This window comes from Anas acuta, chromosome 10 (assembly GCF_963932015.1).
Source record: "Anas acuta chromosome 10, bAnaAcu1.1, whole genome shotgun sequence".
NCBI lineage: Eukaryota > Metazoa > Chordata > Aves > Anseriformes > Anatidae > Anas > Anas acuta.
Genome location: NC_088988.1, coordinates 6,682,236 through 6,743,848, shown reverse-complemented (window position 1 = coordinate 6,743,848; position 61,613 = coordinate 6,682,236). Strand labels below are relative to the sequence as shown.

The 61,613-nt window shown below is 36.9% G+C and overlaps 2 protein-coding genes across 6 annotated transcripts; both read left to right on the top strand.

Annotated features, from left to right (window-relative positions):
• The first annotated feature begins 43,056 nt into the window (after positions 1–43,056).
• On the top strand, positions 43,057–53,173 carry LOC137861895 (hypoxanthine-guanine phosphoribosyltransferase-like). 4 transcript variants are annotated; one of them, XM_068693496.1, is made up of 9 exons: positions 43,057–46,113; positions 47,411–47,517; positions 48,018–48,201; positions 49,114–49,170; positions 49,688–49,705; positions 49,931–50,013; positions 51,017–51,063; positions 51,742–51,797; positions 52,735–53,173. In XM_068693496.1, exons 1-9 carry the CDS (start codon positions 46,096–46,098, stop codon positions 52,798–52,800), a joined length of 636 nt encoding a protein of 211 aa, XP_068549597.1. In that variant the 5' UTR covers positions 43,057–46,095; the 3' UTR covers positions 52,801–53,173. The 4 variants fall into 4 exon arrangements, with proteins under 4 accessions (XP_068549597.1, XP_068549598.1, XP_068549596.1 ...); XM_068693494.1 differs by having other exon boundaries at positions 45,460–46,113; positions 51,721–51,797; XM_068693497.1 differs by lacking the exon at positions 51,742–51,797 and having other exon boundaries at positions 43,062–46,113.
• A 414-nt stretch (positions 53,174–53,587) lies between these two features.
• Positions 53,588–59,427, top strand: NUDT7 (nudix hydrolase 7). 2 transcript variants are annotated; one of them, XM_068693493.1, is made up of 5 exons: positions 53,588–54,099; positions 54,286–54,439; positions 54,656–54,814; positions 55,836–55,907; positions 58,065–59,427. In XM_068693493.1, exons 1-5 carry the CDS (start codon positions 53,603–53,605, stop codon positions 58,146–58,148), a joined length of 966 nt encoding a protein of 321 aa, XP_068549594.1. In that variant the 5' UTR covers positions 53,588–53,602; the 3' UTR covers positions 58,149–59,427. The 2 variants fall into 2 exon arrangements, with proteins under 2 accessions (XP_068549594.1, XP_068549593.1); XM_068693492.1 differs by lacking the exon at positions 58,065–59,427 and having other exon boundaries at positions 55,836–56,576.
• Positions 59,428–61,613: the final 2,186 nt, after the last annotated feature.

Sequence of the window (61,613 nt, the reverse complement as noted above, 5' to 3'; positions counted from 1 at the left end):
AGAAACAGAGCCAATTTCTGAACTCAACTATTTGGTTTTCTGCAGAAACAAAGAACTGGAACAGACCTCCTAGATCTTTGAGTTAAGGTCTCTGCTTTTGTAAGCAACGCATCTTAGAATGTTTGTCAGAAACTCTTCAGCTTACAGTAGGAAAGAACTATAATATGGATCTCAATTGGCACTGGTTCGTGGATGAACATCTTGAAGCAAACTTGTGCCATGCAGTCACCAAGTCATTAAATGGATTGTCTTTAACTGGTTTACTTAAATAACCTTCTCTCCACAGAACTATGACTGCCTTAAGTCTTCAGTGATGGGTGTGAAATCTGCAGCTTGCCCTTAGCAGACAGTCTCTAAACATTTTTTTTCCTGTTTTTGTCTGAAAAGAACACTAACTCAGACAATAGAAAGACATGGGATTCAGAAGCACAAAGCAAGTTAATAGGAATATTATGCAATGTCATTACTGGCAACTCATATGAGAAATGAGAAAGTATCAGAAGTCTGTCTGAGCATATAAAATTGTTATAGTAACAGGCTAGTAATGGTCTACCCTAAGATCACAGAGAATTTCCAGCAAATGAATCAGCAAAAGACCATCAGCTGTTTGAACATTTTTGGTTTAGAAAGCCTTGGGCAAATGTGGTGAAGGCCAAAGCTGCTGCTCATCCTAGGTGGATTCCATTACTACCCTACAGTGTCACCCTACCCACTTGGTTACAACTTGGTGGGGAAATTTTTTTGCATTTCTGCTAAATGGTAAAGAAGGAAATGTACAAAAGTATTTTAGCACATTTCCCTGATATATCAAAGGGTGTTCGAGATGGAGACCAAGTTACTTTTAGCCTGAAGAAAGCAGGGAATCAGGAAGTGAGAGCTGCCATTATTCACTGCTCTGGCCAAGGATGTTATAATCTTGCAAATAACTATTTCAGGATGATTGATAAAACAATTGGTCCAAACATGTGGTATGAAGAAAATTAAATAACATCAACCAAATCAAATACTAGTGCACCATCTATACCCCTTGTGACCACAGACCAAGAGATGACCTTTAGTCCTTCTTGCTTTGCATCTTACAAATGTGAAAACAGCCTGATAAAAAGAGGGGTCATCCATTCCATTTCCAGAAAAGGGATGTTAGACTCTTCTGAAAGAACAGTCTCTATGCTATCCTTAGCCAAAACACCCTATTTCACAACTTTCATTCATCTGGTTGCCTTGCAGACTGATTGCAAGCTGTGCACAGGCTCCCTTCAGACGGCTACTTTACTTCGCATTCTTGAGCTTGTGGAGTCTCCTGTGACATGGAAATTACCTTCTGATGGATATTCACAGCTTAAGCAAGCTTAAGAGCTTGCTACATGTATAATGCATACAGGTGCACATGTACAAGAGGCAGATCAGTCCAGTGAAGATGAATCTACTGACCGACATTTGACTTTATGTAATAATTTTTATTTCAGTGCATGTACTTAATGTACATTCCTAATAATAATAATGAACAAACACAAAACAAGGCATGTCAGCCTAGAATCAGTGTGATGGTACAAGTTGGTGAGAACATCAGTCACCATCTGTTAAGAACATATTTTTTTCCTGTGTTCACATAGAGTTTAGCCTTTTCAATTTAAATATCTAGGGAGACACCTTTTTCCTGTAATGTGATTGACTGTAAATGTGATTGCACATAGATTGGTATTGAAAAGACACACTAAAACCCCCACAATTGAATGTCAAAAGAGGAACATGGAAATTTTCCTACTTGCAGAAGCAGGTCAACCCAAGTAATTTTTAATGCAGAAATGAAGAATATTCAGTTACTTTTGTGACAAATACAAACAGAAAACTATTAAGTTGTGCCAGTAAAGTTTGTGCTTATTTTGGCATATTCCACCATCATAGTCAACAAAAAAGAACATTTTCAATAATCACTGGCTTTATACAGTCTATGCTGTGTCAGAACCATTCAGAAGCCAAATACAGCTCGTACAATACATGATATTTATGTATTTCTTCTGCCTGACAAGATCTATTAGAAATACAAAATGAAAGTTCAAGGATGTAAATGTCTATATTAAAAATATTTAAAACATGCTTAGTAGAAATATTTTAATGTCATAAACAAGGTATTTCTCTATACATGTGGGAATTTACAACAGAAAAACACAACTCTGATAAGATCAGATTCTTAAAAAGATCAAGAATGTGGCTTTCTACACTTCTTAATTTGCAAAATAAACCACATTTCAGGAAACCTCAATTTAAAAAATTATACTCCTTTCCAGTAAATTCCAAGATAAAATTGGCTCACATTCAGTCCTATGTTAAAATATATTTTAAAGCTTATATTTCAAAACTGAAGTAGCATGAGGCTAACTAAAAGCTTACCTACACTCTTGTGTAAGTGAAAAAAATACCTATACACAAGTTTGTACAGTGTAATGTATACAAACAAGCTGTGACTAGTGAAAGCCAATACAGAACAGGTTGAAACTGCTTAGTGGAAAAACTATAATGGGTGAACTCCATCCTTCCTTCTATTGCTCTTGCTTGACTGGTCCCTATGCTCATAAATTAGGATTATTTTTTTTTTTTAATTTTATTTTTTGTATTTTATACAAAATATGTCATTTTAAAAATGTGGACATGAAGATATCCTCAAAAATCTATAGGAAACAAAATTATTTCAAAGAAAACTTTTTGGATAAAAGCAAAGTTTAGAGATTTTCCTTAAAATTTTACTTTTGCTGGAATACTTTTTGCACCTAGTTCAAGCATACATCTTCAGGAAGTACTACAGTATCCGATGCTCAGTACATAGGTGTAAGTGTCAGCAGAGCTATGCTTAATGTTTATTTGAGATAAACAATTCATAAAGGCATTTAAAAGTTCACTTCGACCATTCTCTTCTAGATGCTGCAAAACTGGTTGTTTGAACAAGTTACGTGCTGTCTCTGATTTCTGACTTGATGCCTGTTTCTTTCTGAGTTAAATAACAGATTAAAACAAGTCTGAAGTCACTGAAATAACTGACAACACTGCAGTCCTGGTGTGCCCTTTGATTCTATTATATTTGTAACCCAAGGTTGAGGCTCTGGGTTGATTTTCTTATGTTTAATATGGGCTGCATTTATACACTTAACTTCAGCAAGAGCATTTTTTTTCCCTAAGCCTGGTGCATTAGTTACACAAAACTCATACAAAATTAACAGGGTTGTCGCTGCCTTTCTTCCTACATTTAGCTGTAATTGCACAAAGTCAATGTCATGATAATGACTGGGAATGGAAATATGGCCAACCTATCTGGATTAAACCATAGGCAAGATTATTTGCTAAATATGCAATGTAATGCAACAAGACTGCTAGTATTAAATGACTGATATTCTTACCATTATTTTTATTCAACCAACTATCCCCTGGATCTTTCTGATTTGACAGAAATATTTGATCACTTTAAAATTGTAGTGGACAATATAATGTTAGAAGTTCACCAAAGAGATGTTCTATCTTTTTAAAGCTCATGCAGTAATATTTCTTTCCCAAATCTGTCTACTTTTTGTTGTCTTCATTCTGTGCAATTTGTCAACATTTTTTCTATTAATTAATCACCAGATAGGGTCTTTGCAAATACTCTGGCTCAAGAAAACTGGAGTATTTGTTATTTATTAGATTAGGAAATTTCACTGGCTTTGATTTTATTTTAACTATGTGCAGTATTTGCCTATGTAGTATGACTATTTGCCATCCAAAATGTATGTTCATTTGGGGGAAACTTCCTTCTAAATTAACTTAGCCATTTAAAATATGACTTTTAAAAATAATGTATGTTTACAATGCACATTTGACAGCAATTATAAACTAAAACACAACCAAAACAGTAGTGGCTGAAAGCAGAAATAGACTGTGAGTGCCCTATGGCAATAAGTGACATGACAGACCTTCACAACTGGAAGACAAAAGAAATCCTTTGTATGAATTCAGGATTAAGTATAAACCATAGAAAGAGAAAAAGCATAATTAGTTTTATCTTGGCTTTAAGATATCCGCATCAGGAAGAAAACAGTTCAGTGTTAACTACAGTTCAACAAATTTCCTATCAACAAAAAATCAGCCTGGTATATTTGAGGTGCACTTTCTAGAGACTTGGGAGCATTCACACAGAAAAATTATCAGACGATGTTTTGGTCTCTTTTTTGACTTGGAGGGAAATGAGAATGGTGGGGAATATTAGAACATACAGTACACGTGGTCAGATCTGGCTCTACATTAGAACTGTGGAAGACTGTTTAGGCATCTGTCCAAAGCCCTGTGAAGTTAAACGTGATCACGTCTCAACTTCAATAGGATTTGGGTTCATTATTTCTACGGGGTCAGGTACTTGAGTTATTTCTTATTGCCATTGAAAAATGTTTTACCAAGACCTCAGCACAGTTTTTTGACCTCAGCTGATCTGCAAGAATGTGCTGTAACTAGGGCAATGCTAGAAAATCATGAAAGGGTGTCTCCATGGTATTTTGCAGGCACACACATGCTTGCTTTGCCCACACTCAAAGCTAACTGGATGATAGCCAGCTGTAATCAGAAGTTTTAAAAATCTGCCTCCAGAAGTGTTGGCCTATACAGAGAACAGAAATCTCCCTAGTTGATTGCATAGCCAACTCCACCATAATAAAACATCTGATTTCTGATTATTGAGCTAATTTTCTAAGTGAAAACAATAGTAAGGAAAAGAGTGAATGGTGCAAGGCAGAATCTATCAGCTGTTACCAGAAAAAGCTAGCAGAAGAATGGAGAAAAGAAATTACTTAGATTGCTGCCTATAAAATATATGGTGGATGAATTTACAGAGGAAGAGAAGAGCTACTTAACTCAAAAGATTCACTAAGAAAAAAAAATATATAAAATGACTATTAATACAGTTAAGATGAAAATTTGTAGAGAATTCCCAGCCTTTCAACAGATTAATTCTACTTTTAAGATAGAGCAATAACAGTTTATAGAAAAAAACGTATCTTGGGACATTCAGACATGTAGACTCTTCTACGTCTGGATGATCCAGTCCTATGGTTCTGGCTGCTAAATAAAAATTTGAGGTTAAAACATTAGTCTTAAAATCTCTACATTAGATTAGTCTATTTTTCTTCTATCAACATACAGAGTGACCCTTTCAAAAACAGTCTATTAAAGGGATTTTACAAGAAAGATTCTCATCTTTCTTATTTTCCCCTGTGTAAGTTTACAACAGCCTGGCTTTCCTTTATAGAGATAAGTTACTAAAACATTGCTTGGTTAATTAGTTGGGAATGTTACATGTGTTCTTGATTGCAACTCCACAGAACTGGACTTCAGAAATCATGCTTTGATGCAGCCAGTTGCTAACAATGTTACTGCCCTTCCATTAGGCTACTGACGTCAACATATGAGAGGTTTAGGGAAGTGAATGCAGACTCAATAATTCAAGTTTTTATTTTATTGTATTTTATTTTTTGCTGCCCCTAGCAGTAACTATTTTCCTAGGTAACAAGCTCTGTAGCTTTGAACCCTACTGTGGTTGTGTAGAACATGCCAGTATTCAGGAAAATTAACTCTGAAATGCATTTTCCAAGATGTGGAGAAAAAAAATCACTGAGCTTAATAATAAACACCAACAAGCATCTAAAATATTCTGAAAGTTGCCTTAAGCAATGATTCCTCCAGTTCTTGTGATTAGTGATAACACAATCTTTCTACTTATTCCTCTATATTCTTCTACCCAGTTTATGACTGAGAAGTCTGACAATCAAATATATTCATGCTGAGAGTAGTTTGTTTACAGGATTTTCTTTTGAAGGCAGGTGTTTCCTGAGTTTCTAAAAATGAGCAAAGAATTTGTAGGTTTTGCTTGCAAGATTTCCAAAAACAAACAAACAAAGAAAAAGAGACACACACACACAAAAAAAAAAAAAAAAAAAAAAAAAAAAAAAATCAATCAAACAAAAACCAGATAATTGAAAGGAAAAGTCATTTATTTCCCTTTCGCTTTCTTTTGCATGATATCAAGTGATACGCTTATCTATTAGCCAAGACAGCAGTGTGTTTGCCAGAACATCTCGGCTTAGGTCCCTCATCTGCTATATATGCTTTTGTATGAACTCTAGCTAATCAAATAGTTTCCTGTGCTTTTGTTCCCTATAGGAATAATAGCATTATCCAGCCTATTTTTAAGAAACAACAACAAAACAACAAAACAACAACAAAACAACTACAAGCAAACATCAAGAATAGCAGACTGATTGCTGTCTATGGTAATGGAAGCACAATATATCCTAAAATAAAAACATTTAATTTTCCAGGTTTGGTTTATTTAGCCTGCAAATTAATCAGGACAAGGAGAATGTCTTATTCCATTTTTTAAAGTGTGGTGCAAATACACAGTGCTGCATGCATGTTTGCTATTAACAATAAGATATACTTTTAGATTCGGGAGTGAAATCTGATTTTCCTGGCAGAGAACTGCAAATTCAAGGATATTGCATTCTTCTACTGTGTTTCCAAAATTGGTGCACCAGGAAAGGCAATACCCCTTCGGGGAGGGGCAAGTCACAATAGTTTTGGTTTGTAGTTGGTTTAAATGGCAGTGTTAGCAAAAAGCTGCTTGCTAAAAGCAGAAGATGCCTTGGACAGCCAGGTTACTGCGGGCCTTTTCGTTCCCCAGTCTAGGAAGGTAATTTACACAGCCCATTCTATAGTGTAAAACGGATAATGATATGCCCCAGTGGCCTTAACTTCTACATTCAGCATTTTGGGGTATTCCTCTTGCCCTAAATACATCCCACTGACCAGTTCTTAGCTATAACAAAGCCAGAATTACTCCACTGATTCCAAAAGACTTAGCTGAACTTTGATCAATGGAATTTGGGTTTTATTGTGCCTCAGAAAATGCACCGAATGTTCAGTAAGCTGAGTTTTCAAATAGCCAAGTGCTGCTTGTTGTTACACTTGTGTGACAATGCTTCTTTACTGTGAGGGTGACAGAGCACCAGAACAGGCTGCCCAGAGAGTCTGTAAAGTCTCCTTCTCTGGAGATATTCAAAACCTGCCTGGATGCCCTCCTGTGCATTGTGTGCTAGGTGACCCTGGCAGGGGGGTTGCTCCGGATGATCTACAGAGGTCCCTTCCAACCACAACCAACCTGTCATTCTGTGTTTTTTAATTGTGTATATTTCTGGAGTTTAGATTTATTTTTTCTTTCTAATAATGATGCTATGATGTATATTAGGTCTAATACATGACTTTGTTTAAGCCCTATAAAAGCTATGTAGGACTGACCCAATCCAATAAACATCCTTCTCTCTCTCTCTTGTTTCTTTTTTGTTTGTTTGTTTGTTTGTTTGTTGTTTTGTTTTGTTTTGTTTTTTAAGGCACACATTCTTCCTCAAAGGAAGGACAGAATAAGAAAGTTGCATTTTTAATTGCATAGAATCTAATATTCTCCACGATACACACTTTTGGTATTTTGAGATATATAAAGCCAGCCTGGCAAATGTCGAGTTTGTCTTTTTGCGAAAGATGCAAGTTGACTGAATAAGTAAAGCAATACTCTATCGCTTCTCCATCTGTTCCTACCATTCTGTTATGGGGTACCACAAAAAGTAAAGTTTCTAGAAATTGCCTTCCAAAGGCTGTTGACTGCACACAGATCAGCCAGTTTCTGAGATTTCTGTTTTAACATGCCCTGTACACGTGTGAAGAATAACAGACTGAAATGAGGGCAAATTAGAAACATAACTGAAGATGCATCAGGTCATCTATTGCTGCCAGTATCTACAGTTGCAAAGCAACAAAGAATTCTTTTTTGATGAGTATACATCTCTTTGGTAAAGAGAAAGTGCAGATATGTCTAATTTCACAATCCAGTGAATCATGCTTTTTTTTCCAGCAGCTTCAGACATGTCTTTCTTCTCTAAAATTTGATTGATAGACCAGACAATTTCATATTTTTTTCATACCAACAAAACATTGGCCTGATCATTAATCATAAAAAATCTGAACAGAATATAATCTTTCTTTCTATCTCTGTCTTTCTTTTTCTCTTTCTCTCTGTTTCTCTCTTTCTTTCTTATACTTGCTCCCTACAAATCAAATACACCATAGCAACATTGAAAAAACCCACAAACTTTAAGTAACATAACCCAAATCTGAACGTTTATCATTGGTTCACAGTAGCAAATCATTCAAGATTTATCCATTAAAGTGAAATAAGAATCTCTACAATCTCTTACTTCAGAAAAATTAAGGAGATTGCAAAGAGTGTGCAAAGTTTCCATCAGTAAAAAGACAGGCTTTGTCAGCAATATTATTCACTAGAAACTATTTTCTCAGGTTTCATACTATGAATTTGGAGCTCTCTTCTTGTACTTAGGTGCTACCTAATAAAATACAGCCACTGAGGTCAGAACATGTAAAATACACAAACTGCTGCTGATTTGCGAACCAATATAAAAGGGAAGACTGGCCATTGAAATCACCAGACAAGGGTTCTGCCCCATTTCTTCCAGCAGGCCTAGAGAGCGATTTAGAGAAAGCAAAAAGGACCTGTGAGCCAGCATATATCCTGTACATGTAAGTGTTTGTCATTAGGAAAGAAGACCTCACCTCCCATTCTTGGTTTACAAGCACACGAAGCCCCAAGCACCATTCTGGAATTTAACTACAGCCTGGTAACTCAGTGCACAAACATACTTAAAAGCTTTCTGACTTTCTTTCTACATTCCTGACCAAAGGAAGAAAGAAAAAAAAAAAAAGAAAAAAAAAAAGATATTTGAATCAGTATAAGATATTACAATAATTAACTCAACCCGTGGAATCCTGAATGTTGCTAAAGCAGCAATGTGAGTTTTTGGCACAGACTTTCCATCTCTCAGCCATGTAATTCCACCAAAACCCTTGCATAGCACTCATACAGGATATTAGTTTCTAAGGTATACTGCAGGGAATATGGCCTTTCACATTTAATGTTATTAGTAGAATTATTCTTAATGATAATATTAAAATTGGCAGTGATTCTAAGATGAGTAGAGATAAATTAAAACCAGTATTTGCCACCTGCATTTCCCTTTCAAAATATGTATGTAAAGTACATAGGGTACAAAACAACAGCATGGGAGCCATCATTCAATTACAGGGCTCCCATTAAATCAGGCAGATAATCTGAGATTTTCAGTTACTGTGGGAATTTTCGAAGCAATTAATGGGTTTTGGACAACATGACATCATTGCAATGACTGACATTCGGTTGAACTTAATATGTCACTTCGCATTCACTGCTAAGCAACCAGGCTTTTGGTATGCTGAATGTCTGAGACATGAGGCCAATGTCTAAAGTGTATATGCAACACAATTACCAGTAATAACTAGTCTGTAATGAAAGTGCACTGACTTAAGATATTATTTCAGTATTTTTTCTGTTTCAGAAAAAACAAACTTTTACAACTGTCATATAGGTAAGGGTATCCTCCATAATTTATAGTTTTGCACATGTTCTTAAGTACCATCCCCTTATGATCTGTACTAGTGTTTGCTGCTTGAATACAGCATGTTACATCCTGCAAATAATAAAAACAGCAAGATGAATTGCTTTACTTAGGATGCTAGTTAGCTTTACTTCTACTTCAACTAAGGTTTGAGCTATTGACCAAGATGGATTTCCAGGAGGAAAAGGCAGATCCAGAGCTGGGTTTGATGTGAAACTTCCACAATGATGGACTGAGGACAGTGATTTAGGCCCACCTGGTGAAGAATAATTTAAAACAGTCTCCCTAATTCAGTCATAACTCTAATCATATGATCAGAAAGTCATTATATTTATTGAGAAGTAAATCAGACTTGCTTCAACTTAACATTCCAAATGAAGAGCTAACTTTGATGGATTCCCATTAAGACATTTGTTCGCTTTTTACTTTTCAGCCTGTCTGTTCTCAGGCTTTCTTATGTAGTGCTGCATAATACAAGATCAGTGAAATGTTACAGCTTTTCACCAAATAATTTTTTCCAGTCACAGCATGTTGCTTCAGGAACTGGTCCCACCTTTTCCAGGACTAATTTGGAAGAGGTCCCACCCTGACCAAATCTGACCTCTGATTGATTGCTTCAAATCCTACACACCCCAAATAAGAATAACTGTCCAGGACAAGACATGTAATAATGATCTCACCTGACAGAATGAGAATGATACAACTGAAATAGAGGCCAGAGTACTGGAAAAAGAAAAATGATTGCTTTCTTACTTGCAGTTCTCATTTTCTTTGCCAAATACACTCAAACGGGAAGGATAATATAACAGATGATGGTCTGAGCTCCAGAAGCTGAGCACCAATGTTTGTGATTCATATCTAGTGCAACCAGTTAAGAAGTGACATATTAAGTAACTCTGGAAGGAAAGCAGCACTTGTCAGTAACATTTGAGTGTTCATACAAGAAACCAATAGCTCTGCTTAAAACATATGAGACAATTTCTGTGATATACCTTCCAGGCAGTTATGTGTACCATTTTTTTTTCAACAACGTTAGAGTAAAATGCTAGATATTTTTAGCATTTGGTTATTATTAAATTATACTCCAGCTATCCTAAAATATCAGTAAATGTCAACTCAATTCATATGTAGCGATCTGGCTCAGCTGCAGCTAATACAAATACATTTATCATTTTAATTTTGTAAACAAATATTGAAGACATATTATTGACCAATATCTGATCCCACCAACTCCAGCCTGATCACAGTATTCTTACCTAAAACTGGGGCAAATGTTAATGTCCTTATCAAGTTACAAATGTGTGAACTGTGCACACAAAAATGTAAATATTAGTATGTGCATTGCTATGTTCTTCACCTTTACATGTAATGAACCCTGAGCTACAGCTGAATCATTTTAAGTCATTAAAGAAGGTCAAAAGCATATAAAGCAGGGTCATTTTAGAACACAAATTTATGCTCCATTGAGCCTCAAGAACTCCACTGAACTTCTGGGTTTTTAACGACCTTTCATCGTAAAATGTTATCTTAAGCATACTACCTACTCTAACTTTTTAATTTTGTGAAAACCTCTTTAGCAACTCTGAAAAAAAATGCTTAATTTTATTAGTAAACATTAACATCTTGGATAAAAATGTCCTCTATATACACACAGAAGACCGAGGCTATCCTCCAGTTTTACTCACCATGTGAGCCACCTACTTCACTGCACCCTGTGATTAGGGGAGGTGATTAGACACTGTTATGTGGCCAGACTGTGAATTGGGCTTATAATGCAATAGAGATATTTGTGGTGCCCTTCCTCATGATGATTGCAGGGTTATAGTCCAGGTCTATGTTTTGCTTTACAAAAAGAACAAATTATAAAACTGATTTTAAACTTTACTTCAAAAGCAAACAGGTATTACCTCCTCAATAGCTTTTAGAAGGCAAACATTCTGTATTTCCAGACAGAAAATTCAAAGACCAGATTTCAGCTGATGAACTCTAGACTCTTTTCAGCTGTCTTACTAAACAAAAATTTGAAAGCTTATCCCATTTTGCTGATTTCAGTTTTCCCCTTTGATATATGCCTGGGAATATATATTCAAGGATATTTTAGCCTTCAAATTCAGCCCAGGATTAGACTAGGTGGTTCATTGTTCACTGACCATTTCTCTTATTTCCAAGATACTTCCCCCTGTGTCAGCTACTTGTATCATTGCTTAACTAGCTACGATAACCAGTGTCAGTTATAGGCAGCAATGCCTGAGCAGAAACGTGAGCACTCTGAACTCTCTTCTTTCACAGTGAGCTGCTTAATTCCTATTATTAAGTAGCGTTTTAACTTAATTAAATCAAGTTAAATACACTGTCAGCTCCATTTCTTTGGGACAATGGGGACACCTGCTGGCCAGAAGGACACACGGCCCAGCACCCCGGCTGGCTCCCCGGGGATGCGCTCACCTCGCCCCGCTGGCAGGCCCTGTGAGCAGGTAGCACTGCCCTCACCTCAGCATTTTCCAGTGGAAAAGGGCAATCTTTTCCATGGTTTCTCAAAGACTTGCCTTGCAATGACAATGGTATCACTACATATTACTGACTGACAGTTCTTTCATTTCTGGAAGGCCAAAGTTTCATGCAGAAAGGCAAGCCAGGACGCAGCTCTGCATGGTCGTTTGTGGTTCTGCGTGGTCCTGTGTGGTTCTGCGTGATTCTGTGTCACTCTGCGTGGTCCTGCATGGTTCTGCTCGTACATCGTAGTCATGAGGCTGCGTGGCCTCCCCAGCTCGCTTGGCAAGCAGGCTGTCCCGTTGTTAATAAAATAGAGGCTTTATTCTCACATGCTTGCCTGTAAATAGAAACTCATCTACCAGAATCATAAGCAAAAATTCGCATTGGCTCACTGTCATATAATTTGGAAACTCAGAGCAATGTCTCCCAATTTGCCCTAACTTGCAAAGCCAGCTGAGAGCTCAGGAGACTACTAAAATTACGCTAACCAGAAATTCAGCCACAGATTTAAAATACCACTGTGAAAATATATCTGGATTTGGGATCACTGACCAGTAGCTGTTGAACATAGCTGTGGCGATGCTGGCTCTCCATGCTGAGCAAAGTGAAAAGGAAGAAGCACAGAAGGAGCAAAATTGTGTTATTTTTGCTGTAGTTTATACCTTTATACTTTTATATCTTTTTGTTCATCCTAACGATCATTTCAAGAGCCTAAAACAATGAAAAAAATATGGCTGTTGCCTTTGAATCTTTGAATGCAAATGTACACAACCTTTTTTTATTATTATTATTTTTTTTTCTTGTGCAAAACCTTTTAATCTCATTTAATTTACAAATTCATTCTGGTCTTGTTCATTTCTAGGGTTGCTAAGCAAATCATTAATTCAAGTTAGTAGTAAAAATAGCTGAAAAAGTATTTGAGCAACAGTATATTAATAAAAATCAACCTCATACAGCAAACCACTGGCATAGAGAGTTGGGGATTCTGTACATGTATTTAGGGAGGAAATTTGAAATCTATCATACTGAAGCCTTACAACTTCCAAACAAAGTAAGCTAGTCAGAATAGGACAAAGCACAAACAACATTGTCCTGAGTAGTAGCAGCAACCAAAGATCCATCATAGACTGTAAAAGGGATAAGACATGAGCCAGAAGATGCTCATTTACATGTTACCCCCATCTCTGAGCAGCTTGAAAGCTTATTCTTAGAAAGCAGTAGTGAATACCCTCCATTTTTTCAAAGGACTGCTGCTATGAACCAAAACTGCTGGATCCAGTATAGAATTTACTGTTGTTACCAGTAGCAAAAGCAATCAAAAAAGAAATAAGGCACTATGTATACTTTGTTTGCCTTTTGGATACAATGGCACATAACATTTTTGGCTCGCTGTGTTATATCATAATTTTCCTCTTGACTTCAGCTGTCAACATGTCAGACTGTTCTGATCCCCTTTCAAGCTTTCATGACAAAAGCCCCCAAGAGATTAATTCTTTTCATTCATCAGTTTTCTACTTTAAAGTCTTCCGTGCCTTGAGGGAAGGAGAGCAAACACTAGGGGGTCAGTAGGGGGTTAAACATTCTTTGACCATATGAAACAAATGTGCAGACCTACTAGTTGTCATAGGCTGGTAGTGGGGAAAATTGATTAGCAAATGAAAGAGACAAAATAGCTAACTAATTCTGCACATTTATCTGTGAAAGTTCAACACTTTAAGCTACATGCTTTCTCATAAAACATTTCTATGAGCCTTTCTGGTTTTAACTACTCTGACACACTTTTGACCAGTGCTTTGATTCTCAGCTAAGTGATTTCCACTTAAGTGAAAAATCTATCCATATGTAGAAGCAGCAGGTGTTTGTTACTGTTTTCCATGCCTTGACCTGCTGGATATTTTTCTTTTGATTTTTATAGTATAAATGCCTTGTAAGTCTAACACTTCTTGCAGTAACTAGCACACAGAGGAGAAAAGGGAGCAGGATCCAGGAGTTCCTACTGTTAAAGTGTTAAGTTTTCCCAAAACACATCAAAATACAACAGAAGTCCTACCTTAAACTGCGCTAAAGGTTTGACTTTGTACATGAAACATTTCACACAGCTTCTTTTGGAAATGTAAACAAAGCTACAGTAGCTTGAACAAGAAAACTCAAGAGAATATCCTTTACTGGGATTGCATTAAGAGCATTTTGCTTTCCAGATGACTGAAAATGATAACAGTCTGTATTTGGTTTGAACTCTTGTACAAACTGAACTTTTTTTGCAATGTAGCAAGATTTAAGTCTCTGAAAACCAGTACCATTAATGAATCCAGCTTTATGCAGCTTTCTGCTTGATTTCCATTGGACTCAGGTTTAGATAAGATCGTGCTGTGATCTAAAGGGTATTTGGCTCTTCAGACTCTGTCTTGACACATATATATTCTTAGAGATTGCTGCATAACAACTGAACTTCCACTTCAAAATGAAATCTACTGAAAATTTTGAAATAGTGTACATAAACTGCGTTCAAAGTAAAATGAAAAAGTGAAAGTGAAAAATCAAAGGCAGCAAACTGAAAATACAGATAATAAAGCCTTCATGCGTCAAGCCTTTTTTTTTTTTTTTTTCCCAGTACCTACCCAAACAGTAATTCAGTATAATTATAGTTACAGCCTTTTTAGGCTTCTTTATATATTCTGCTGAGAATGCATCAGACTGTATTTCTGTTCTCTTTAACACTCTTTATGGTCATATGGCTTCATCTAAGTGATTTTGGAGTATAAGCTCTTGTGAAAACCAGGATCACTTTAGTTCCCAGTTCACTTAAGGACAGATGTTTAAGGAACTTAAGGACCTGAAATTTCAGTTACATAGGTAGTAAGATTCCGTAAGTGCCCAGTTTCCTAATTTCTCTGTATTAGATACCATTGTTGGTTTTCAAAATACTGTTAGTTCTGTAACAGCAGTTTTATATGCCTTTCAAAGCTGGGCCTTCAAAACTGGACCATTAAATACCTCTTAAAATATTGTCTTCTGTATCTTTAGGTCTTCAAGACCTAAACTGTTGTTCTCTTCTTTGACTGGAATGATATTATATGTTACAACTCATCCTACCTTTTATGGTATTATAGAATATAAAAGGATGATGTGAGGGGGAGAATGCCTCACATGCAGCAACCCTGTTTTGTTATGAAGGGGTAGTTATTTGGTAGCCACCTAGTAGTATTCTCATTAATAAAAATGTAAAAGTGTGAATGGGCAAGTACACTAGGTCCTAAGCATTCCATTGAGCATCTTTGGCTCCAGCATTCAGCACATGCCCTCTGCAGAACTGAGCTCTGTCTGTAACTTATCCACCCATAGATATCATCTGTGAACTTTGCCCAGAGACTCCCATCTGAGCTGCATCTGCTCTGTTCCAAGCTGCCGTTAGCTGATTTTGTCCCCAGCTAGGTTTATAAAAGCATTCATCTGTTATCACCATTTCCCTTCTGATGAATGTTTTAAGAGAGCCATTTCTGGTGATTTGTGTGAACTTGCAAAACAAGAAATTCTTAAAGCAAACTGAGCAGACATCTTAACATGCATAACTGGAAAGATGATAATTCCAATAAATGCCGCACTAGCAATCTGCATGGCAATGTGGTTTTCTTTGAATAAAAAGAATTTGTAATAATGATGATCACCTGAATATTAAGTAGAACTAGCTCACTCTTGGTATGGAAATCCATTCATTATGCTAGGATATGACATTTTAAAAAGAACAAAATAATGTGATGGATTCTTATGTGCAGAATCCTTAGATACATGCAGTTTTGTTTTTCCTAAGCAAGCGGCTGAACTCAGAAGTATTAGGATAAGAATAAAAGCATGAATATAAGCATAACTTAGTAGGATAATAAATGAAATGCAACAGTTAGTGACTAAAACATGGTCTGCAAGCCAGATCAGCCCCACAGAACATTCTGTCTGGCCTCAGGCATATTTGCTGCCTTTCCTGACAGACTTAAGAAGGAAGTGGCTTCCGCTCTTCTAACAGCCATCTAACAACTCCTTCTGTTTTGTAACCCAGCTGCAGGCATCCGCTGTTACACAATGGCAAATAAATTTCAGCAACAGGAGTAGAATATGCATGGTATTACATGCAATCAGGAATGCTCCAGTGTTAGGAAGTCACTTGCTCTTGCGTGAGCCACATGAGCTCTCGCAGTAGCCATGCATGGGGGAAGGGTCCTGGCTCATCACCCTCATTGTGTCTATGCTGCTTTGGTTGGCATGGTAGGTGTGGTATTTTCAAATAAATAAACAAAGCTCTTATGACTGACATCAGTAAAAGGTGATTTTTGTTCCATATTCAGCTGAGATTGGTGTATAGCAAAGAGAGGACTCCTTGCCCATCTAAATCTGCAGCATGAACGTAGTAGATGAATAAAGGAAAGCAAAGTAATATAGTTAACATCTCCACATAATTAATGTAATGTATCCTTGTTCTGTTTTACACTCTGATATTGTACTTCTGCCTTTTCCTTCTGGTCCAGTTGATCAGTAACAAGCATTACTTTTCTCATGGATAGGTAAGTTTTACTTTGAAATGCTGCTTTGAATTGCCAAGAAAGGTGGTAAAATGTAGCATCTAACAGCATGTTGGGGGAACATAAGAAAATATATACCTTAAACTTTACTATGGTTGTGACATTACTGCTAATTATTCTGAAGATGCTACAAGACTTCGCTTTTATATATTTGTTTTGACAGTATTCCAGTTAAAAGCTGCTATGGCAACTCCATAGCACAGTGAGCTGGAGTTAACCAAGACTAGACACAGCTCAACCATTGTGTGAATTTACATTTTTTGAAGTCAATTCATAGTCCCCAGAACATTTGAATGTATACTTAATGCAAGCAAACAAATATCTTCATGGACTTTAAAGCTTAAATGTCTGCTGGACTGAGGTTTCATTAGCCAGATGAATTCAGATTTTATTTACGCTGAAGGAAGTGAGTATATAATTACGGTGATTTTGCGCCATAGATAATAATCATCACACAGTTTTAAAGCAAGTGCACAACAGTAGTGGTATGATTTTCTAATTACTATCTTTACAGAAACACAAAGCCTATGTACTGCTAAGAGCCAAATACAAATAAACGATACATTTGTTTAACTGTTAGTCCCAAACATACATGCATGTGGAAATGCAATAGTTGTTCAAACCCCAGGTGAGCAAAGCAAGGTCTACGGATGGCTTTGGCAACATTGACTGTAGCTTCTCATTTTTGTACAATCTTGTGGATTGTAATTAAAACTGCACCACAACCCCTCGAGATGGCATGGTTTAATGGGTTTCTTTCAGTATCCTGAGATCCCTGGATGACAAAATAGTTTCTGGCAAGTCATGGCATAGGAATTACTTTATAAATAATGCTTTTATGACAGAAATATGATGTTCTGCTTCATATAAAAGCTCACCAGAAATGGGCAAATATAACTTTTTTCTGTCCTTAGGAAATCCTTAAAATTCCAAGCTACTTCAGCTTGGTTAAATTTTTTATCTGTAAGGAAGTCTGTGTTTCTCAAATTAAACAGTTCTGTCTATTCATATCCATGTAAGTCAGAAGCCCTTTCTACTCACATGCACTTCAAACCTCCAAGGCTGTCTGTCAGATTATGTTTTCACTTACAAGGATTTCAGGACAGGAAAGAAAGATGGAGGCTCATTCCTAGGTTTGGAATAAATGATGAGCTAACCATTGTCAAAAACCTTCTGTCTCTTTCTTTGCAAAAAGGTTTGCAAGTGGATATTTTAGTGTATTTTTAGATTCTGTTTGAACAGCTGACAAAGACAAAATAATTGACAACAGATGCAAAGCTAAAGAGTGGCAGAACTGAAAGGATCAGCGTAACTCTGGAAAATCTCTTATGGGGAGTTGGAGGAAGATGGGCGAAAGAGTTAGAGCTTGATTTCTGGGGCTGAGTTTCATATGTATCTGATTGTCATATGAGTTGACCTCAGACTACTTTTATTTCCATTTAACACCATGTGGAGTGCTGGAACCATAATAATCAGTTCTGGCTTCGTTGGTTAAAAGACTAAAATTCAAAGTCTTGAATCAATGCTTTAAGAAAACTAGAGATTTTACACGTGAGTACAAGAAATGTAAAGACTTTTTTTTTTTTTTTTTGAATTTAAGAGCAGGTCAAACTGAGTGATACAATGTATATTAAGTGACCCTTTTTTAATGTAGAAGACACGTTCAAGACAGACAGACTTAATTTTCATGAAATGTTCAGATGAGATGACTGTGGTTACTTTAAGTCTTGGGAAATTCCTTTTATGCTGTAAACAGTCATAGAGGAATATTCATATAGTGATCTTCAGTTTTAATATATTTTCTGGCAGATCATAAATGAAATATATGCTGCCTAAACATGTATAGGTTTCTAATAGCAGAAGATCCTATACAGATTGCCTACAGCTGTCCTAACCACATGAAACAATTGAACAACCTCCAGTAACCTTATTTTGTTGTAAATTCATTCATCAAATGTTAGATGTTAAGCCATAGATAAATAATGAACAGTTTGACTATGTAAAATTGTTGGTACAATTTTTTGCCTCTACAGCAATACAATCTTTCCTATTGGGTGTGTACAAGGGAATATCAAGAACTTGTTTTCTTCTGCTGCTATTGAATTTCACAAATTAAGATACACGCTGCTGAAGAAAATGCCTTTATGTAGACTGATATCCCAATCTTCATTTAACCAAATTATAAAATCCATCATCAGAGCAGACATTAGCAAGTACATTGTCTATGCATAAGAATCCACATTACCATCCTTAACTGATACATTAAAAGCTTTGGTTGGGAATTATTCTATGTAACTTAAATCTATGCAATAATTGTAACTGTCTTCTCATAAAACTCTCTCAATTGTGTTAATTATTAGAGAAGTGATTACTGAGACTCAGACTTGAAAACATTTCCAGCGATTCAACATTTCCAGAGTCTCAAGTTAAAACCAAGAACAAAATGAAAGCCAAATTTATTCTGATGTAATTGAAGTGGAGGATAAATCTGGTCTCAAGATTCCAGATCATGCTTTGTGCAAGTTTGGAAATGTCCTGACTTCTTTTTACTTACATTAGCTTATAATGTAAAGCAGGATAATGGGCAGCTATGAGTACCACATTTTCACAAAGTCTTGGGAGACATTCTGCCAAACATGCCGCAATCTTTCAGTGAAAGGTGGAATGAAGTTGTATATTACTCGATTATTTTTCATACCAACTTCAGCAGAGAATATGTAAAGCACAGAATGGACTGTTCTACCCTGAGTCTGATTTACCATTTTTCCCACCAGACTAATTCTACTGTTGAGTTTCACACTACTTTAATATTCACACCAGTGAGAAATTGCTATAACAGAATGTGCTTCACCTGTACTGAATTGTACTTATGGACTGGCAAATTACAGAAACACTGATATGGTAAATACAAATGACTCATAACAGCACCTACATATGTAGACCTTTATATTTTTATAAATATTTTATAAATTTGAAATAAAAAATCAATGGGTAATCTTTCATAATGTGATTTTTAGTTTGATTTTGTGTTTATACTTCTCATCTATAATACCCCAATACAAAACCAAAATTCACTAACCTCTTGCAGTACCAAAAACCCCAAATTCTTTCTAGCCACAACAAATTGTATCAAAAAGGGAAAACAAAGCAGGGCCATATTTTACTCCTCTTTTTTTCCTATTCTCCTTATCTCCCAGTCTGTAAATGCACAAATAATTGGAATTCTCTTCTCTCCCATACAATAAATTCTTCCTAAAGTGTTTATCAGGTATGCTTAGAAAGTGCTTGGAAGCGTTTTTGAAATGCTGTATGTAACTCACATATTTACATTATAAAGATTCAAGATAATGATCAACATTTGTCCACGCAAAATTTGTGCTTTTTTATCAGTATTCTAAGATTTTCCCTGTCTAATTATCTATTTTGCAATATACAGGACTCAACAATACTACAAAGCTAATGAAAGGTACAGGCAGTCAATTCCTTATTACGTTAAAATTGACTACAGTAACCAGAATAGCTATAGTGAGCATATCTGCTGAATTCAGATCTATATCAAATTATAAAAAGAGCTCTGCCAAAACAACTTTTCAGTCCCCCAGTAACACTGAATAAAAGGTAAAGGACACTGAAAAAAAGGCATTATAAAGATTATATCATTTATTCAATGTATGTTGACAAAGTCATACCAGAAATGGGGGATTTGACATATAATAATTCTTTATCATATTGCCTTGGGGTAAAGCATTTGGGCATTCATAAGCTGAAAAGAACATCACTAAGCATCACTAAGCCTAAGTGATAGCACAGATTTAGTCTAAGAATCAAGAAGATAGCTGTGACTTAATGCCTGCTATTATTTGTCCCACCTATCTGGGCAAATACACAGTGAATGTGTCAGGTAGAGTAAAAGCAGGACTGAGGATCGGTTACAAATGAGTAGCATTTTTCAGTGTTTAATGCTGTACTCATGCTAAATGCATTACTGTTGCAGCTACTGAGTGTAGACAAGCATAGAGAAGTCTGGGAAGCAAGGGAGAACTGAGTTAAAATTCATTTCAAATAAGTTCCTACTTCTGTTTTTTTATAAAGGAAAAATTAATGTACCTTACCCTGAACTTTTTGTTCAGGTAAGCAGTTTCTATTATGTAATCAGTGCTACTGAATCTGCAGAACTATTCACATAATGAAGGATTTCTGTTGTGCATAGGACTGGTAGGTATAAGACGCCATTTAAAAATAACAATGGATCTCTACTACAGTATCTTTCATTTTCCAGGGAAAGACAGAAGTTTCATGTGAGGATGTTCCCCCACAATCAGACAACCCAGACAGCAGTGTCATTCAGTGTTTGCAGTGTTTTGTTTAACATTTTTATCAGTGATCTGGATGAGGGGATTGAGCACACTCTCAGGAAGTTTGCAGATGGTACCTTGAGGGTAGGAAGGCTCTGCAGAGGGATCTGCATAGGCTACATCAATGGGCTGAGTCCAGCGGCATGGCTTTCAGCTGGTGTGCTTACTTGGGTCAAAACAACCCAATATAGGCTAGGGGAAGAGTGGCTGGAAAGCTGCCCGGTGGAAAGGGACCTGGGGGTGCTGGTCAGCAGCCGGCTGAACATGAGCCAGTAGTGTGCTCAGATGGCCAAGAAGGCCGATAGCATCCTGGACTGCATCAGAAGTAGTGTGGCCAGCAGAGTTGGGGAGGAATCATCCCCGTTCTCAGCACTGTTGAGACCGCACCAAAATTGTTCTGCAGTCAACTGTAGTGAAGATAAAATCCAAAGTAGAAAGGAAATTTGAAAGTCTTGACCCACTGCCCTTTGAGTAAAGTGGGAACTAAGACTGACAAGAATAACGAAATAATGGAAGGAGAAAAAAATGCAAAATGTGTATTCCTGAACCTCCTATCTGAAATCCTGAGGATGCATGCCAGAAAAGAGAAACTTGCAAATCCTAAAGTATAATTTACGTTTCTTCCTAAATATGAAGTGAAAACTCCTAGGTTTCACACACTATTCCAGTACGTGTTTCACTCCTGCCCTGCATATCCCACTTGTAAACTACTTTACAGACAAAGAAAGCCAGAACGTACTTCTGTCCTTTGTATGATTCATTCTTCTTCTGCTTAATAGACTCCTAGATTATTTTACTAGCAGAGAAAGACAGAATGGCAGACAAAGACGGAACAAATGCAGAAGGCAATTAAGGAAGAATAATGGAATTGAGTAGTAGATGAATGTTACATATATATATTTATTTATTTATTCTTATAAAAAATAATCTACTAGTTCTGAAAGAGGTCAAACACAGTTTGGGATGGAATACATATGACTGAGTTTCCTTTGTTTTCAGCAATAATTGTTAAAAGAGCTGAAATATTTTTTCATAAAATGATTATGAGTTTTAAGAGGTGACATTTGAAAGAATGATATAAATTATAAAGCAAACATCTAAACGTTTTCATAATGATGAAATGGTTATTGTTAAAAAATGTATTTGATATAATAGGAAGCATATGTTTCATTAGGCTGAATCCACAGAAAATGTTCTCTATAGAACAACCGCATAATCATTCACATGGAATATACTTCATTCACCTCGCAAAACATTGTCTTGTTTTTCACACAACAAACACTGAGCTAAGAAAAAGAAACTTCGGGTCAGAAGTTTCTTAAAGGTTTTCAGCTAAGAAAGGTCATCTGCTGGCTGTAATTTGAAAATGTGTTTAAATGAAAAGTGGTGAAATACAACAGTATGTTAATATAGGTTTAGGCATATACATTTTGCATACTCAAAGCTCACTAAGCCACTGATATTCTCTCCATTATATAAAATCCAGAAATGCCCAATGGCCCCAAATGGAAGTCTCTCCATTAAATTTCTTGGACTTTATGTAAGAATCTGCTTGAGTAAAGTAATATAAGATTGACCTCACAGCGTAATAAACCTAAGAGGAGTTTTTTTCAACTATCCTTGCACCAATCTACCCTTTCATTTGGGATGATTTAGAGTCAAATGTTGCTTGCCTCAACCATGTAAATCTCTCATTGATGTCACTGTCAAGATAACATAGCCTGATCTTTAAAGATAATTTAATGAGTACAATGATGAAAGAGATTTTCAAGAGTTCATGGTATATGCTCTTCAAGCTACCAACAAAGAATTTTAATAGCTAATTGAAATATGTTGTCTTAAAAAATCATCATCCACAGAGAGAGGAGCATACAGCAACCCTCATGGCTCACTGTTCTTTATTAGCATCTAGATTACATGTTCATCAAAACCCGCAAACAAAACCAATTTCTTGATTTTTTAAAATGATACATCTTTGCAAACATCAACTGATATAGGAAATGCACTTACTCTTCTGTACGGGAAGAATAAGTAACAAATAAACCCAGTAAAACAAAATCACAACAAAAAACTATAGAACTATATACCCAAGGTCCTAAAGGACCTTGAAGAACCAGAATAAGAAAATACTTATGGTATTTGGACTTTATGAAGTCCAAACAAAATTTCATACTTAAAATTAATTCAGACAGAAAAAGTTGACTGTCATCACTGACAACAGTGGACGTTCACTGTTTTCATTCTCTGATAGGGGTTATTAGAACTGCATTTTGAATCTGCTTCCAGTCTGAGTTTGCCTTAACCACGGATACTGAAAAGCTGAGCTTTTGTTCAAATTCATTGTGTGTCATATTACTGAGCCAATATGAGCTCCACAAAACTTACCTACTTTGGAGTTGCCCTACAGTGACTGATGCTGATGATCAGAATGGCTAGACCTCAGCATCAGTGCTGGTATAAGTGCTATTTAGGGCATCAGGCTAAATCATATAAAAATATAATTTTTATGAAGCAACAGAATCACATTCATCATAAATTGTTAAAAAAATGAGTTCAAACATAAAAATGTCATAAGGTGGAATGAAGACAATAATGTTTTAAAAGATATGGCTTGAGAAAATAGATGGATTCCATAGTAAGGCAATCTGAATGAAACATTCTGAAAAGCAGAAGACAGTACATTTAATCATCCAACCTGTATACATACAATGATCATAAAGCAGAAGTAATGGCTCAATGACAGTCAGTTTAGGCATAAAACTATTTAAATCATTATTGCACTGCAGTACTTACAAACTAAAAATGTGCAGATAATTCCACTTCTACTAAAGTCAATAGATTTTGCAGGCACCATTGGAGTTTGGCAGTCTGAGTTATTTATTTATTTATAGGGAAGAAAAAAAAAAAAAGAGGAACAAGAGAAAAGAGCCCTCAAGATCTGAGGATCCAACAGGATAAATATATATTGAATCTATGTAAGTGCTTTTCATTTCTCTATTTCATATTCTTCTCTCACTGCACCCAAATTGTCTATATAGTCCACTCAAAATTTAAGTCCACACTCATCTTCCCTTCCTCTACTTGCATAATTTGTTGCCTGTGGCATTTTCTTACCCTAATTCCCAAGACAGCTTCCCCAGCCCACTTCTTTTCTGCACCTTTGACACTAATCATCTCCCCAGAAACTGAGTTCAGATTGCATACAGCATTCTATTCAGCCACCTGCATGATTCTGAACAAGACACAAAGGTCTTGTATTTTACTGCGATATTATCTTATTGAACATGAGAGAAAAAGGTAACAAAAGAACTTGCGTGTCCACTGGTATGGAGCAAGGACACAAAATGCTTATTAATGTTTGAGGTCATGACCCATATCTTTTGACAACATGAGAAATGTTCTGCAAATCATCAAGTATCCATATTTTGCTTCCTTTGTTATTGTGCAAATAGTTTCTTATTATTTTGCTTTCTTCCCATCTGAATAAGTAAACTCCTACTATTTTTCTTGCATTTATATAATTCAGCAATGTGCATAACATACTAGTCATTAAATGGACAATAGTTTAACCTATTTTTGTCCCTCTGCTGCTTAATAATCCATGTATGTCTGCAGAAGGAGCAAAAAAATTGAGTCTCCCACTGAAAGATTTTCAACAAAATTTACTCTTTAAAATAGCTTTCACAAGATGGTTCCTGTAAAGTTGTCCTGAATTTTTCAAGGCTCTGGTTATTGCTGTATGAGTAAGAATGAGTTAAGAATGTAACTGTCATTAGAAATCCCCCTTCATTAGACCTAACTGTTCAACATATCCAAGTAATTACTTTTGCAGCTGTTCTGTAAATTAAATAATGGCTAATCTATCAGCTCACAATAAACAAAAATTATTCTGCCACATGAATGGCCACCTTCAAAACACACTTACTATGACTACAAGTAATCTAGTCCAGGCTAGTAAAGTCAGAAAAATTGAAAATATTTGCACTAACAGAATCACAGAATCACAGAATCACAGAATTTCTAGGTTGGAAGAGACCTCAAGAGATTCCCTGTTAACAGCTTTGTGAAACGAGATAGACATATCATCTTGTTGCTCTGAAAGGGTGACACTTTCAACTGTCACAGTCATCACGCGAAAAACAGAGAGCTTATGAAGACCTTAAGAACTACATAAAGCTTATTGTGTTCTTCAAAAGATGTATGCTCACCCTTTAAGACATTGCCAGCATGTATTAATTGATGAGGCTTTAACTTAAGACTTAGTCTTGCATATTTCTGAAAAATTTACATGCAGAGGACAGAACGGATCTTAGTTACTGACTGGATGTACTCAGCACTTTTAAGGACTGAACATGAAACTACTAATCTAGCCCTTTTTCAAGAAGTAGAGCAGGCTTTTGAGCCAGAAAAAGCTTAAGAAGTTTGCCATGACTTTTTAGGACCTATATGACAAGCTTGGTAACTACATTTCCTACTTCAACAGTTCCATGAGTGCTATTGTTTGTTCAAGTGAGAGAAGCTCCTTGGAATCCCTGCAGCTAACATTCACGTGCACAAGTGACAAGTGTGGCACTCTGTCATTTACATAGTGTCTTAAAGGACTGTCACTAAGCAGTCTGTTATTGAGGCACCATGAAATCCCTCATCCTGTCTGCCACAGAAAGCATTAAGTGTCTGGAGCTGAATGTACAAGATGCCCAAGTTTAACTAAAAATACAAATTATGATCACAAATGGGAAGCAACGTATAATGAACTCTGTCCTCTGAAAATCAGCACAGATAGGACCTGGAATGGACATTTGTCAATAAGGTAAACGGCCCCTGCTATAAGTTAAAACAGAACAACTCTTCAATTACAGGAATAAAATGTGATAGGCATGCACAATTTAGTATTACTCAGGCATCTCTGACCTACCATTTTACTACTCAATATTTTATTGTAAGTCTCTGAGCCAAACCAAAAACCACACTGATTATTTTACATTAGAGAGTCTGCTTCATTAAAAAGCAGTAATGCGGGCAATCTGTCATTTTGTTAGGGATATTTTTGTACTGAAAATGATCACTCCTGGAGTGGGAAAAAGCTTGTGGGCAGGAGTTAGGTGAGGGTGCTAAGTGCTACTGAAATACGGTCAGAGTTGAGGAAAACAGCCACATCACATACTGAAACCAGGTCATCCTTTGTATTTGGAATATGATCCATCCCACAGCCAGATATCAGGAATATATTTTTCCACAAGTAACCTTCTGCTGAGAAAATAAAGGGAAACTTGATCTGATACTCATAATTACATGCAATTAAAACCGTGAGGAAGCAAGACAGGTAAGACTTATGTGCTGAGTTTCTGTAAAATAGAAGTCAGAACTTCCAGGCTGAAAGGTAAGTGTTTAGTTTTCAATCAGCTATGATCCAGGTCAGAATTTTCAAAATATAGCATCACACACTGCAAAAGTTGTCCAAAAAGACTACATCCTTGGGCAGTTAGACAGCATTAAGCATATTGATGCTGCAGTCAGTGGCAGTCTATCGGCAGTCAGTGTTGTGCACCTAGCTATCCATACATTATGCAGTCCTGCATGAAATCCTTAAAGTATTAGCTGTCCAAAATATGCTTACACTGATATGCTCTTCCCACCACTAACTCCACTTGCAAAGGTGCTATCTGCATTGGTGTCATCAATAAGGTTTTTCTAGGAGAGCCCTCCGGATGCATCTCACAGAATGAACCTGCCTTGACAAAGCACCTTCTCAGGGCGTTATTGTCCCTGCACACAGTTACATCCTAAATGTATGTGATGAGGATGAAATGGAAGTTCCATCCTAAAGAAACCAGAGTAGAAAGGAGGAGTGAAATGGGATGCTTTTCTATATATACCTGACCTGAGAGATACCAAGAATATAGCCTAAAGTGCTCCCTGGACTTAATCTCCAGGTCAAACTGGAACACAGATTTCTATAGATGTCATTTGTCATTAAGCCAAAAAAAATATTTTTTAAGAAAGACTTAGTTTCACCTTACATCTTATATATTTGCCATTTGAAAGCACTCCAAAGTCAGACAGAATAGATTAGATCATCAGGACAGGCACAGCCCTGCTAGAAGGTCAGTTTGCCCATGACTACTCCCCACACCTGGGGACTCACCCAGTTATTTCCTCCTGGGAGTACCAGCAGAGTGGCATGAAGCCAAGTGAATGGAAATTTCTGTAGGTGAGTTGTATGAAAAGGTGGAAAAAAAGACCTCAGTCTCAGACTCAACCCTGCACTGGCAGAGCAGCAATATCATACAATTTCATTAATTATCACAGTTCCATTGATTTCAACTTGTATCAGCCAAGAATCTTGCTTAGTGCTTTGAGCAGTATCTGAGTGATTTCCTGTGTTAAGATAATGGGCAGGAAAATGTAACAGAGCTGTTAATTTCCATGCATTGTAGAAATACAATAGCAGCACAATCATCAGACTAAAAGACTGCCTCATGGAATTTCTTGCCACAGGATGTTGTGGATACTGGAAGATTGCTAGGGTTTGCAAGGAATTGAACAAATTCATTGAAGAAACATCTAATAAAGGCTTTTGAACACAAAGATTATCATTTGGCTTAGAAGTTCCCTGAATATAAAATAATTTTGGCAGCTGAATATCTGGGAATGTATCACTGTATGTTTGTTTTGTTCTTAAGCATCTACCACAAGCTATTATCTTTCAGTTGTTGCTGGTTCTTTCAAAAAACAAAAAACATTTAGAAGTGAAAATTCTGATTATATTTTTGCTCCTTTCACTATGAGCTGAGGAGTCTTTTTTAAGAAATGAAATTAGAAGGTTCATTGGTAGACGAAGTAAACTAAAAGCCTGGGATAGCTGTATAAGGACTTGTTCCAGATGACAGCAGACAGGTCTGCAGGCCCTGACTTTATATAAATATATCTGGGTCTCTACTTCCTGAAGATGCTGACATCATTTTAGGTTCACTGAAATGGTGTGCAGGCCTGGAAAGAGATGGCTCTTTGCTTGACCCCCTCCCAGCATAGTGGTTTAGAAATTAAGTCAACAGACTGGGACTTCTGTATGTAAAAAGGTAAAAGCCAGAAATGTACATGTAGTCATATGAACTATGAGCAAATGAAACCAAATGGGCTTTTGTTCTGACCTGACCTGAGCCTATCATACCACCACACAGATTAGAAGTTTGTTCACTCTTTCTTTTCTTGAGTTCAGATTTACTCTAACGTGTCTATATCAAAACATATCCCTTGATAATGGGAACACTTCCTCAAGAAATGTTCCTTCCAAGCATTTATCCTTGAACAAATCTGACTCAGCAACACTGTTCTACAAAACAAATACAAGCAGCTATGAAATTAAAAGTTGCAGGGGAAAGTGATACCATCTTTCAATTAAATGGTACAAGGTTTGGTACTTAATAACATAAATTATGGTTGGAAAATATGTCTGTAGAACCTAACAATGTGAAAGAATAGTTTGGGTTTGGACTGAGCATTTGGCATTGTAAAGATTAAGCCAATTTTCATTGCTATAAAATCTGCTTCAATACTTTTTTTTTTCTTTTTTTTACTAGAAAGTAACTTATACAAATTTACATTTATATCACCCTTTCCAAAGGCAGATGATAGTCACAGATCCACATGATGATAAAATAGACTACATGTTACAGATCCTCCACTCAGTTTAAATATTACTTCAGATCTGGAGGTGCCATAACTTCCCTCTCTCATACGTCCCTACCAAAGCTTGTAAAGGTCTAAGAAAACACCAACCAACGACTAAAAGAGCTTGCTACATGTTACTACTTTTCCTTATTTGAAAAAATTGCAGGAGAATTTTTTATTATTATTTTGCTCAGCTTTTTAAAATGAATACATTTTGTCATCCCTCATGAGATACAGCAAGGCTGGTTCATGTCTGAACCAAATAGCACCACAGCAGGCAGCTGACAAAAAAGTGTGGGTACTGCCTTTCCTTTAAGATTTTGGTGCCTAAAGCTTATTTCAATATTATACCTTCAATATTTAATGATGGGAATATTTATTCACATTGGTCGTTCTTAAAGTATAATAGCTTGCATGATTGATCTTAACTTACATTGACAATAGATAGAAAACAGGCTTTTTTTCCCATTTGCCTATGAAAGGTATTTCTCTCCAAATGAGTCAGTTCTTCATGCATCAGCAATAATGCTTTCTCCTATCACTATGTAAAAGTGCAGATGTTTTCAGGGATCCTGAGACACCTTTCACTCCATGTCTCACTCCTATTCAAGCTATATTATTTCATATTTTATTTATTTTTTTATTCATTCATATCTATTTCATATTTTTTTCAGTTCACTGGAATGCTAACACCTAGAAATCTGAGGCAATTAAACCTAATTCAGACTTTAATCTAATTAAAAGGTTTACTTAAATCAAAATATTCAAATAAATAGCTAAGTAAAATATGATACAGGTGAAAAATCACCAATAAACAATTGCTACCATACACTGATACCTGTGATACCACGTTTTCTTATGATTAACTGAGACAACCACTAGCAGTTTCCAGCCCTTGGAGGCTGATGTGATGTAGAGCCCACAGCATCAATTCCATCAGTTTTGCTGTCACAATGAGCGATTTTAGTATGGCTTAAGTTCTGTTCATGAATCTGGCAAACAATATACTGTGCTAACAATTGCATTCTTTCAGGGGAGTAATTAACAGAGTTGAAAAGGCAATGAATTTTAAGAATAACACTGCAGCCTTTTTTTGGAGGCTTGCAGCTTTTGTGGATGAGCTGTGCTCAGCATCTCTTCTACATTATGTTAACTGCACTTCATCCAGTTTTGCATGGTGATAAAGTTAAGCCACAAGAAGTATTCCTCTGCAGCTAGCTTTTTGTCTCTTACCAACAAGCAGCCATTTAAAAATTAAAGAAAAATATGAAGTTTCAAGAAAACATGATTAAAGAAAAATATGAAGTTTCAAGAAAACATGCACTGAGGCTCAGATTTGGGTATACTTGCCATTTGCCAACTGATAAATATTCAGTGGATCACTAACACTTTGGAAAGTCTCCCTTAAAAATGCACAGATGTTCTTATCTGACTAAATAGAGAGGACTGTTGAAAAGATACAGTTCACTTCTGAACTTGCATCTCAAAATTCCTCATTTTGGAAACAGCAAAGGTTGAAAGGTTAGGAAGGTAATGAGAAATTAGACTCCATTTGAGAGACATCTAGTTTACAGCAGCATTTCCAAGACCAGAAATATCTTGCTGCCTCTGATAAATGAAAGGCAACCTATTCCCCCATAAGTGAAGAAGACACAAAAAGGAGGCAAACGTTGATTTACTGCAAAGGAAACGTCTGTGAAAACATAACCTTCTCTTCTTATTTTCTTGAATAGTGAAGCCTTTCTTTTTGATTTTTCTAATCTAGCTTCTAATACAGTAACTGGAAAATATTTCACATTATTTAAGTCATAAACCACTAGTTCAGGTGGATTTGATTACCAGTTGCAGGAGGAGGCACATTTCCAACATGCTACCAAGTGAACTGACATGCTTGCTATTCATGAATTCTTCATCTTGTGGAATCTTATCATTTGATTTATGGACTGTTTGGGTTTATAGCTTTTAGACTTATGCTCAGGTTTGTTTAGTTTTTGCCTTTTGTACTTTGCCCACTATTTATAAAATCAGAGGTCTGAGTAGGATTTGGCATTCCTGCACTCTAGCAAGGCTGGGGGAAGGTTCCCAACAGGGCACACACTTTTCACTTGCAACATGCTAACACAATTATGTTTTCCAACATATATCATGAGGAATAGGCAAGGAAAAAAAAAAAAAGATGTAAAGACTTTTCCCAATAAAACCACAGCTGCGGAACAAAGTAAAACTCAAAGAAAAAAGAACACCACTGACACCAAACAGCCTCAAAGAATGTTACCCTTAATCCCGTGGTTTCTTGGTAAACTCAGTTCTTAAAAAGCCTCACATAGTGACAGGCAGTCACTTAGCTACACCAAATAATTAGTGATCTAATAAACTTTAAGAGAATCACTATGTGATTTAGATCAGTCAACCTCTGGATAGTCCATGGGCCTAGAGTAAACCAGAGTAGATGTCACTGAATTCATCATTGCATCTTTTCAGATTTACTCCAGCTGAGGTCTGGCCCTTGTTTATTCAGACATCTCAGTGTTTTCCATGTCCCTTATCTCTCTCTCCTTTCATGCCAAACCAGAATGGTCTCTCCTCTCCTGACCCAGTCATTCCAGTCCTGTGACTCCCAGATGATTCAAAGGGAAAACATTTCAAATTTTATACAGCAAGCAGAATTCCTTCTCCCCCCAATTGAGGTAAGATGTGATTTTGCTGGTTAACACATAAAATAACTTTGCACGGAGAGAATGATCTTCTTCCTATACTGATAATAACTTTTCATTTTTTATGAGCATATTGATGCTATTATATTGCTATTATTCCTTGATTTCTACTGAAGAGGCAGGAATGAAAGTGTCTTTGTGAATGTGTGTGTGAGAAGATGTAGGAATGCAGGTATTTCTGTTGCAAAACAAAAGTAAAGCATTTTATCATGGTCTGGAAACAGCAACTCCAGCTGATGGGCAAAGAAAAAATTAGTTGTTGTTCCTGACAGTATTTTCCCAATGGGATGTCATCCTTACACCTACCACTTGCCTTGTCTAAGCTGGATAGCAGGTAAATTCTGTTAGCTGCAGAACTAGCATTCTGACAACACTTCCATGTACATGACACACGCCCCCACTGCCGAAGTGCCATGCCATCAGTGTGCGTGTTACTAGAGAGGAGAGTGGATGGATGCCCTGTTCTCAGCTGACTCGGCAAGCTGGGAGCGAGCACTGTGCCGAAGTGACTGCAGTGCTTCCTGTTTGGGTTGGCAAGACCAGCCTGCAGTTGAGTCTGCCTCCACTTTTATGCTATTTTTGCATGAATTCCACTTTGTATTTCTTCTCTACATGGTGGGATGAAGACTCAGCATAAACTTTTCTCTTCTAGCATAGTTTATACTAGGAAAAAAATGATTCTATTCCCAGACTATCTGCAAAGATTGAAGCTTAAGAATTATTTGTCTACTAGAAGTGCTATGAACCCCTTTAAAACTGTAAATGATTAGGCACAAAGATAACCATACAGTGAATGTTCATATACTGGCATTCACAATAAGGCCTAATTTGAATGAATGTCCAGAATCCTTTTGATTCAAAGCACAGAGGTCTACCACTGTGATTTGACATTTTGACATTTAAATGATGAATGGTGAAGTCTCAGCTCTACTGAAATTAAGTAGTCTTGCCACTGATTTCAGCAGAACCAGATTTTCAGGCATAGTGATGGCAGTTCATACTATCCTAATACATACACATTATTTGCTTTAGGAAATAAAGCCATTTAGTTAAAATGAAGTTGAACACCTATTGTTACAGTGCAGATGGAAGTAAGACTGAAGCCAAGGCTAACATTAGAGATTCTCATCCCATTATTGTGGCTTGGCTGCTCACCATCTGGTACACTGCTATGGTTAAATACTCGAGAGCTCCTACACTCTAGGGAAACAAACACATCCAGTGAAGATGTTTTCATCCCATTACTCTTCTTTCAGGAATGATTCAAACATTTTATACAGACAATGCAGTGACCTTTGGGGCATAGAGGCCAGCACATAAATGCTGCACTACAAGCCCAGTTTGTAGTTAATTTTATTGGAAGAATGATAAAATTGTATTGTTTTACATGAATTATTGCAATGAGTTGCTCAGTGGTGGAAACTACAGACTAGACATTGTGTACTGGGGCTTGTCGCACAGCCAGCAAAAGCATTATCATCTATTCAACCACGCTTCATTTCCAACATTTCTTTTAGGATCATTTTTTCCTCGTGCTAATTAACTGCATTCACAGTTATACCACTATGAAATATGGCTTAATTTTCTTCTTCTGTAAGCATTCCAAACAAGAAAAGAAAAGAAAAACAGAATTAAAAAAAAAAAAAAAAAACATTCAAAAGGTTGATTAAAAAAAAATAATACTTGCCCTCTTTAGCTTTTGGAACAAGAGAAGACCCTGGTCTGCCTTTGGCATGTATCTAAATGCACCTATCACTGCAGCTTGTCGATAGTGCAGATAAATTGCTCTTCAGACAGGATTTGCAACCAATCTTATAAGAGTAGATATAGGGTACACTGTTGTACAGGCAGATTACCTCCATATGCAAGGAGTATACATCTGGAGCCACCTGCAATGTCAGTTAAATAAAGGTGTTAGAATGTGTCACAAAGTTATGCCTATGACTAAGGCACTTTAGGACAGTCCCTGTAATACAGGCTTGTGAGGGAAAATTTGTAACACAGTCTTCTCTTTGGATAGCAATAAAGCAGTTTTTCCAGAGATGTTCAACAAAGCACACAAATCAGTATCTATGCCCAAAATCCAAGAATCAGACATATGCTTCAAAAAAAAGGAAAAGCCTTTTATTACCTTCAAATAAGCCTTGAAGTGAACCATGGACAAGGAACAACAAATTCTTGTCATACTTTGTGACATGTTATATTTAGAACTGACAGAATAATTGGTCACCACATAAATTATTTGTTGGATATACTCATTTATTCCTGTTCTTTAGATATCAGTTTTGAAATTCTACTTTGCATGTATTATATTACTCGGAAGGTGCTACAGAAAGTTTTGTATATAGGACTATTTCAGTGTTGAAGTTTGCAGTATTCTAGTAAGTTGTAGGAGGCATTGGAAGCCTCTTTCCGGCCCCCAGTGGAAATTATTTCTCTAATTTGTCATTTTTCCCATATGGCTGTGTCTCTGGGCTGGCAATCCAATAAAAGGAAAAGGATTTCTTGGATGTTTCTGTACACTGGGTCTGAGCTAGTAAGAGCTCTGCGAAGTGGGGCTACTCAGAGAGGTTGCACAAAGCCCAGTTCTAATAGGGTCACTGCTAAACGGTATGGAAACTGAACCAAACACAAAATTCCTGGGGAATCTCTGCGTTGAGATCTCACAATACCTACATAATGTCTGATTTCCATTACCCGACAATCTCAGATCCCCATGATCCTGAACAATTCACATAGATAATAGATTTATAGAACAGAATCACAGAATATCCTGAGCTGGAAGGGATCCATAAAGATCACCAAGTGTAACTCCTGGCTCCACACAGGACTACCTAAAAATTAAACAATACATTGGAGAGCATTGTCCAAACTCATCTTGAATTCCAGCAGGCCTGGTGCTATGCCCACTGTCCGGGGAGCCTGTTCCAGTGCCTGACGACCCTCTTGGTGCAGAAACTTTTCCCTACACCTAGCCTGACCTTCCCCTGTCCCAGCTCCATGCCATTCCCTTGGGTCCTGTTACTGTCCCCAGAGAGCAGAGCTCAGCTCCTGCCCCTCCACTCCCCTTGTGAGGAAGCTGCAGGCTGCCATGAGGCCTCTCCTCAGCCTGCTCTTCTCTGGGCTGAGCAAACCAAGGGACCTCAGCCATTCCTCATACATCTTTCCCTTCAGGCCATTTACCATCTGTGCTCACCCTGTTTGTACACTCTCTAATAGTTTTATGTCCTTTTCATATTGTGGCGCCCAAAGCTGCACATAGCACACGAGGTGAAGCCGCCCCAGCACAGAGCAGGGCAGGACAATCCCTCCCCTCGGCCGGCTGGCAGAGCTGTGCCTGAGGCACTCCAGGGCACAGTTGGCCCTGCTGGCTGCCAGGGCATGCTGCTGGCTCACATTCAGTTTGCCGTAAAACAAAACCTCCAGATCCCTTTCCGTGGGGCTGCTCTCCAGCCTCTTGTCCCCCAGTTTGTACATATAGCTAGGGTTGCCCTATCCCAGGTACAGAATCTGGTACTTGCTCTTGTTAAATTTCACGCAGTTGGTGATTGCCCAGCCCTCTAGTTTGTTAAGATCTCTCTGCAAGGCCTCCCTGCCCTTGGGGAAGTCAACATCTCTTCCTAATTTAGTATCATCTGCAAACTCACTTAGTATGCATTCAAGTCCCATGTCTATATCATTAATCCAACACACAAGTAAAAATGGAAAAACAAGTAATGTCCCCCAGATTCTTCACAAAGTTTGTTGTGCACAGATGCAAGATGCACAACAGTTCATGTAGATGACTATGTTGTATCCCAAGTTCACAACCTACAGCAGAGAAAATCTATTCTAATGAAAGACTAAGCCGGTCTTTTTCCTAATGTATCTGAAACATGATCAGTGAAAAAAAGTCTTGGAATAGGAATATAAATGACATCTTTGACAATGTTTGGGAGGTATGCAGTTCGCTAGATACCTGTAAGGCATTAAATGCTTTCTGTCTGAATTTACCTAGAATGGTTATCTACAGTAAGATAACCATTCTAGTGCTCTCCCAGCATATATGGGGACAAGGATCCAAGTAGTTTTATTTGTTGATTAACTCTAAACATTATTTTTCTGGGCTTCTTTAAATACAAAGCCTTCTGCAGATGTAGGCTGTGTCAGTGCTCTGGTGCACCAATAGGCCTTAATACCATGACCAGTTTCACCTGGAGCCTCCACCCACACCCTCTGCCCATGGGCCTAGGGGTTCCATATAAGTTCAAGACTGGGCATTCAGTACCTCTTTGAGCTGTATCAAGTGTGCCTGTTTCCAGCTCAGCTGGATCTGTTGGGTTGCTTGGTGATCACCTGACCTGTAGATTGACTTCCTAAATTGGCCTTGCACCTGCTTCATCACTGTGACCTTTTCAGATGTTCTGGACTCTTGGTTGACCCCAGCTGCTATCCACAGACCTGCCTTGCTCACCTCACTGAGGTACTGTAGGACTAAGCTCTGGCTGGTGAGGCCCTTGCCCTGTCTGTTACATTATTGTGTTTGGCTGCTTGTCCTTCAGTCAGCAGCTGTCAGTCTCTTACTGCTCCCTGGTAGCCTATCTTTCAATTTCTTCCAGATACAGAACACAGCTTGAGATCATGAATTATTTTTTTAATACACTTTAATAAAACAACATACTGTGTATTATAACTCAATGCAGGAGTCTTTTTTGAGCCCACTGACACAGCTTTTTAAGCTTTTTAGGGGTACTATTATACCTTTCAGCTGTCCAAAACTTACTTCTCTTTTAACAGATTTTTTTTTTTTTCCCCCTGGATAGACTGACTATATGTACCATATTATCCTTACAAAAGCTTCACTGTTGCATACTTATACTAGCAGTGTCTTTATCAGTTTGTTATTATACCATTTCAGATGGACTTTCATACTCCCTTCTGAATATAATCAAAGACTCTAAAAGTAAATTCACATCCAAAAGTATGAAATAATTTCAGTAAGACTGAAAAGACAATACAGTTGGCAAGGAGAAAGCCTGAGAAGTATGATCACAGATCCTTGTTCTTTTATCTACTGTTTGCTAGTTTACACCTTATATCGGTGGTTATTCACAGTTATAAGATCCCTACTTTTTCCCTGATGTCTAATGAATGTCACATTTTCATATGATCTAGAAAACAAATTGAACAGTTTTTTTTGCAAGTGTGAGGTGGGAAACAGAGATATTCTTACTTCTGCATATATTTCAAAGCTTAATTTAAGTGTTAATACAAAGCAGATATTCTGAGAACTCAATTCGTTCTGGAGTGCTCAAGCTGTTGAGTACCCTTTGCTGAGGTAGAAGTATGCTGTGTTCCACTAACTTTTGAAAAGCTTACAATAAGCTTGATAGAATGAGCATATAAAAGATGATGGTCAACTATTGTAGTAGTTTCAAAGATTACATGAACGTATGTTTCATGTTGATGGTATTATGTGAGGGCAACTGAAAAAAAAGGATAGCATATGAAAATTATGGGACTTCAGCAAAGATTAATACTATTTTCACTATATTTTAAGTAAGTTAACACATGAAAATACTAATAGAGGAAGAAATTGATGGATTTTCTCTCTTTTTATTGAAAATTCAAAGATTTTAATTTCTCAGTTCCTACCAATGACACCCAGACAACCCTACCTTCTACCACTCCACAGTGCAGCTGTCACAGAGGTGTATCTAGAAGATGAAAGGCTGCAAAGCTGCATATGAGACTTCTTCAGTTCAAGTTTACTGTGTCTGAGTCATTTTAATGTCTTTAGTTCCAAGATTGAAGACAGACTGAAATTTTAATACATGCCTAAATCTAAGAATGGTTTTAGCAATTGACTTCATAAGGGATAGCCCTAAATGCATAGTTTTGTGCTTTCCTAAATTGGACCCCTACTGCTTAAAATAATTTTTTGAAAAGCCAATCATGGTGGATGTTTTAAAATGGAAGTTGCTTAAGAAGATAATTAAAAGAATAATTACTATAATGAAAACTTAACATGTCTGGAAATGACCAGAATTATCACAGCTGTCTTCCAGGAGTTTAACTTTCTTCTTTTTTGTTAGTAAAAGCCAAGATGTATGAGATTTTCCAGCTTTACCATACAGTGGTGCATTTTTAGATTTGTGGCTAGACTGAGTGATCTTCAGCCAGCATCTGAGCCCACACTCTTGCGTTATGGTTTCTCGTGATTACCACTGCATCATATTTTCATTCTACAAAGTCATCTTTCTTTTTTTTTTTTTTTTTTCAGTTAATACTGGATGCCACTTTCTGAAATGTATGTTAAGAACAACAAAGCAAAAAGAAAAGTTGCCATGTCATATGAGAGCATTGCACAATGATACATAAGGTGGACCCTTCTTTGCTATTAGTTTTATCAGCTGTGGCATACACTCAAATCAGGAAAAGACTAGTTAAAGTGCAAAGAATATATGCTGTTGGCCTTCAGTAATACTTGGGCAGGGTAAATATTAGTCATGGTTTCTAGTTGCATTGTGATATAGCATGGCTGAACAGAGCTAAAAAACAGTTGCTGTGTCCATTATACCATAAAAACTTGTGTGGCTCTTACCTTTTAATAGGCTTGTAAGAGCATGTGGATGATATACAAATTTTTTGCTCCTTGCTTCTAGGAGAACTGGGAAAAAAAAAACTGAATTGGTCTTACTGAATATATCAATGTACTCAACATACTCATTGTCATTGTGAGAATGAACATGAAACTAATTTCACTGAGTTTCAGGCATATAACAGCAATACCAGCCTGGCATCAAAGCTCGATAAATATACGTAGATAGAACTGTTCATACACGAACAATTTTGATGTTGTCAATCTCTTTCAAATAAAACAATTTGACATAAACAAGCAGCACAACCTTTAACTATTACATTTTTAATAGTATCATCTGAGACTAACTATAGATTATTATTAATTCCAGGTTTAATTGTCAGCGTACACATTGTACAGCAGATGTAAATTAATTACAGTAGAACTGCGTTAATTTCCAACAATTCGAATTCTAGTTTTATTATTTTTCCCACAGATTGAAGTCATTATAATAGCATAAGAGATCTCTGAAACAATGTGTTTCATTAAAAGTCTTTTATTTATCCTGCTATTATCTGTGTACCACAAAGCTACACACTCATTTTCCAAATTCTGGTCAGATTAAAGAGGACATGCAAGTAATTTAAATACCTAGGCCTGAAAATCTGAGACATAATGAATTGGAAATAGAAGTTGGCTGTCAGTACAAAGTTAGAATCTGTAGAGATGTTGAGTTGTATATCTCATTTGATTAAATTATTTAAAATACTGATTTTGATGAGGTGGCTTCTAGCAAATATGTTTTTGTCCTACGCAAAATGTTAGTGTTGCATAGAATTAATCAATATTTCACGTACAATTTTGTATGACAGAGGACTTAACCTGTACTATATTTTACATATTACAGAAGCAAGACCTGTCCTTGCAGTGGGTTAGAATGATGCCACCACACTGCAAAAGGAAAGCAGAGCTGAAGACACTCCTGTTACACTGATGATTTTCTTGCATATTTTCTAAACACTAGCAAAAGGGTTTTGAAAGGGCAAATAAGTCAATTTCAGAAATATCTGTGCTGACAACTTATTTTCTTTCAGAATTGCTGCCTTTAAAATAAAATTGCCTAAGGATGCTCTGTGAGAAATTTAAATTAATTTATTAACACTGCAGGATTTACTTGAAAGAATTCCAAACCTAAACATGAGCCTCCCAAATACCATCTTTCAAACTTTGTCATTTTTCAATAAAAGCTGTCAAGTACCATGAGCAAGCCATGTTTATTTTTAGGCTGACAAAATGTATGTATTAAATATATAGGAAATATGCCATTTTGTGATATAGGCTATGTAAGGCTGAAGGAAAAAGTAATTACCTGGATTAGGGTACGTGTGCAGAAGAGAAATGTGTTGATTCTGTACTCAGAATCTCTGGAAGCTTTTGCTTGCAGAGGACTCCACTAGAAATAACTGAGTACAGTAACTCCAACAGGTTGTATTTCACCCCATTCATTGCAGTGACAAATCAAAAATTAAAGTAATATAACAAGCTCTTTAAACAGTGTGGTGTGCATTGAAGGTATAAACCATGCCTTCCAATTAAAGAAGGACTTTTTATTATCTATAATGGGGATAAAAGCGAATAATGTTGGAAGTAGACTTTGCTTATTTTTGTTAGTTTTCCCACATAGCAGAAAATGCAAGAGAAAATAGTTTGGAATGCATTGAATGGAAGGAGATAATGAAATCAAAAGCAAAACAAGGACAAGTGTTCAAGGAGGAAGACAGCAACCAGGTCAAAAGCTGCCGGGAGGGTAGAAAGAATGAGAGCCTTAACATTTGCCTGTGGAGTTCTCTCAGTGAATGGAGAGAAATTAGAAGGGGTGGAAGGAACAGACTGATGGTACCTGATGAGAGAGATTTGAGCAAGCTTTTATGATGTGAAAGCTATAATACTGTTTGTGAGCTCCAAGGTGGAAATTAGTTCATTGAAAAAGAGGATATGAAGACAAGGACTGTTCTTGTCTCATTAGTAGAATACAAGGGGACTTGCAAGAAGAGTGAAGGCATGACACCTGAGTGTTGTAAATGGAAGAAGGCAGCCTTCAGTAGTATGGAAAAGGCATATGATACATTTACCAAGGTTTACCAACTTTTCAACAGTGCAGCACCCGTATCAAAATCATACTTAAAATAACGTAAACCTTCCAAAGTCATCTATGCTATCAGATTGATAGAGGAAAGAATTGAGAATGTGGGAATCGGTAATTGAAGCTTTCTCTTCATTCCCTCCATTGTGTTATGAAACCATGTTTTTAAAGAAAGACCATCACTTAATTTCCGTTTCAGACTGAGGTCAAGCCGGCACAGCTAATGTAGCCTAGCAATGGGATTCACTGCAAGTTGACAACCACTGGAATTGTCTATAAGTAAACAGAAGTAGCAGCAGTAACATTTTTCTAAGCAAGAGCATACAGAAGTCTCATCTCATTAAGCAATGTCTCCACAAAAAACATTGGCAACAGTGAAATAGCTGGTTTTATAAAATCAAGATTGAGATTAGCTATCTTTATTTGACTGTGGTAATTGCATGGCATTTTACAAGACCTTTTTTATTAATTTTTTGCCAAAATGCATAGTCCACATTTTTCTTACACGCTGTTATGGAAAGATGGCATTTAGCTTTTCTATAGCTGAGTGTGGCTTTGTGGAACAGAATATTGTTAACAATTAAAAATAGTGATTCAAAGAAAGAAGAATATTAGAATATTTTAAACTGTGGAATCTCTGTGGTATGTACTTTTATCCTGCATTTTAAGGTCTTTAGCAGTAGAATAATCATGCAAGGGTAATACAAGTAATCCTAAATCAACTACATGCAGTTCTATCTTAACTTTACAATTCACACCAAATTCTTTCACTGCACTAAGAATGAATTCAGGAAAAATATCCAAGGAGGAATATGGATTTAATTGTTATTGCTGTTCCATTGCTAAAATAAAACAGCTGTGATCACATACTCAGCTAAAGCCATTGTTCAACAAATATTTTTATTAAATATCTCTGTAGTGAAGATGAGTCCTGCTCCCCAAGAGCAAAGCAGAGCTCTTCCTAGACCACCCATTGCTCCCTAGGTAAAACAATTCAGCCAGCTTTTAAGGGGGAGACGCACTGGACACTATGGCAGCTCTGGAAAAACTCATGTTTGCTCACTGACATATTAAACTAGAACAACTATGTTTTAACATTCAAGTAAAAAGATAACAATCTTTTTCAAATCATTAATTCGACCACTAGCTAATGACAGCAACAGTGTTTCTTAACCGGCACTTTCCCAAAAATAACAATGACCTGCACAGCACACAGGAGGGAAGTCTCAGAAAACTAAGGTCAGTTCATTACAGAAGACAACGGGGGAAAAGCAGGCACATAGGAAGGTCAGAGGTACAACAGGAGCAGTCAGGAAAATAAATTGGCTAGGGTCATACAGCAAATAAACTGTGTGTCAGAGCTGTGAATAAAATCCAGGAGTCCTGACTCCTTGTTTCTGTGCTCTATTCACCCAATCCTAACCAGATTCTCTCTAGAAATGACTTTCTGGTACAGACAGTCTGAGAGACTGAAACATTTTTCCTACCTACAAAATAAATTCAACAAAAAATGTATATAAGGGTTTACTTCATACAGTCACTCTAACATTTAATTCATGGCTGCTAATAATTTTGTTGGTTTTGTTAATATTATTCCTCCATGTCAACAATCAAAATGTCTAAGTCTTCAGAACTGTGATTTGTCTATTCTATTGGGGTGTTTACAACAAATATTCAAACTTAAATCTGAGCCACTTTTTACTGGGGTGTTTTCTTCAAGTTTTGCCATTGATCAGTCTGTGTTTGCCTAATGCTGGGATATTAGAGGAGCTGTTAAAGCAGAAGAGGTTTTGCATGACATGCGTTGATATCCAATATTGGCCAAGACCTAGATGACTTATGCTTCAATTAAAAAAAAAAAATAATAAAAAAAAATCTTCATACCGAACAGAAAATAGCCAAGGGAGGTATGAAGGTTCATACCTATGAAACTTCTTAGGTAAAGGAGCAATAGGATCTACAGGAGTAGACTACAAGACATATAATAAAGACTTATTATTGTGAAATTGCTGCTTCTTTTTAATTGTGAACATGCACTGATTGTCACAGATGTGTGTGTTTTTTTCCAAACAGCTTTTTAGCAAACCAGTTTAGCAGCTGGTCTTATCTATGACTTCAAGTGTCCAACAAAAACAGGTTTAGGATGGGCTCCAAATCACTGAAGTCGAGATATTTCCACAGCATATTAATCAGATTTCCCAATAACACATCAGTCACTGACTAACATTGCTTAAGGCATTATCAGCCGCTTAGAACACACAGTCCATGGGTCGAGTGGGGCCAATTAGAGCAGCTTGCCTGTAACCCACCATGATACATGTTCAGAAACTGGTCTAAATGTTTTAAAGGGCTGTTTTAAATTACCTGAGTGTATTTGTATTTCAGTGGGAGATCTGTGTATGTATTAATTGAACAGGGAGATTCTTAGTCTGGAAAGTTTTTTCATAAAATGTTTTCTTTTTGCTTTTGGCAAGTAGTCTGCCGTGGTAGAGGCTTCCCTCTAGTGGACACTTTCTCTGATGTTGTATTTGTAGGTTTTAGTAATGTAACGGTTGTAAAACGCATCCAAAGTCATGTATTTGCTTAAAATAATTAAGAAAAAAATGCCTGAAAGTGATTAACTACTTTCTGTTTCCTGAGGACCTTTAAAATTACTGGAGCAGTCTTAAGAACAATTACTTCAAACTGTAAGAAAATGTAGAACTGCTTAGCAATCTTAGAGGTACATAAACTGCAAGATAAAGTCCTGAAAAACTACTTTTTGAATCAATAGTTCAGAGAATAAATACAACTACAAAAGCAGTATTGTTCTGTACTGACTGGTTGTGCTTTTTTACCAAACTATTAGTGCTGATCAAATTAACCTGCAGGCTGTTTGTATGGGCTATATCTAAGGGCATTTTCAGTATCCTGCTTTTTAGAGAAAGGCTATATATTGATACCCAGTTTGTTTGGTGCATTGGTTTCCTCAAAACATTTAACTTTATAATGCTGAACTCAAGGTTGCTATATAGAACAAATATATATATACTTAAACTATTTGTTCTTTTCTGTGGGAGGATGATCGTACTATTTAAAACTGAGAGCCTACCTTAGGATGACAACTGGCTATGTTCTATTTTCATTGCTCAGCAATAACAAAGGGCTGTCTTAGTATGAACCTTTCACCTGTAAATTTTTCTTTTTTTTCAGAATGTGACAATGAAAACATCCTTTGCAGCAGTGACTTTCATAATGCAAACTTTCAGCCCAACATTAATTGAGACCACTAACATACTGACTGGATTTTCAAGTAATAGCCTGGTGATAATGGTGTGTGATTACTGTCAGGGCTTCATAGAATTTATCAAGAATCTTAAATTTATTCATATAAATGTGATCTGGGAAGAAGTTTTCTGAATTTCAGAATTAGATGAAAACTCTTGAATCACCTTAAAGTCTAATGACATTGTATATTTTTCCCAGTGCTAAACTTTTCTATTCGAAGTCTACTAGAGTTTCCAAGACCTTTTGTTTCCCCCTTATGGGCTATTGACCTGACTATGCCTCATCAATCATTTCAGAAGATTTTGGAGGCTACACAGTTGCCTATTTGGCATTTTTCATCTAGGGGGTTTTAGTAGAATAGAACTATTTCCCCAGTTTAATGAGAATAATCTCATTTCAGCTGAACTGACGTCCACGTTGCAAAGCAGTATCACAACAATAGCCTCTTTTGCTGTCAATTTCTCCAAAGAGAAGCCAGTATTTGTTATGAAATGTTAATAACAATATAACTCTATATAACACATGCATATACATTCATATGGCCCTTATGAATGACATTCTTCAGCCCTTCCTTAACGTGGACTATAGCTATGAAGTCACTGTTTATTTGTAGCTCACACAACATTCCCAATGCAGTAAAAACTCAGAAATAAAGTCAGTGGGAGGGATTTTCTGCAATCCTTTTCTGAAACAAGACTAAATGGGACTTTAGAACTGGGTCCAGCTCAAAACAGATCAAACAGTATGGTGCCTAAAGGAGACAAGAATTTGCAGGGTCCAGTGGATGGTTTATAAAAATGTGAGTAACACAGAATCAAATTTGTGTCAATTGATGACTTCAAGGATTTATAAAAGTAATTTACGTAACAGAGATCGTATTTTAATAAAGATGAAAATGCATACATTTTACACTTGCAGATATTTTTAGGTGTTTTCTTCAGACAGGAGGCCACCTAGAATGTGCGATGTGTTCCAAAATTACCCTATATACAGATTAAGTATGCCAAAAATGACACAGTATAAAGAATAACAGAGCATTTAATTAAAAGGCAGAGAAACTGTTCAAAATTGGGTGTTATAGATTACATCTGATATGCACACTATTTATTTCTTCAGTGTAATTTCAGTAACTGTGCTCCAAACGCCATTAGACTGCTGGAACTTGCAAATGATGATACTATCAATAACTAGGCCCTCCAAAGAGGTTTAAAACAAATAATCTCACCCATACTGTTGATTTTAGCAAAACTACACTAAGTGTATTTTTTGGGGGTAATTTTTTTTAAATGATTTTAATTCTTAGAACCAGTCATATAAAGCTGTAGGACTGATATGCAGGGAATCAGTAAGGATGATATTGCAGCACAAAGCGTTCTGTTGTGGCATCATCCTGACAGGGCTCTCTAGAGCACCAAAATGCTTTCAGGACAGCTAAACTACACTGTGTTCAAAAGCCCAGGAGAGGGCTAAGTGAGCACAAGGAAACATACAAACAAGCCTGAGAGCCTCCCCCCCATTTTTTTTTTTAATTTTATTTTTTCCTCCACAAAAGCTTATAAAGGTAATATATGTTTGTATTACGTTTTGCATGTATGGTTTTTGTTCATTTCTTTTCAAAGAAGCAGTTTGTTGAGGAGAGTCTCCAGATTTTTGAATCTGATTTGCTACCTGTTAGAAAGGAGTGTCTAATGCTAGGAATTACAACAGCATGTCTTTTCACAACATAAGGAGTTCACTTGTATAAGGTAGGAAAAACAATACAGAATTCATAAAAGGAAGGTAATGCTAATTGTGTAAAAAAAAAAGGGGGGGGGGGGGGGCGAATAGTCTCAAGGCATTAATTATTCCCAAATAGTACTGCTAATTAATGTATCAATAACAAATGTGGATATACCTATTAATCCATTTCAAAGAGCATTCCTGCATCATCTCAAGTTTTATCATCCATGATCTGAAGAGCTTCTGTAAGGTTACAAAGACACAGAGAAAAATCTTCTTTTGTTAACAAGCCCTTCCTCACCACTCCCTGCCAAGAAAACACTGAACTAGTTGAATTAATAAAATGTACCCAATCTGGTAAGAACATTCTGTAACGTGTTGTACACAAACTGCCTTTAGCTCATTTTGTTAGTAGGATTAATTTTTTAAAATCTAAGACTTTCATGTTAATCCTAGATAATACTGCAGTTTGGTACATTAACAATAATCAGATTACAGTGAATGTCAATGTCATTTGATCTTGAATGATGTAGAGCATGGTAGTGGAACTATTGCCCTCTCTTTCTACAGAAGGATGACCTGAGTTCACTATGTCTCAACAGCTGCAGATGTCTGCTTCAAGTCATCTTTAAAAATGTGGCTTTGTTTATTCAAATAATGATTTTTGATGGCAAGTCAACATACAAATGTTGTGTAAGAAATCAGTATACAAAACTACCTTATACATATATACCACTGAATTACCACCTGCTACAGCAATTTTCAGATTTGTGTTCTCAATTTAAAAAATTCTATCCTACCTAGTCCTTCCAGCTAATTTAATTCATGTGCTTCCTTTTTGCATCTCCCTCATTCTCCACAATCTTTAATCTGATTGGTTGCAAGATGACTAATGCCTACTTTATTTCTGGTTAATCTAATTAAGTAAGAACCTAGGATTGCGATGTCAGTGTATTAATAGAGGAAGTAATGCTTCCTGTAGTAAGGACAGCAATTCTGACCTTTTAGAAGCAGGTCAAAAATAAAGTAAGACAAGCTGCAATAATAACATCAACTCATTTTCTGATAATATAGCTTCAAGTAAGATTATGGCTCATGGACTGCAGGTAAGAAAACATAATGTGTTTATATCTGGTTATCTAATGGAGGGGAGCTTTGGGAATGGGGGGAGGTTGGTTTCAGCAAAAATAATAAAACTTTGGAAATATTGACTAATTAAATGCCTTGTTTCTGGTATTTGCTCATGAGAAAATCTGGCTTTAGGAACAGATAATCTCAATTGTTTACGCACTTATAACATTATGTATTTGACTTTGATGTATCTATATTAATATGCTTTCATTCTGTGCTAATAAAACAATACTTGATTATGGATCTCACTGTATGTAATTGCTGTAGTTTTTTTTCCCACTTTAAAACTAAGAAATCTACCTACATCAGTAACTGAACAGCAAATGAGAATGAATCCCACTTAAACAACTAATTTCCATGGTATAAGCTCGTGATTTAAAAATTTATATTTACTTCGTTATGGGTGAGTAGACTATATCATCATAAGGGGATGTTGTATTATTATTTAGCATGTGCCATAATAAAAAAGCTTTTATGAGCCTGTAAGGTATATGCAGCATGTTGCTATGGTGATGTGGTGCTCACACTGATGCAATCTTTAACGTTCTGTTTATGAACTTTCAGTAGTTTTTTTCAGTAGTAATTTTTTTAATAAATCTTTGCACATAGCAGCAAACAAGATACTAATGTAGTAGTTCTTATTTTCTCAAAGTAGTCTTAATGAGCACAATTATTAACTAAATAAAAGGTACTCAACTGTGCTGTTGGGGTAAATATAAGTAACCATCACTATGCATACCTGTATGCCTCAAGATTAGTTTTGTTTAATAGTTACACTAACATGGAGAAAGCTTAGTCCTCACTTGAGCTGAACCAGTTCTGATATTTCTCATCGACTGTACTACGAAGCCAAATACACTGGCAGCAGGGTTTGAACTTTAGCTTGCTGTGCAAACAGAACCCCAAGTTAAAACTACAGAAGCAAATTATAAGGCTGAAGCACATTAAATAACGTGAAAAGTGCTGTGATTGGGGAATACAGGGATGTTGCTCAAAGCACGTGTACTGTGCTCCTTGCATGTAAGCTGCAGTTATGCAGCATGCAATAGAGACGGGAATCTTGGGGGGTGAGGGGCGAAAGCAGCATTTTAAAACTGCTTATTGTGTTACAGATTATTCTTATAATAATCTTTTTTTGTACTCCAAATAAAATGATGCTTATATATTCTAGTTGTCTTAAATAAGTAAACAGTCTGTGCTATCAGAGACTGGAAAAGCTTTTTTCCTGTATGGCTCTGTCTTTCCTCTTAGGTATTTCCTTTTTACTTGCAGATAAAAGATGAAGAGAGTGGCTATAATAAAAACCTGTTTTGCATTCCTAAGCATTATGAAGAAGACTTAGAAAGAGTTTTCATTCCTCATGGAGTCATCCTGGACAGGTATGAGGGTAAAAAAGAACAGTGATAGTTATGCTAACGATTAGTTTCCCTTCAAATGAAGAGATCATTGACCTACTCTGCATTGCCCATGAGAAACATGGAAACCCTGAAGTTCTAACACTGAAGTTCTGCTCTGGGGTTTAATATAAGAGCCATTTCATGGAGAGGATTCCTCTACAATCCTGGTGAAGGGGTTGTAGAGGAATCCTCTACAATATAACCTCAAATATCTTTAAGTTTTCATGTTCAAGTTTTCATGTTCTTTGTTGTTTAGATGTACAGTTTGAATCAACAACATCAACAACTGTGTGTCAAATGGAGTAGGGGTCATCTTGTTAACTGCATGTTTCTCACTAAATTTTCAGTGTCTTAATTGGACACAGTTTACTGGCTATTAAAAAAAAATAATCAGAATTTTAACTTGGGCATTATTTAATATATGGACAAATAAAAATAAACAGAACATTTTTATAAGAGTTGTGCTTTTTTTTCCCCCCCAGGACAGAACGCTTGGCTAGAGATATCATGCAAGATATGGGAAACCACCACATTGTTGCACTCTGTGTCCTTAAAGGAGGCTATAAATTCTTTGCTGATTTGTTGGACCATATAAAAGCACTAAATCAAAATGGTGATAAATCTGTCCCCATTACTGTGGATTTTGTGAGAATAAAAAGCTACTGTGTAAGCAAGCTTCTTTTTCTTTGGAAAATTGATTCTCCCCATCTATTATCATCTTGAATACTAGTAGTTTACATGAAAACTCCAGGAAAATTGAGTTTACGCATGTATTCTGTTCAAAAAAAACTTAGTTGCTTTTCAGTATGTAATAAACTGACTTACTGATCTGCCCAAATGATCAGAGGGATATTGTATATTCAGTGGAATTAAAATATAGAAGACCGTTAATGTGACAAAGTCAATGTTGGGTCACCAATGTCCTCTTCTTGAGCCTAAAGTTTTCATATAGGTTCTATTCTCTTTAATGTGGCACTCTTTGGTGAAAGGGAGAATAAGCATCAGGGACTTGCTTATTGTCTCCATCTTTATTACTTTCTGTTCCTACAGATGATGTTGGAAAGATTTGTTTTTGTAATTTGAATGTTGGGGAAGAGGTATGTTTTGCCTGAGCCAACTACAGTAAAGCAATGACTTGTGGTATATTTTCTGTTTTATTTTCTTCCCTCTTTGAAGGCTCAAGTGCTGTGCGCTGATCAAAATTTATCACATACTAAATACAACAATTTACAATATCCTATAAATACTTCATGGAATTCTAAAACAAATCTGTGGTAACAAAAGTAGCTGAAAGCAATGGTGTCTATTCCAGGAATATGGATGTAATCTTGTTCAGAAGTGCTCCATGCAAACATGTCTGCACTGATGCTTCACACCCTTGTCTTGCTCTCAACTACTTAAAAGCTGTTTTACTGAAGGAGTGCCAGTGCCATGTATAGTAGTTGCAAGTGTCATTTGTCAGGTGAAGAGCCAGAGCAGCATTTCATAGAAATGCTATAGCATAGCAGCTATTCATAGAAATACTAGGTAATTATTTGAGTATATTTTATGTGAATTCTCCCCTCTCCTTTCTCCTAGGATACACCTACAGAAAAAATGAGTATTGTTGGAGAACTATCTACACTAAATGGGAAGGTATGAACTAGGATCTTCAGTTTTTCAGAGGAAAGAACAGTTCTTTTGTATCTTTCAGGAAGTCCGCTTTTAAGATGTTGGTACTACATATTTACAGACATTTCAAGCTAGTTTAAAACTTTACACTTGATAAAACATTAATTCCCACCATCTCAGTGGAAACAACATGATTAGTACTGAATGTTTCTAAAGATCCTGTTCTGTTTTATATCACAACCTCCATCTTAAACTGACTCTTGCGATATGTTCTCAGAATGTTATTGCTATACATAAATATTATATAAAACCTGGTATAAGTGGCTTTCTCACAATATTTTAAGTTTCTATAAACACTTTCCAAAAGACTTGTGAGAAAGCACTAAATCTAAGTTATTATGTGACAAGTTCCTTTGAAAATTGATTGCACTATCAGCTTCAGTTACAACTAAGTTGCAAATGCTTTTTGGCTGTTTAATTCACTGAAATGATGCAATGTAACACTTTTATTTTTCATTTTCTTTCTCTCTATGTGATCTAGAATGTGTTAGTAGTAGAGGTGAGTAAAGAAACTGAAGTCTTTTTTGGGGCATGGGGTAACATTTGTTTTTTTTAACCTGTTTTCCAAATTAATGCTTGCTGCACATAAAACAATTATATGTAAATTAAAGTATGCAGATATGTTAATGTGTTGCTGCTCTTTATGTTTTAAATTAATCCACTGATAGTATACTTTTTCTTTCAGACTAGGAAGATAAATTACTTCTTTTTTTTTTTTTTTGAGGATATTATTAAGACTGGTAGAACAATGAAGGCACTACTTTCAGAACTAAAAGACAATGAACCAAAGATGGTAAAAGTTGTAAGGTATAATGACACATCCATTTACTAATAAGATATAGAAAAGTCACTCAGCTGAATTGTCAGGGTATGCTGGTATGCGGGTTTGTTTTCCTTTCCCCCCCCCCCCCCCTTTTTTTTTTTTTTTATGATTTGCGGGAAGTAGTAGTAAAAGCAGGAAACAATTCTTATAACAGCTGGTGAAAAACAAAACATTTATTAAACTGGGAAGCTTACACGTATACTAATCTGTTCATTGTTAAAACCAGTAACAAGGGCTTCACAGCTTTTTTGCTTGGTCCTCAAAGCCTGATTCTCTCCTTCTTATCTTTGAAAGAAAGTTCATCTCTTTCCATAGGCTCCCTAATACCTTCTAGCTGCCTCCATACTAGAATGACAACACTCAAGACTTTTTTTTTCCCCCCCTCGATATCCTTAGATGTGTGAGTCTGCAGAGTCTAAGTGTTTGTCAACAGCTGCAAAATGACTTCAACCGGTGTCCTAGAGCGTTTAGAGCAGGCATCTGAAAGACAATTGTCTAAAAGACAATTCCCAAATAATTCTTCTCACAAGTAATCATGATGCTTCGGAAACATGTTTTTTGGGTTTTATGCTCCTCCTAGTAACTGTCCAGTAGGTTCACAGTGTTTTCAGAAATGCCCAGGAAAATCAAGGATGAATATGACTTTGTTGCAGAAATTGTAGTGTCATAGCGTCAACTGACAGCTTGCCTTTTTGCTTCCTTCCCTCACCACTAAAATCTTTACATACCACTTGAACATATCTGTCTGTACTATCCTAGTTTGCTAAAAAAGAATGAAAAGAATTGAAAGAATGAACCTAGATCAGAGCCTTAATTTATTGTTTCATTATAAGGCTGAAAGAAACTTGTAATCTGTTAAATAATGATTTTTTTTTTTTTTTTAACTGCACAATTGTAGATGTTTATTGGGATGGGTGGGAGGAAGTGAAGTATACAGTTTGGAATAAGACATCTTAAAACCATAACCTTCTCTCCTCTTTCTTACAGCTTGCTCATCAAAAGGACATACCGAAGTCCAGGCTATAGACCAGACTGTAAATATTGCATTTTTTTGCTTATCCAAAATAAGACTTCATCTTTTCATTTCATGCCACTTTTCATAAATGAAAATTAATGCATGTTTCAGGAAGGCCAAAAGAAATGAAGAAAAAGTACATAAATGCCTTAAAGCTGACAGCCAACTGTCCCCTGCTGTAACCTTTTGATAACTTTTTTGGTGTTCGTTTTGAATGTAGTTTTAGTTAATCATTGCTAGATACCAGGAAGAGAATCAAACATTAACTCTGAATTGTTTGGCTTTGACCCTAGAAGGCATTTGTTTTGACTCTGGTTCAAACTCAACTGGTTTTCAAAGTGAAAAATGAATTGCAGTACATCCATTTTTACATAAGTAAAATCTTCTTCATTGTCTCTTCTCCAAGGATTGCCTCCTAAGTAGGTTTTAAATTATGTATTTTAGGAAAAAAAATAAATCTTTAAAAGTAATAGTAACTGATGGTGTAGAGTCTAACCTTTCTCATCAATTTACAGTTTTGATTCTTAGTGTTAAGTGTGTGAAGTTTCTTGAAAGCAAGATGAAATATTTGTTAGGTGTTACACTAAAATAGCAGAAGCACATGTTGAATACAAACTGTGTGTTTAAAACCTATTTACACAACCTAAGTATAAAAAAGAGTTGCATTTTGTTACAGACATAGGTTTTGAAATTCCAGATAAGTTTGTGGTTGGATATGCTCTTGACTATAACGAATACTTCAGAGATCTCAATGTAAGTACACAGAAGTGTGCTTTGACTGTTATGTATGTGAGTGTTAGCACAGATAACTAGCAGAAAATATTAGTTTCTACTAGGAGATTCTGGTCAATTAATAAAACTTTTAATCTGACTTGATGCCTCCATTAAAAGAGTGACAACATTATTAATATGCCAAGATGGCAGTTTAATGCAAATGCATGATACCATGTTCATGCCTTACCTTTTTATGCATCTATTCTACAAGTCTTGTGGCTCAGCCTTTCTGTACAGTATTTTGAATCCTCCAAGATGTTTTTCAGCATGTAATCTGCTGGCCCCATCTGAAAAGAAAGTAACTTGTAATTTGGTGTTGATTTCATGTTTGTATTAGAAAAGAGCAGCATAAGATTTCACTAGTAAAAAATTTTGAATGGTAGTAAACTGGACTGTGTGTGAAGGTGTTTCCTACACTGTAAAGCATGCACCTCAAGACCTTTTTACTTTGTTCCATTATAGTCTCCCTATGCTGCACTGAGTAGTAAACAGACCCTGATAGAAAGAGTTGATCTTTTTTCCCCTTCCTACTGTTTAAAAGCATCTTCATAAATACGGATAAGTGGAAAAGTGTCTCACTTGAAAGTCTTTGAGAAAAAAACAGTTCTGTAGAAGACACATAACAAATCTGCATTATTGCAAAGCAGTGTGGAGAAGGGCATGATAAATGAACAAAACTGGCCTCTTCCAGAATACACTTCTCTGTGAATTAGATGAACTTTGAAGCAATAGTAACACTTCAATTTTACAGCTAGTAAAGTTGCAACCCAACTCGCAAAGCATAATGTCTTAGTTCCAATATTAGAACACAACCATGAATAAAACTGAAAATAATTCTTGTGTTTATTTGAAGGTACAGAATAATTGAAGTTGTACTTTTTTTTTTTTTTTTTTTTTTTTTTTTTTTTTTTTTTAGCACATCTGCATTCTGAAAGAGAAAGCCAAAGAGAAATATAACAGTAATGTCAGACTTCTGGAGTAACAGTGTGTGGATGAATTTGGTAACCTGCTACTCATGACTGTTTCACTGAAGAACTGCATGTTCCTAAGGATGCTCTTTTGTATATTTTTCCTATAATGTTATGTGAAACAGCTTAAGAAACATGAATGATTAAGTTTCAGTGAAACCTTAACAAAATGTTGGCCATAAAATAGATATATTCTACTGGAATCATAGGAGATACTGCCAGGACTTGCACATGTGTATATAACTATGTCTGGGCTTTTATTTACTATAATAAGTAACACATCATGTACATTGTATAAAAAAATTATGTTACTTAAAATATATACACCTGGATAACACTGGAAAAAATAACCATCATGGTAATTAAAGTGAGATTAGTACGTCAGCATTCCATGTCACTTTATGTGGTGTTTATTTTTATTGTTTGCTGAGGGAAGAGGTCTCACGTTCCTCACATTATTGTGACCTTAGTTGAAATTCAATAAACAAATTATTAGCTGTTAAACCTGGTGATAAACCATTATCACATGAAAATACTTCAGCGAGCCACCTGTTTGCTCCTAATGAGAACTGGCCGTTATACGGCCCAGACACTGCAACAACGTTGAGATGCTGACGCCTCGTTGTTTCTTTCCTACAGTAAATGATTAAAACAGGCTTTGAGACCTTATTTCTTTGCTTTTGTGCACCTAAGCACTAAGCTAGCAGTCTGTGCTTAAGAAGTTTTGCTGATGCCACTCAGCTTTTAGCACAGCCCTAGGCAACAGCTAAGAAGGCTGACGTGTCAGTGGTGCTTTCCTGGCGGTCGGGGGCTGTCATGGGTCTCGTTACCAGCTCCTTACACCTGGCAGAGGAGGAAACGAGCGCCCTTACCCAAAGCAGGAGTGGGGGCGGCACCGCCTTCTCCCCTCTGAGGGAGGGCGGGGGCGCTGGCTGGCAGGCCACGACGCCGAGCCTTCCCCGGCTTTCTGCTTTTCCCAGCGGGAGCGTACGCGTGTCAGCTGCCTGTGCCCGGGGCAGTACAAGGCTGGGAAGTTGCCGTCGACCTGTCCTTGGCCGCAGCCGCCCGGCCCAGCCCTCCCATCAGCGCCCCCCTCAGGCCACAAAATGGCCGCCCGTCCCTGAGGTAACCCCAATTTGCCGCTCGGCGCGCCCTGCGCCAATCAGAAGGCGGAGCCGGCGGGCGCGCGCGCTGACTGGAGGGAGCGGCCGTCGGTCAGTGGGTAAGGGCGGGGAGAAGGCAAGGGAAAAGGCCGCTCTCGGGGGGGCAGACAAAATGGCGGCCGCGGAGCTGGAGGCGGAGGCGAAGGGGAGGTAGCGGCCCTCCGCGGCCCGGCCCCGGCGCGGGGGATGCTGCAGCCTGAAGGAGGGAAGGAGGGGAGCGGAGGGCTGAGGGGGGCTCCCTGGGCCGGATGAGAGGGGAAGGTGCCGGCTGCGAGGCGGTGCCGCAACCTCTGGGCTTGCCCCGGGGCGCCGCAGCGTGTGTGTGTTTGCTTCCAGAGAATGCCCGAAGGAGGAGGCGAGGCGCCGCTTGAGGGAGCTGGACGTGGCCGACAAGTTCTCCCGCTTGCCGCTACCCAAAGCCTCGGTGCTGCTGCCGCTGGTGGTGCGGGCCGGGCGGCTGTGCTTGCTGCTCACCCTGAGGGCCCCGCAGGTGTGTGTCCGTGCTCTGCGCTCCGTGTAGGTGGGAGGCACCCATGGGTGCCCTGGGGACAGCCCCGGTCGGTGGGATGGTAGCAGATGGCTTCCAGGTCAGAAAAGGACGGGGTTATGCTGTTTGTTGTGGCTTAAGAGAGAAAACCGAATGGTAAGCAGTTCTTAGATGAAACAAACTGGTTATATTTAACAGTAGTACTCCTTTAAATTCTAGCTGAGAAGATCACCAGGGGAAGTGTGTTTTCCAGGAGGTAAAAGTGAAGAAAACGATAAAGATGAAATTGATACTGCTCTCCGAGAAGCCAAGGAAGAAGTGGGACTCCCGCCAGAGAAGGTGGAAGTCATCTGTAGGCTTGTGCCTGGAATCGATAAAGTAAGCAATAAGCTGTCTAAATCAGCATATCGTTTGAAAGTAAGCTTAGGGTACTTTGCTTTTGTAAGGTTGATAATGACCTTTTCAAACCTGTAACTAAATAACTGCTGCTGCTTAAAGTACACAGCCTTTGTAGCCAGCAGAGGAGGGGAAGAGTTTTTTGCTCTCTGGCATTTGTCAGGTCATGTTTGCTCCTGTGTGGACTCCAAATGTGAATCCCAGAAAGACACTGGCAAACTGGTGAGAGTATAGCAAAGAGCAATGGAGGTGCTAGAAGGGTCTGGAGCAAACAGAATAGGAAGAAAGGCTGAGAGAAGTGGGTTTGCTCAGCTTCAAGTTGGTGGAGAATCCAGTTGCTGTCTCTAACAGTTACAAAGATGATCCTAGAGTCGCCTTGAGGCAATGGGCACAAGGAGCAACAAATGACATTTAAATTAGATGCAAAGAAAACATTGTTCACCATGAGGTTATCCAAACAGTGGAACAGATTGCCCTGATAGGCCTTATAATCTCTGTTTTAGAAGATATGTCTTAGGAGAACTCATCCAGACAAGGCCCTAAGCAGCTTGATATAACATCAAAACTATCTGGTTCAACATCCTCTTCAAAGCAGGATTAATTTAGGCTGAAAGGGACCTTCTCAGGTTATGTGGACTGTGATTCTCTATTGTATGGAAATCTAGCAAGGAGACTTGTATTCTGCAGTTGTCATTGGAGTATAAGTCATTGTAAATGAATGGGTTGCCAATTGCAGTAGCAATATTCAGTGTTGGTGGAACCAGTTTTCTGGTAGTGCAGAGTGGATATTGTTTCAAAAAACTTCATTTTTGTTCTTCAGGTAAGTTTCTCTTTGTAGCTTCAATTTAGCAACTTGAGGGACTAAATTGCATTCCAGTTAAAAATGTTTCAAAAGTTTCCTGTGCTCATTTTGTAACATTTGAAACTTCTTAAATAAAGAACTTTTGCTCGGTGCATACTGAGTGTGTCTTCTGTTGTGTTTATTTTGTTGTTGTTCTTTCAGATGAATTACTTGGTAACACCAGTTGTAGGATTTATAGAGGATACATTCCAGGCCACTCCTAATCCAGATGAAGTGAGTGATGTTTTTGTCATGCCATTGGAGTATTTCATCAGGCCCTTAAATTACATGGCCTTGCCTTATAAAACCTCATCTGGTTACTTAACCTGGATGCACTGCTTTACATATCATGACCATGAACGCAATAAGTCATTCAAAATATGGGGACTTACTGCACATTTTGCTGTATTTCTTGCTCTTGTAGTTTTTAGAACAAAACCTACCTTCGAGGTTGATTATGATCTTGACAACTTAATTTTATCTGCTGAGAGTAAGTTTATGAATTTATATGCATCTGTAAATGAAAAGAAGAAAAGTAATCTATGATGAAGTAGCGTGGCAATTAATCTGTACTGAAGGAGGAAAAGGACTTTGGTTTATTCTCTTTGTATCCATTATGTGATTGAATTTCACATTTGCATTTATGCTGAATTGGGAACATACTAAAGTTTAAATTGTCAAACCCTAACTGGATTCATATAATTATATCTATTTTAGAATTGTCAAATGCGCACAGTATTTTTAATGGACTTAGCATACGGATTTGGAAAGTCTAGTTTAACTACTCCCTTTGCCTGTGATCCAAGACTGACTTTCTGTTTTGCCATTCTATTTAATGAGATAACACTTTTTTTTATAATTTGTCTGTTTGAATTCAAATAAAAACTTTCTGGTGTGTGTCTATTGCTGTGTGATATACTACATATGGATAACATAACTCATACAGTCTTGTTTGGTATCTTTACAAGTAAGTGTAAGTGATTTTGTATCACTTAAAAATGCATAACAAAACTTTAAAAGGTGGCAGGTACTTTCATAATTTATTTGGTTTGGTTGGGGTTGTGGAGGTAAGGAGAAAGATTTAATGAACTCAATATTTCTCAAGGAAGTTTTCTAGGCCATGAAAAGCTTGGTGTACAGACAATGGTACAGAACTTTCTTCCGCAGCAACCAGTTAGCATCGCTCACTCAGCTACTAGAAAGAGTTGTCTTAAGGAGAAAAGAGTGGCATTCAGTAGTCATGAAAACTAAAATGAAAACAGAACTAACATCTGTAGTTGAATCTTTACTAGTAACCCTGGCAGTTTCAGATGGGTGGTGTGTTTTGCACTGTGAATCTTTGTTTCCTCATTGCTAGTGACCTAGAGGCTTATTCGTGGTGGTCATGATACTGTTGACAAAGAGTTACATTTTTAAAAGCGTAATTGATTTTGGCTGGATTTGAGATGTAGCTTGGAAATAAATGGGCTACCATTCTTTATTATGTGCTGATCTTTGACTAATGGGTAAAATCCCTGTAGAAGTAGTAGCCACACTTAGGAAGAACACTTCTTTTATTTCTCACTATAGTGAATTTCAGTTGTGAAATGTTTTAAACATTTAAAAAGAAAAAAAGTTCATCATTGTTTGTACCCTCAGTGGTTTCTCTCATTGCTAGTATATGCAGGAAAAGTAACTAATTAAAATAAGAACATTGTTAATTAAAATGGAGCAAGCTAATTGGACCTTTAATTATTAAACAAAACAGGTACCAAGAGACAGAATTACTAAATTACCATCCTCTGTTCCCAGCAGACTTTGTATTTCATCTCCCAATGAAACCTGGCACAGAAATTGTACAAATCGTACGAATTCAGACCTCATTTTTTTCTCTTCCCTGAAACATAAATGAAACAGTGTGTGGAACTATAAGGGCAAGAACAACAGTTACAGCTGTTTGGACTTCCAGCAAATGGAAGTCCTGTTGATATTTGGTACCAGATCAACCATTTGAGCTAATTGAAAAATGAGCTCATAGAGGTCCAAAAAAACAAACATCCTTGAATGATTTGCAGGAAAGCCACTGGGGTCTCATGCTTTATGTTTTGCTGCCTACATAACTTTACTGACATTAGTTTTGAAATCTGGTAAGTTCTTAACTAAAAAATAAAATTGATTCCTTAGAGGCTGCTCTGGTAATTGAGTGCCCAAACAACTTCACAAAAAGAATAGAAAGTAAGCTAAACTGATGGTTATTACAATTGCAATTCCTCAAGTCACCCTTCTAATTGGAGATTTTTTCCTTGGGTACTCCAAATAAAATTCTGGCATGGTTCTTGAAGCAGAAATAAGAGGGTGACTATGCAATCCTTGTAACTAATCCATGTCCCATTCATACCCTTTTTCATTTAGGAGGTGGGGAGTGGAGAGCATCCCAAGTTGAGCATCATAAAGTCTGTGATTCAGGCATTTCTCAAGATATTACCTCTCAAGTAGGAAAACAAAGTATGTCTCTCTACCTCATCCTGGCTGAGTGCTCGGTGTAGCTGAATACCACATTAAAGGGCTGTTGCATCTACTGTGCACCTAATGTTTATAAAGGAGAGTATGACTGCTTAGTGTGAGATCAAACTAATGAAAAGGTGGATTCTCAGGGGAGATCAATCTTTCATGAGGCCTGGGGCTGCAGGAAAGATGTACAAACTGAAAAGGGAAAAGATCTAGCAAATGCATTGTTCTGAGAATTTCCTAGTAGAGAATGCTCTACTCTGCTTTGAAATAGTTCACAGCCCGGGGCAATTAATTCTCCATTGTATTATAAACAAAATTTTAAGCACCTTGAAAAGCAGGGCCTTTATTTTCCTGTGGACCAAGAGCCTTGCAGTTCACCACTGCAGTGTTAGAATGCTTAAGTTCCCTTTCAAATTTGCCTTTATAGCATGTAATAAAGCACTTTTCAAGAGTTCTGTGTCCCATTGTTCTGCCTAATTGGTCTTGTATTATAGCTGAAAATTATTAAAACAGATATGTATTTACTTCCAGTTTGAATGTAGCGTTTAAAGGACTCCTTATTTTGAATTACTGATTGCAAATGCATTTGTCTTGTTTAAGTATGGTATGTTAATATAGCTTCCAATCTGAAAAGGTGTTTTATATGTATATATTTACTCTCTGTGCTTATTCTCATAAGCAAATAACTAAGGTCATTGCTCAATTGAAAAAAAAAATGTTAAAAATATATTCCAGAGCACACGTTCTAATTATGGATAAGTAATGCTAGCATGACAGTAAAATGAGTGCAAAGGCTTGTATCAGAACAAGAAAATTACTGATAAAAAAAAATAAAAATACGTAGATACAGTTTAATGAGTTGTTAGTCATTCTTTTAGTTGACATGCAGTGATTCAGCATTTAACATTTCTATATAAGTTTGAGTACTCAAATAATCAGACTTTTGATATTTGACTTTTATGTGAACAGTTAAGATTTATATATACTTGATATGTAAATTGGTATTTAACAATTACAACCATAATGAAGAACTTCTAATCTAAATGACTTAAGGGATAAAATACATATATTAGGTTACATTATTTCCGTGTGAAGAAAAACAAACATTTGTTTGAGATGCAGTTTAATTAAAATGCCTGTAATTTACATTGCTGGAGTTCATACCTGGTTAAGACAGTTACACTTAGATGCGAATGTAACTATTAAAGAAAGATTACTTATATTCAGTGTATGCCTAAGTTATATAAATAGAAACAACAGAAAATCTGGAAGTGGTTGTTTTTCAAGAAAAGCTCTTGTGAGTGCTTACATGTCAATATCTATGTGAGATACCTACAGTGCTTCTTTTTCTTAGTGGGTTGCCATAGCAATGCAGCTTTCACAACAGTACATGTTAAAACCATCTCCAGTTGGAAAAAAAAAGAAACAAATCATAGTAAAAAGGGTCATTAGGTAATTCTTTATTCCCTCTAATTTTATTACTTCCCAAAATCTAATCTAAGAAATGAGAAAGATAGAAAAGGGAATCACATTTGTTCCTGGTTCCTTGCTGAAGCTACAGTTTTGTAGCCAGAATGTTCACTTTGTGTATGAGATCCTGAGTTTCAACATAAGTTTCTGTATTTTATGGACCAAAATTGACAACTAAATAGTAAAAGGAATGTTCTATTATGATAACTAGACTTACCGTACTGTATGGTTGCCTGTTTCATTGTACTTTGGATTTAGGGTAGGTTTTGTTTGCTTTTCAAAATGAAAAATGTGCTAGGAAGGAAAATATGCATGTGATAATGAAACACTAATGGAGAATAATCATCCTGTTTGTCAGAACCTGCTGCAGTAGAACTGGCTAGTGATTAATTTTTTGGGGACACACTTACCTCTTCTCATCCTGAATTCTGTGATCCTTGAGACTATCCAGTCATGACTTTAGACTGTCCAGCCATAAGTTTATTCACCTATGTTTTTCCAATCTATTGTAAACCACATTTGGACACACAGTATTTAAGATATACCCAAACAATTCATCGTACAGCTGCTGCAGTGTTTGTTTGCTAGCACAGCTGCTTTAAGATCTTTGTGTAGCTGTTCCTAATAAAGAGCTGGCATCCCCTTTTATGTCTATAGTAAAATCCAGAACTAATCGCAAACGAACACAGGAACTGTTCATCAGAGGAAAGCTAAATTTGTCTTTGAGATCATAATGCTCCTCCAGAGTCCCTGCAAAAGTCTGATACCCAGTTATTGAACTGAATATGAATAATCCTGGACAGAGAGCTCTGTATATGTTTGAAGGTTTAAGGATGTAATGATGTAAATGTGTATTCAAACAGATTTGTAACTGAACCAAACACCTGTAGGCTTGACAAGCAGGACATTTAAATAGTGTTGAGTTTATTTTCCATTTAAAGACAATGAATGAAAGGATTTTTAGTATTTTAATCACTGCAGATCTGTAGTTGGCATAAATAACAATAATTTCTTTAGTGCAATTGTACCAAATTGCATGCTCTTAGGCTTTAGTTTGTACAGCATACCTGCTTTAACTGATAAAATATAATTGGGATAATATACAGTATCTCGTAACTTTCAGTTCATTATTTTCTTTCTTAACATTGGCATACCAATTCCACATAATAAGTTAGTCTTAGATAACCCTGTTTCTTTTGGATGCATTAAAACAGTTTTTAAAATACTAGAGTGCCAATCTAAGTCCAAGAACACCATATTTTTAGATCGTATACTGATTCGCAGATGTTTATGGGAAACAAACTGAATAAAATGGGATTGCTGTAGTTCAGTGCCAGGCTTCACTGCTAAAAATGGAAGTTATACAGAATTTGTTATTTTTGACTTTTGGCTACTAACCATCAAATTAGAAATGTGGTAACTGATGAATTGATAACAAATGTAAATACAGGTTTGCCACATCTTGGAAAACTGGGAACACCGTTTAACAGAAATAAAGTTATGTTAAACACCTAGTATCAAATTGTTCCTTACTTCAGGAAAAGAAAATAGGTCCATGTAGTGGCATACATTCTCTACAATCATCAGGCATGAAAGGGCTAACAAGGCAGCAAATCAGACTGATTGAGACCTTGTATTTGTGAGAACCTTGTAACCTGACAAAGCTCTAGAAGGCTTCAAAAAGACCAAGAAGAAAAGATGATTTGGAGGTAAAAGCCCAAGAGACTGTGACTTAGCAATTCAATCCGGTGAAAGGAAACAGCAAGGGGCTAGTCTAGCTACGATTAGACCTCCCTTCTGAAAAAGTCCAAAGAATTCTTAAGATGCTAATGGTAGGAAAGTGATGCGTCTCTGGAGAAAAGGGATGAGCGCCAGCATCTCAGCATACCACCACCAGAGGGTGCCACTTCCCAGGTGCTGCAGAACAAGCCTGGCTCAGCCTCCGGCCAGCACAGGTAAGCCTCGGTTAGGAGCTGCCAT

Bases quoted from the DNA above. Each gene is read 5' to 3' on its own strand.
- NUDT7 (XM_068693492.1), top strand. From the start codon at position 53,603: ATGGGTCTCGTTACCAGCTCCTTACACCTGGCAGAGGAGGAAACGAGC. The intron at 54,100-54,285 runs GTAGCGGCCCTC...GTTTGCTTCCAG, and splicing joins GAGGCGGAGGCGAAGGGGAG to AGAATGCCCGAAGGAGGAGG. The intron at 54,815-55,835 runs GTAAGCAATAAG...TTGTTCTTTCAG, and splicing joins TTGTGCCTGGAATCGATAAA to ATGAATTACTTGGTAACACC.
- LOC137861895 (XM_068693494.1), top strand. The intron at 47,518-48,017 runs GTATGAGGGTAA...TTTCCCCCCCAG, and splicing joins CATGGAGTCATCCTGGACAG to GACAGAACGCTTGGCTAGAG. The intron at 51,798-52,734 runs GTAAGTACACAG...TTTTTTTTTTAG, and splicing joins AATACTTCAGAGATCTCAAT to CACATCTGCATTCTGAAAGA.